General features: G+C 38.4%; 6 protein-coding genes across 7 annotated transcripts; 2 read left to right on the plus strand and 4 right to left on the minus strand.

Moving 5' to 3' along the window:
* Window positions 1-1,200: 1,200 nt before the first annotated feature.
* RB195_000068 (uncharacterized protein) lies at window positions 1,201-2,088 on the plus strand (the record flags this gene model as incomplete). Its single annotated transcript, XM_064196205.1, has 1 exon — window positions 1,201-2,088. The coding sequence occupies one exon, from the start codon at window positions 1,201-1,203 to the stop codon at window positions 2,086-2,088; it is 888 nt and encodes a 295-aa protein (XP_064052086.1).
* A 6,196-nt stretch (window positions 2,089-8,284) lies between these two features.
* On the minus strand, window positions 8,285-10,769 carry RB195_000069 (uncharacterized protein; the record flags this gene model as incomplete). Its single annotated transcript, XM_064196206.1, has 3 exons — window positions 8,285-8,565; window positions 9,891-10,025; window positions 10,625-10,769. The coding sequence occupies 3 exons, from the start codon at window positions 10,767-10,769 to the stop codon at window positions 8,285-8,287; spliced, it is 561 nt and encodes a 186-aa protein (XP_064052087.1).
* Window positions 10,770-12,997: 2,228 nt separating this feature from the next.
* RB195_000070 (uncharacterized protein) lies at window positions 12,998-15,567 on the minus strand (the record flags this gene model as incomplete). The annotated part of the gene is made up of 3 exons (XM_064196207.1): window positions 12,998-13,096; window positions 14,125-14,197; window positions 15,515-15,567. 3 exons carry the CDS (start codon window positions 15,565-15,567, stop codon window positions 12,998-13,000), a joined length of 225 nt encoding a protein of 74 aa, XP_064052088.1.
* Window positions 15,568-27,102: 11,535 nt separating this feature from the next.
* Window positions 27,103-28,551, minus strand: RB195_000071 (uncharacterized protein; the record flags this gene model as incomplete). The annotated part of the gene is made up of 3 exons (XM_064196208.1): window positions 27,103-27,219; window positions 27,787-27,898; window positions 28,478-28,551. The coding sequence occupies 3 exons, from the start codon at window positions 28,549-28,551 to the stop codon at window positions 27,103-27,105; spliced, it is 303 nt and encodes a 100-aa protein (XP_064052089.1).
* A 370-nt stretch (window positions 28,552-28,921) lies between these two features.
* On the plus strand, window positions 28,922-37,851 carry RB195_000072 (uncharacterized protein; the record flags this gene model as incomplete). The annotated part of the gene is made up of 19 exons (XM_013443731.2): window positions 28,922-29,126; window positions 30,461-30,595; window positions 30,696-30,856; window positions 31,525-31,640; window positions 31,737-31,804; window positions 31,871-32,021; window positions 32,077-32,198; window positions 34,222-34,295; window positions 34,359-34,447; window positions 35,257-35,348; window positions 35,414-35,532; window positions 36,077-36,154; window positions 36,248-36,304; window positions 36,392-36,495; window positions 36,595-36,688; window positions 36,787-36,923; window positions 36,999-37,155; window positions 37,438-37,604; window positions 37,698-37,851. The coding sequence occupies 19 exons, from the start codon at window positions 28,922-28,924 to the stop codon at window positions 37,849-37,851; spliced, it is 2,280 nt and encodes a 759-aa protein (XP_013299185.2).
* A 618-nt stretch (window positions 37,852-38,469) lies between these two features.
* Window positions 38,470-59,981, minus strand: RB195_000073 (uncharacterized protein; the record flags this gene model as incomplete). 2 transcript variants are annotated; one of them, XM_064196210.1, is made up of 38 exons in its annotated part: window positions 38,470-38,499; window positions 38,688-38,823; window positions 39,287-39,410; window positions 39,970-40,083; window positions 40,142-40,222; window positions 40,293-40,425; window positions 40,537-40,623; window positions 41,020-41,156; window positions 41,306-41,435; window positions 41,496-41,684; window positions 41,751-41,855; window positions 41,953-42,032; window positions 42,099-42,231; window positions 42,824-42,978; window positions 43,068-43,200; window positions 43,567-43,745; window positions 43,802-43,970; window positions 44,783-44,953; window positions 45,050-45,162; window positions 45,945-46,055; window positions 46,226-46,318; window positions 48,237-48,414; window positions 48,675-48,829; window positions 48,905-49,079; window positions 49,635-49,756; window positions 50,654-50,825; window positions 52,607-52,711; window positions 53,026-53,073; window positions 53,126-53,246; window positions 53,314-53,485; window positions 54,127-54,199; window positions 54,266-54,395; window positions 54,463-54,601; window positions 55,494-55,685; window positions 58,664-58,781; window positions 58,918-58,964; window positions 59,032-59,077; window positions 59,979-59,981. In XM_064196210.1, 38 exons carry the CDS (start codon window positions 59,979-59,981, stop codon window positions 38,470-38,472), a joined length of 4,599 nt encoding a protein of 1,532 aa, XP_064052090.1. The 2 variants fall into 2 exon arrangements, with proteins under 2 accessions (XP_064052090.1, XP_064052091.1); XM_064196209.1 differs by lacking the exons at window positions 38,470-38,499; window positions 38,688-38,823; window positions 59,979-59,981 and having other exon boundaries at window positions 39,262-39,410; window positions 58,918-59,070.
* Window positions 59,982-60,948: the final 967 nt, after the last annotated feature.

Here is a 60,948-nt window from a genome sequence, read left to right on the forward strand (position 1 = left end):
TTTCTTTCGGAGACTAACAGAAAACTGCGAAGGAACGCGTGTAATAAAAAAAACCAACGGTGCGTATAAAAACTCCTCGAGTTCGAAAGAGTTGGTTCATTCATTTCCCTGTTCATGCGCTTTTCTGTAATCTGTGTTTCAACTCTGTAATAATTATAATTGGCATCTATAACTGGGTCAAAAGCACATGAAGCACAGACTGCTGCGTAAACGGCAGCGCTCGAAGCGGCGCGGTGAAGCGTAGCGGATGGGATCGTGTGAGGACCGCCACCTATCTCTGCAGTTCGCCATGGTCTCACCTCGATTCTAACTGCTCTCTTTGAATATGAACAATTTCTTGCTCTTTTATTTACATTGCTTTGTTGTTTAATTATACTATCTTATGATAAAAAATATGCGTCGATTCTGAACAAGAAAAAGAAAAAGAAAGAAAAAAAGGAATTTATTTTAGTTCCTGCCAGTTTCCAATGTTTATGCTGTTCATAACTGCGTGCTACTTTGCGGATGCCTTCCAACTATGGAGAAATTGATAGACTCGAAAGTTTCGAGGGTGGAGGAAGTCTGATAATCGAACTGATAAAACCCTCAAAATTTCGGGAATCGTGATTTTATAATGTTAGTGATTGAAAACCAAATAATACTTAACTCCTGCGACTTCCGAAAAGGAAAAAAAAACAGAACTTTGTGTATGACGCCGTAGAAAAGTTCGAGGGTCCCATTAGGCCACGATTTGTTAGTTTTGCCTTCGGCGACGCGACATTTGTTGTCAGGAATACATAAATATTCCTGACCAGCCGTTAATGAAGCTGCTTTCTTTTGCGCTAATTATCATTAATTATTATTAATTATATCATAGAATAACTGTTCAAATTGTATGCAGATCCATGATTGTGAAACCATTAGGATGGGCTAACAATAGGGGTTTCGAAACTCATCGAGGCATCACGAGAGTACAAGATTCCGCTCTGTCTCACCTTCATCGACTTAAAGAAGGCCTTCGACTCGGTTGAGACGGAAGCGGTCGCGGAAGCCTTGGACAACCAAGCCGTCCCTACTTAGTATATAAAGGTACTTCGAGAGTTGTACAGTAACTTCACGACCGGAATTTCGCCATTCTACAAGAACATCAAGAGTGAAGAGGGGGTCCGACAGGATGATACAATTTCACCCAAAATATTCACAGCCACCCTCGAGAACGCAATGCGAAAGTTGGAATGGGACTACATGGGAGTGAAGGTTGATGGTCGGCAGCTACACCATTTGCGCTTTGCTGATGACATCGTACTGGTAACACCTAGCATCAGCCAAGCGGAACGAATGCTGACCGAATTCGACGAAACATGTGGATGCATCGGTCTTCAGCTGAATCTACAAAAGACGATGTTCATACGGAACGAATGGGTCTCGGATGCCTCATTCACGCTCAACGGAACGAACATATCCGAATGCACCAGCTACGTTTATCTGGGTCGGGAACTGAACATGATGAACGACCTGACCCCCGAGCTGGGCAGGAGGAGACGAGCGGCTTGGGGAGCGTACAAGAGCATCGAGGATGTAGTGAAGAAGACCAGGAACACCCGGCTCCGTGCTCACCTCTTCAACACCACCGCACTTCCTGGTTTGACCTGTGCTTCGGAAACCTGGGCATTTCGCAAGCAGGAAGAAAACGCGGTGAGCGTTATTGAACGCGCAGTTGAGAGAGTGATGCTAGGAGTATCCCGTTCCACGCAAGTGAGGGACGGGATTCGAAGTTCTCCCCTACGTCAACGATCGAAGATTAGAGACGCCGCCGCGTTTGCCAAGGAAAGTAAAATAAGGTGGGCCGGACACGTGATGCGCTTTAATGACAACCGTTGGACCAGAGCCGTGAGCGACTGGGTTCCCCACGATATTAAGCGCACTACAGGAAGACGGCCGACCCGATGGTCAGATTTCTTCACGAAATCTTTCAAAGAAAAATATGATGCTCTTCGTGTCCCACGCGAAAGGAGGAACCACTGGGCTACTCTGGCACGCGATCGGGACAAATGGAAGAATTACTGGTGCCCGCTCGACCAGTTCGAAGATCAACGGGAGTCAAGGTGATCAAGATGAACAATAGGGGTTAAGAGTTTGACATTTTCATTAACTGTACAAGCAATGCATAAGCACTATCGTTTATAGCCTATTTTCCAAGAAATAGGCTAAGCAACCAAACCCTATACCGTACCGAACCGGTACAGACGAATACTATTATCTCTAATTGAATTTCATAGAAAATTCAAGTTGAATTTATGATCAAAGGTTCATTAAAATAGAATTGGACGTACAGTTTTGACAAATCCTTTGATGTAAAACTAAAGCCCCAAGAAAAACGCTGCCAAACAGGACATAATTTGTGTCCCTTAAAATAACACAGTAAATTGAATATAGCCAGAACAACACAAATATTGGGAACGAGCTCCTCGAGCAGAACGTTTACGCTTTTTACAATTTCCAGATGTTCCTATACGAAAATCATGCCGCAGCCAAGGCACCGTCGGACTAACTAACAACACTTCCTAGAGATGAGTGACAAATAATAACGAAGGTATCTGCGGAAAAAGCAGAATAATCAAGGTGGGACCCTCTTAGAAGTATAGTGGTGCCCTCGTAAAACTTACTGATCAGGACAAAATTCAGCAGAGCACTAAATCGTATTCTAATTTCATCAACCATTCAAAATCATCGGAGCATTGATGTGTGGAAGAAAAAGCAACCTATGAAACGTAATCTTTAGTGCCTAAGCTTAATTAAGTCGCTAAAAATGTGCAACAATGTTTCCAGCTCTACAGTATCAATTTAGTTATCTTTAGCTTTGAATGCGGCATATACAACATAAAATTCTGGAACATTCCACGTATTTTTGCAGAAGTTCGAGATCACGATCTTGACAGAGTATCGATGTCATTTATGAGGGTCCCATAAGCCACGATTCGTTAGTTTTGCACCTTTTCTCTCACTGTATTTGTTGTATGTCTCGGCTAATTTCAAAAACAGAACGATTTAGCGATTTTGCAAGAAATAATCATTAGTACCTACTCTTGCCAGAGTAATTTTCAGAGTTTGGTATACGGCGGCAGCTTTTGGATCGTCACTTTTTCGATTTATCGGAATCGAAATGATGACGTCATTCCGGGAAGAGTAAAGTTGGAGAAAAAAACGATTTCATCAATCGGTCTTCTTGGTTCTTTATTTTCGGAGCATTTATTTTTCCAGAAATAGTTCAGTTTCATCCTCGTTTTCTATCCCTGCCTTCGGTGTTAGAGGCTCATAATACAATATTGTTGTGAAATTTAAAAGCAATATTAATCCAAGCAAATGAAATGAATGCTCCACTTCTTCGCAGCAAAAAACACTTTTTCCGAAGTTTATGAAGTGTCTGCTCGAGGATGTGAAGAACAAATTATGAGATTCTAAAAAATTAGAGGAGAAATCAGGACACACAACAACATTGTTCGCAACTATGAAGACCCATTTCCCATAGAGTCATTAGAAGTTGTTCTACATAGTTATCTAGAGGAAAAGAAATCGAGGATTCATTGAGAAAACGCGAAGCAGGAAATGTTTTCTTTCCAGAGAAATTTCGATGCTAATTATTCTCTAGAGGGTACTTTGGAAACTAAGAGATGAGGAGGTCTTTGCATCTCATAATGATGCATGTCCTTCTCTGAAAAACCCGAAATTTTCCAGAAAAGATAGACGTTTGTCTCCTATAGATATCAAAATAACGCCACAGTTTGGTGCAAGGCTAATTTCTATAGTTTTCTCCCTGAAAAGTGTCTGGTAACAAATAAACTTTGTTCCTGAAATGTCATCTAATCCCAATTAAAATGGGGATTAAGATCCAATTACTTCCAATCGAGACGATTCTCCCTTCACAGTTTGTAGAACGCCTCAAATTAGAATAGAATAGAAAAAATAGGAAATAAATGAAAGTAGTAGAGGCACAAGGTCAAGATCTCTAGTAAAAAAAGTATTTGGATCATTAAGATGCTTGTGAAATGGATAACCGTCAGATACTAAAATGTCTCCGATTTCTGTTAAATCTGTCTTCCTATTCCAAAATATGGCGATATTTTCTTTGATATTCGTAATTTGGGAACCGTTTAAAGTGTTTTTCGAAACTTTCGCATTGAAATTGTTCTTACTTTGCGATTAAGACGAGGTTAATAAGAGAAATTCGCCCTACGAAAACAACCATGACATGGTTTGAAAATGTTAGACTTTTTCATGGAGATGTTCATATTTATGAAAGTAATCAAGTCACAACTGATTTTATTGAGCTGATTTTATTGAGTTCGGTGAAATATATTAAAAAAATAGTTAAGGTATCATTTCTGCAGTACAAAATTAACTAAAAAACTCCATTACCCATTCATCTGCAATTCCACAAATAAAAATAAAGGGTAGAATTGCCTTTCAATGACCCACGTACTACATGTTTGTTATCTCTTTCTTTCCTTCTTTCATTCATACCTTCCTTATTCGTCTCTTTCCTCAATTCTGCCTCAATAACATCTGATTACTTGTGGAATTGCAGATGAATGGGTAATAGAACGAATGGATGGATAATAAGACATTCTGATGGAATCATATCCCGTCATGTGATTAAAAATATTGGGTGTCCTGAACGTTTCTGTATGGTACTTTTTGTCACTTTCACTAAGCTAAGCTCATTTTCACTTTCGAAAAAAACTTGTGCAATTGGCAATGGATTTATTAGAGTTATTTCACAGACTGATCTTACCTCTCTGATATTCGACAAAAGTTCATTGCCGGGGTTTCAGCCGTTCAAAAGAGATTTGAAGAAACAACGGAGAACATAGTGGATTTAATAACCATAGGCATTTATTATATAGATGGCTATACGTTTTCAGCAGAAAAAAAGAAGACAAATCAGATGTAAACATTTTAATTCTCATATTTCTAGTGGACAAAGGAAATAAAGCACTTAGAAACGATTGAGGGCATTGAAGTGAGGAGGTTCAAATAGTGCATGGCCGTAAATCGTAAGGAAATAATATGCAGAGGAGTTCGGTTTTATTTTTTAGTGTCAACTCCTCACAGTGCTTAGATGATTTCAAAAAAAGTGTTCTTCAAAAGTTTAAGCTGCCTAACCTACGCAAGACGTAGTGCTTGCAAAATATTCTTGTAGATATCTTTGAATTCGCAGGTAAGTAGCACAAAATACGAATCCTAAGCGAAATTTTTAGGTTGGCTGCGATTTCTGGAACTTTTCGATTGTTCACGGCTCGTTATGAAATCGCCAGACGAACACACGGTTTCCTGGAAACCTACGAGAGCAAAGAAGCGGAAAATTCCAATTATGCTCATAAATTTTGCCAAAAATTACAGAAAAGGGATCTTTTTAATTTTAGTAGTGAAATATTGAAGATAGTCCATAAAATATTTATCAAACTTGAAGTATTGAAATAATGATAATATACGAAAAATTAAAATATAATAATAGCAAGTGATTTAAACAATATTTTTAACGGGTATATTTTGTTGGAAAAGAAACGTCTTCTTTCCTGTTCGAAAAAAAGGTCAGACACATTTTCTATGCATGCATCTCTAGCATTAATAGATCATGAGAGCCGTGCTGTGCTATTTGGAAGCTTTAAATTCGGAACGAACTCTTTTATCCATTAAAATTGAACACAGAAGCAGTTGGGAATCAATGTTTCCAGGGAAGAAGCTTAGCTCCGTCAGCGAATTCGAAAAATTTCGAACGCATCACTCATTCTTTCAATAAAAGCGAACCTCTAATTCAGAATTTCGTGGGTTTGTTCTCGTTCCTGGAGTAACACATTTTTTTACGGCATTATCATGTACCTGAAAGAATTTAGGCGCGATTTTTTGTAGAAGAGGAGGGATGTTGAGATATTTTCGCCTGCTATCCCGTATGTTATTATTCTGTGCAGAAATATACGTCTGATTTTTTCGAGATTTAGGGTTTTTTCTCGTTTAAAAAAAATTCCCGAAGGTACAAGCAGGAGCAAAAAAAAGAAAATTGGCTTTGCAAAGGGAGCATTTCAAACATTTAACATAATGATTTACGAGCAAGAATCATTCATCTTATCAGACTGGACCACGATTAACCAAACGAAGCCGAATCAGGGAACTCAATGGTAACTAGTCGCAAGAGACCGTTAGTTCTGATGAAGTAGTGCTCCTAAATTTATTGCTTCCCAATGAACTCCTTTGAAAGAAAAGAAAAATACTGACGTTACGTAAATTCTTCATTTACGTAACGGCGAAAAATCCAAGCGAACAACATGACGTCGGAAGAAAATAATGTCCAAATATTCGGCAGTATTCAATGCAAAAGTACATCTGGACCGGGGCAGATGGAAACGAGCTCATGTACATGCAAAGTACATACGAAAGCAATCAGGAGGGGAGCATGTTCAGGATTGGAGGTGCGAACAGACATAGTGAGCTTAAAGCCATTATTGGAAATGCCGAAGGGACTTCCGATTAGTTTGGCAGGTGATATGATTCTGGGTCATTATATCAGTAATAAGGTTCTTGAATAACTAATGCAGAGGTGAGATTTTATACTTTCGAGTAACTAACAAAACCACTAACAGATTTTTGTTAGGTTAATTTAAAAAAAGATAACTTTTTTTACCTACAAAAGTGAGTTAATACAATTCGAGTAAAATAAAACTTTACTAAGCTGGAAAATCGAAATCATAAGTGATCCTCCGGTGACATCCATTTTTCTTTCCTTCCTTCTTTTTTTCCTTCTTACTTTCTTTCTTTCCGTTTTCTTTCCTTCTTCCTCTCTCCTTTTCTTTCCTTCTCTCTCTTTCTCTCTCTCTCTCTCTCTCTCTCTCTGAAATCTTCCAGAAAACATTCAAACGGGCTTCGTACTGTAAGAGCAACATGTCGCCTACTGCTGGCATTTTTTGTTGCGACTGTTGATAAAATGATAATCTTGAAATAAATGTCTGGATCACGATGGTTTTCTTTGCATCCAAAGGCTAAATCTCAATTTCTGGTTTTTCCATCCCCATCCCTTTTCCCAGAACGTTATACTCTTGTCCTCAAGAAAAAATATTATTGACAACGATGTAAAAGGCACAGCTGCCATTGCGGTGATGGTAAGAGGTAAAAACATCAATGAATCAGCTACTCAACGACAGCTACGTAACTTCTGGTTAGAAACGAAAAAAACTAGGGCAGAAAATTCGGTGGACATACGAAGATTTGCGTTGCTAGCTCGTCTTCAATCCTAGGTTTCTTCCTTAGCCTCAGGAAGCTCCACTGCGCTTCACCCGCCCTGCAAACGCTATCTTTTCCGACGTTTATTACAATCGAAATCAATAACTAATTGAGAATTGAGATAAATAATCGATAAATTGCTGCCAGAATCGATAAATTGCTGTCTGGAAGAAGGAAAGCCCTGACCTCGTACATCGGCTTGGCCTTCGCAAGTGATTGTAAGGGTGTCTATAAACTTGAAACGGCTCTGAATTAATGTTGAACGCATCCCTTTAGGCACATCCCAATTAGGAATTAATGTCCGCGGTGTGGTTTATCCACTTCTGTCAATTTATTATTTTGAAAAAACAGTTCTAATACAAGGGCTATTATCACAAAAACTTAACAAACAACTTCACAAAGTCCGAAATAAGAAAAATCACTTTTATGAGATCAATTTTTGGTTCAAATGTGCAGATCCAGAAAAAGTCTGTGAGAGTATATACTAGATAAAAATGAACTGATGACTGTCTGATCACCGCAGTTTGGGATTTATCTCCCTTATCTTGAGGGCTAGAGAGGAGAGAAAATGGACTGTAAATAGTTTCAAAGACCAAACTATTGTTTTTTGTTTGTTTGTGGAATAAAGACATTCGGGAAAGAATCATTTCTAAGACTTTGTCTTTGTCGAACGGAATCTAGCTCCGTAAAGTCGTTTTATAAAACGAGAAAGGGTCGCCTCACCTCAGGGTTGTACTTTTTCTCTTAAATGTACGTTGTGAGGATTTTTCTAAGTAAATCTTGTGTCTTATGTAAAAACACGGAACTATATTCCAAACATTAATAAATAATATATTTTACGACACATTTAGTGCAACAGTATTCACGCATAACAGTGAATATTTGAGTATTGTGAATTCCTTATTGTGAAAGAAAAATGAAAGCTGCGTTGAGGATTTCATTTCATTTCTCTATAGTAGGAATATTCAGTACAGCCTAACAAGAATGTATTTATGATATATAATATGACATACTCAAAAAAAAAAGAAATTTAAACAAAACAGACAATATTTTTGATGGGAAGAAGTTCTGACATTATTTGCGCATGCCAGACTCCGTCTCGACACCGTGCAATTCCAATCTCGCTCACATCGTACTCCTTCAATTCGCCAGCTACATCTTCAAAGCCAAAAAATTGAGTGTCATCCGGACAATTCAACTCTTCCACTGAGCACTCGTCCACAATCCTTCGCACAGCTCCAACCGGAACACATTTCTTCTGCTTGCACAGACTCACGTCGGAACGTGGAGGATTTGCACATTGTTGACATTCTGAAGAACATCAAAACATAGACACATCGCATTCCTGGGATCAACCCATAAGACTGACCAGGCTCAATAAATACAAGAGAACTGATCTAATATTATCTGAATTTATAGATTTATAGGAGAACTGATCTAATATTATCTGAATTTATAGATTTATTGGGACATATCGCATTCCTGAGATCAACCCATAAGATTACCACGTCTCACCCAAAAAAAAGAACTGATCTAGTATTATCCGAATTTATAGATTTATAGATTTATACAAAAATCCCATTACACTTTAGCTTACAGTTTATATTTCAAACCAAAATACTCTTGACTTTTATCACATTTTCCAAAAATTCGTTACTGGATTCACTTCTCAAGAGCTTATCTGAGAAAGGATCATTTTCAGGGAAAAACCACAATGGAACAGCATCAGATCAAGCTTTGAGTATCGGATCAAACTTCGAATCAACCCTCAAAGGTTCCTGAATTCCTGATTTTTTTTATTAGGGAAGCACCCGCATCAATAACCTAAACAGGCGGTATCCACAAGTTCCTGACATGACGGGAATACAATCATGATCGCTCATCTTTTCTCCAACATATTCGAAAGTCACACTACGGGAAAAAAGGACAGAAAAAAAAATTAAAATTTTGAAATTAAGAAAATTCAACTTGTTTTAACTTTAGCGTAGCGAGCACTGGTCGATTTTAATGTTTTCCAGGAAGCTAGGATTGTCAATTATGTTTTATTAGGGTTTTTTCTGTTCTATTTCCCTTATTTATTTCTTTATTTCTTCAAAACCAGGAAATCCTCAAAAGCAAGACCTTGACACAGGATATTTTCCTATTTAATAAGAAAGAAAACTTGTAGACTGAAAGGAGGAATCAATCACCGTTAATGTTAGCTCTTTAGTCTCCAGACCGTAAAGCTAGCAGGTCAAAATCGAGACATCATGGACAAATGGTGCCATAAATTTGTTAGCTTCAAAACTCAAAATCTTTTAAGTTTTCTTTCTTGTTGAACGTGTGACTTGTTTTATGATGAGATTTATGGGAAAACAGATAGAAGACGACGACATCCTAGCATTAAATGAAAAAAAACCCTAATAAAACATAGTTGACAATCCTAACTTCCTGGAAAACATTTAAATCGAACAGTACTTTCTACGCTAAAGTTAAAACACGTAATGAATCACAATTAACAATTCTAATTACTTAAAAGTCACCCTAAGAAGTTTTCTGATTTGAATTAACTCTATCAAGCCTTCTTTGCACCATTTACCCAGCATTCATAGCTGTTTCATCCCTACATCTTCAACCCAATAATAAATGGAACTCACTAGGTGGTGCAGGTGAAGTTTCCGTGGTCGTCCCTTCGATCTTTGGAATTGTTGCTGTTGTGGTTTTCTGTTTCTTACTGAAAAGTTTTTCCGATGCCGATATGGATGCGATTTCAAAGTCTTTCGAGTGCTGTTCTGCAAATACAGCATTACTTCAATAATTACGATCAACTTTGGTGAAATCTTTTTTTTTCAACACTGTATAAAGACAGGATGTCTTAAAATTGACGATGTTGGGACTTTTCCATGAATGAATAAGGATAGGAATGTAGTTCACGACTATGCACCTGATCACGCTCAATCCTGCCTACTAATCTAAAGAAAAGAGGCGTGAGAAACGCCCTAGGTTGTCAGTTCTCCCTACAATGCAACTTATTACGAGAAAAAAATGCAAGCAATTGCATTGTCCGTCAAACTTTCGCAATTCAGCTATTATAACTTCGCCGAAGCATGCGGAATTCCCATTGTTCCACTACCCGTACTGAGTCGCATCGTAGGATACACCGGTGAAACCAGAACTGTTTTACACACCTTTTTCTAGATTAAGAGTGCCGATGTAGCGTGAACACGTAAATACTTGCGTCACTCCTAACTCATCACTCGTACCTATTTAAAGTGAAGATGCAACATCGTCAATTTTGTAGTTCGCTGACTTTAAACCACCATAATTATTTTTTTTGTTGGTAACAAAATGCGTAATATTCCTTGATATCTGTATATAAATAAATCGTTACCTTTTTCTCTTGGTGAAAAACTATCAGAATGACGAACACCGTGGACTCTTGCTCTTCTACTTGAATTCGAATGTGAAGACGGGCTTGGATGGCAAGCCATGGAGATTAGAGCCAGCTTGAGAAGAAATGTCGCAAAAATTAACATTATTGGAATGACCACGTATTCTTTCCCTTTTATTGCGCCTTAGGCTGAGTGCAAAATCGCTGGACTAATTGACTCGGCCGGATTTCTTCGATGAAATATCACAGATTCGGCGCACCTTAGCTGATTGGGTGCTAGAATTTCGACCTTGCTGCAAAAAATCAAAGACTAGAAGTCGAAGATAATATCACAAATCTGGAATGTTTCATACTTTACTCTATTTTTCGCGGTTATTTTTTAAAGTTTAAATGGGGACCAAAAATTAACCTAATGGTTTTTAAAGCTTCCTTTAGATAGGATTTTTGACACTTATTATTCCGCTGCTTTGACGTGATAAAAATTATCGGAAATAGTTTGCAGCAAGCGCACACTAAAGAGAGAACTAAAAATAAGGATTTCTTTTCATTAGTGCAATTGAGAAAATTAGGGAAAAAAGACATACATTTATATTTATTACATCATATGTTATTATATTTATATTTTATATTATTAATATCATATTTATTTATATTCATTACATTAGGCATATATTTATATCTATTACATTATTATATTTACAGAGCATGCAAGTGATAATACAAATGTTCGCTGAATTCTACATAGCAGACGATTTCTAGCAGTGCAAAAAAATCCTAAATGTTTTTTTCCCTGATGAGGAAATAACTATCTTGTTTTTTTTTTGTCTAAAAATACCATATTCACTTGTAGAAAAACGTTAATTTGTGCTGCCACAGTAGAGAATCACAGAAATTAGGCGGAGTACTGGAAGTTGATTAGCGCTGCCAGGAGATGTCATCTTTCTTCCCATCGCCGTCATCACCGTATACGACGTCTGCGTTCATCGTTCCTTTTTCTTTCGATCTTTGAGTTGGTGTCCTGCTGTGAGAAGCCTTTTATCCCATTCATACCATAATATTAGCTGTTGATGCGTTGTCAAGCCCTATTCACCACACACGTTTCTCCACAAAGAATTTTTCGAAAAAAATGATTTCAGAGGGATAAGATAAACAATCCATTACAGTTCAGATGGTTTTTTTTTGCGTAGTCAGTCCACATCTTAACAGTGATATCCATAAATATATCATTATTAACGTCTTGAAGAGATATAAATACTATTTATTTGAAGTAATGTCTAACATAACTATAAATAATAATTATTCGAATCGTGTATTCCTTGTAAACCAATGCTCTTTCAGGTGATGTTTAAGAAATCGTACTAAACCGACAAGAAGATGTTCGTAACGAAAAAAATACAGTTAGAACATTCCGCTTCGTATTTGTAGGAGATGTTTCGATTTCATGTTAATATACTCAACATAAACCGCCTGAAATCCACCTGAAATCTCAGATCCGTGGAGTGATGCCTTTAGGAAGGCTGGTAAAGTGTTTTGTCGGTTGATTTTTTCAACGATTCACCAAACAACGCTCATTTTTGCGAGGATAGACATAATCGCAGCGTCTACCAGCGTCGAAAAAACAAAGTCAAAAGCCTACTGGTTGTCCGTTGTCAAATAAGAAATAAGGGCAAATGAGGGTGCCCATTTTCGCTCAGACTTTTGATACACCTATATATTCTCGGAAAGATTCAAACATCGTCAATTTCTTAGTACATATATCGCTTTTAACCCTCTAAGTGGCACACGCCTGTACGAAAAGTGCACTCCTTTACGTATACGCATGTCATGAACGCTAAAGAGGTTAAAAATAAAATCAGTGTTATTTATATTTCTTTCCTCTTTTTCCTCGTCAATGTGCGTTGACGATTACAAAATAAATCACTCAACTCCACTAAAAATTAGGGATTACATAGCTTCCAGAAGGTTTAAAAACAGGAAAATTCTCATAGAACCTCTCTTCTTTTCGCTCTCCAGTCAAAAATACTCGTCGTCCGAGTCTTTTCTCAACTCAAAATCAGTAGGATTTCATTAAATTTGTCACATTTTCTGCGATTATCGTTCTCAGTAAATACGCATGTTACTCTCGTGACGTTTCCGAGTGGGAATTTGATCTGCACAACAGGGTCGGATAGGTTCGAAAACAGCAAATCTTCTCCGAAAACAACTGATGAACTCGTTGAGCTGTTACATGTTTACTTGTGCGAAAATTGCATTTATTCACTTTATTTACAATCATCATTTGTAGCAATTCCTCGATAAAGAAAAATTCCGAGAACAAAATATAAATCCCTCTCTAACAACTCTAACAATAACAGGATTGACGCTTCGAAGGAGTTAGCAAATGCTTCCAAATTCTGTGTGCTTCGAATCTTCTTTTTTCAGAATACATTCCTCAGATGAATACTCAGAAGCAGAGTTACAGCACCACAGATCCTGAAAAGATAATGTATCCATATTATATCGTTCATCAAATCAAATTTTTTTAGCAATTTTTTTTTAGCAAAACATGATCCTGGCACTCAATTAAAGACAGATTTGGCTCACTTATCAAAAGAAAATGTTAGAACATGTAATACATAAAAAATAAAAAAAACATTATGTAAAACATTAAAACATATAACATAAGAACCAGTCAACGTTTCTCTGAATGAGTTATTAAAGTATTAATAATTGGGTTCAGGAAAAGGAATGGTTTCAATTGATCAGAATCACACAATTTTTTACTCATTCCGTGAAAGCAGGTATGTAGCAGTTGTTCCTTCTGCTATAAAATTAGTAAATTATAAGGATTTAATAAATTTTTCACTTATTGCACGAATTTGAACATAATTACTTCCACAATTCATGCGATAAATGCAATAATAAAATAGTGGTCCCGATCTGGACGATTCGATGTTTTGCAGTAGGTTATGAGCTACGGAAATGTGGGCGACATTCCCGTTAACTATTCAGAAGAAGTCACTGGTGATAGACAAACGGAATCTAGCCCAGTTTGAAGTTTTGCTAATTATGAACGCTATAGATTGATCCAGAAAATGTGAATAAAACTATCGCACATTCCAGGTTCAGGAAGTTTCAGAAATCGTCAAGTATCCCCGAGCATTAACGAAAGAATCGGAAAATTTCTTCTCTAAAATTCCAATACATAAATACCTCAGACTTTCCTGATTAATCTAAATGTGTACAGTGTACTTCATCGCATTATGCGCATCTACCTTCGACGTTTACAACTACCAACTAAACCCGAGTCGTTTCTTGAAAATTTTCCCCTCTTTCTAATTTCTTCTTTATATTCCCATAGTTACGTGATAACATTTTCGTGATCCATGAAAATACCCTCAATTTTGATCAGACAATAAAAGAAGAGGTCCGTGAAGAGATGCGAAGTGAACGAGAGAACGGTTAAAATAGAAAAGAAAAGAAATAGCAAATTTTAAATCACGGACAGATCTGGACATTACCTTCGTCATCCACATAATCGTAACTAACCAGAGGAATAGGAGCAACCAACCAAGTCGACAAATTTGTTGATCCCTGAAACGCGGGTAGTATCATCACAACTGCTTGTTGGCAATTACTACGGAGGGAATTTTTGGAGAAATAGTTTGGACATGCTAAAAATCGTATAAATATTATTTAAAATAAGAAATCAGAATTGAAATCGCGGAAAAATGGTGACCTTTTCAAACATTCTGCCATACAGGCACACCAGATTCGATGCTAGCAGGCAAACGGGTAAATAACTGTAAGCAAATAGTCACCGCCGACTGTTCTCAGGCAGGTAAATCTGACACATTTGCAAGTGATCGTTTCCTGAGCGACTCATGTACGCCTTTCTTCTCCTCATCCTGTCCTCGATGTAGCCCTATCCTCATGAGGTTAAATACTCATGGGCATCACAATGATATTTCAATAAATACAGGCATATTGTTTTCAAAGCGATCAGATATCACTAACACTCGGTTATCAGCCACCGTTCTTTTTGTAGTCTCATTGCTCCTCTCATAATCCCACAGTGTTCTATTAGAAGCCGCCCTGTTCGGAAAAACTCTTTGGCCTTTTCCCATTTTTTATAATATTTAATATATTTACAATAATGTTACTGTTATTGTTATGCTGTTTAATATATTTACAATGATGTTATGTTATTATGTTTTAAGTTTACAATAATAATTTTTAATATATTTACAATGAAAACAAATAATTCTTCGCTTCGTCTTTAACTCAAGAGAATAAGCTTAGTAGGGAGGCAAAATATGGCTATGCCCTCTCATATTTAATACAAATATTTAGGGGTTGTTGGGTAGAAATTTTCCTTTGCTTGGATGCTTGTCAAATCGGCGGTTGCGCCTTTTTTAAATGTCTGAAGGTGCTATTCTATTTCCAATTTCGAGTTCTAAATGTCCCATCCTCTTCCGGCCAACCTATTGATGTAGTCTGGGCGCAACATAGGACTTAAACTGAGTAATCTGTGAGGAATAATGTATTTCAGTTGCATGCAAGGAACGTCCATCCATGAAGGCTCCATTCCACGAATCTGAGGTGGTGCGGGTTCCAGATGGGTTATGCTTATGCGGGGTCGTAGATTATGAGGAGTACGGGGGATTCCGTCCATCTTTTTTCTAATTGCCGTGAAAAAACGGCCCGGAAGTTGCAGCTTCGAGCGTTCCGGGGCGCTATTTTCTACAACGAGTTCGATAGGAGCGCGCCAGCCTTGTTCACGCGCTGCATTTTCCGAGCCTTTTCTTTCGGGAATTGGGAAGAAATGGACGGAATCACCCTCCTCCCCTTAATCTACGACTTCGTATATAACCCACCTAAAGAGATGCAACCTAAAGAGATGCAACTAACCTGGTGAGGTTACAGAAGAATTGATGGGAAGTGCAGTTGATGAAGGTAGACATGAAGTCACATCATTCAATGTGCTCTTGTTTCTGGAAGAATTTTCCATATGGGAATGTCAGTAACAGGAGCAACATTGTTTAGCGAGAATTTAAAACAACTTCGTATGAAAATGCATGAAAATACAGCTTGGATGAGATAAAGAAGAAGAAAAGCGGGTAACGCTACGGATTTCTGTAGGAATAGCTAATATTTCTGAATTGTTTTCCATTCTTTCAACAAATCTTCTAAATATAACGAAGTTAATGTACGGGAGTACATAGGAGATTGAGAAAAAGACGAGAAATGTTAAAATGAGAATTGTTAAGTTCTAAGCGGAATGTGTACAGATGGCAACAGCTACATTTTCGTGACTTATTCGGACCAGAGGAGTCTGAATATAAATTACTCATGCACGTTACCCTCGATAATCATAAATTAAAACTGGCATCAGCGAAAAATTTCTCCGAATGATATGTCATTGCATGTACCGAAGGTAAATGATCCAATCGTTCAGAAAAATTACACACAAGAAACAAAAATGAATTTTCTCAACTCGAATAAACATTGCTTTAGGATACCCTTCCTGGTTTAGATTCTTGAACAAAAAGACATTAATAACACTTTAATAAATCACAGTTTTTATATTAAAAAATGTACCTCACATAAATAAATGAACTAAAAAATAACCAACTAGAAAAAATTAGAAATAAATAACTTTGCATAAATAAACATACTTTTGTAATTTATCATATTCCATCATGCCTTGATTCTAACTTAAAGGCATCACTCCATGAATCTGAGGTGGTGCGGATTTCAGGTGGAGAGTTCCTATACGGGGTCGTAGATTATGGAGAGGAGGGTGATTTCGTCCATACTTCCTAATTGTCGTAAAAAAGGGCGCGGAAGATGCCGCGAGTGCACAAGGCTGGTGCGCTCCAATCCAACTCGTTGTAGAAAATAGCGAGCCGGAACGCTCGAAGTCGTATCTTCCGGGCCGTTTTTTACGACAATTAGGAAAAAATGAACGGAATCACCCCCCGCCCCACCTCCCCCCTCCCCCATCTCCTTACTCTACGATCCTCTATAGGAAGACTCCACCTGAAATCCGTACCATCTCATATTCGTGAGGTGAAGCCTTTAACAACTCTCATTTTAACATTTCTCGTCTTTTTCCAAACTTTCTATGTACTTCCGTCCTTCAACTTCCAGAGCAGAAGAGAGATGCTTTTCAGGAACGTACATCTTCTTGAAATACAATTTTAACGATGCAGCATCTCAAAGAAAAACGGTGAAATCTTTCTAATGATCCTAACTATGCTTATAATACCTTTTGCTTTCCAGGAAGGAATTCTCCGTGCTGCGAATGTTTTTAGTGCTGTTGTTCTTCACCAACTCTACTAATAGCACTATACAAATTTTCTTCCTGAAACCTCTGCGCAAAAGAACAGCCAAAATAAGTTCTTTATCATTAATTTGCAAGGTTCTGCTGAATTCATTAGTTTCTGAATCCATCTGAAAACTTCAACATCCAAAAGAGATTGTCTCGACGGACCAATTGAGTGAATTGCACAAAATTGACCTCTTCTGCACCAAAAACCTCCTTCTTGTGCTGTTTTCTGAGATCCTACAACAGAATTAGCTGAACTCACAGTCTACAAAAGAGACTGTTTAAGTCTGTTCACCATCACAGTAAAAAATCTCTCCTAGAATGTGAATCACCTAGAATTCTAGAAAATGCCAACTTTTTTTTTCGCAAAAATTAAAGGAAACGTCAAGGAAAACTTTGATTAAGGTTGGAAAAAATTAAAAATTGTTAATAAAATTTTCTACTGGATAAGCTTAATTTAATAAAACAAGCAAAGAGGAGTAGCACTTAGAGAATCCAGCTAACATTACTAGGAAAAGTTCAAGATAATTGCGAGAGATGCTTACGATGTCAATGCAAATGGTGGCTAATATATACGTCATGCGTGATGCGCTTTGCAAGAAATCCAGCGAAACGAGCCCAACTGGTTACCATGATGTGCTACTAACAGAAAACCAAAGAATAAAGTAATACGGGTCAAATTCCACCGTTGAGGGATGAGGGAGCCCGCTACAGGAGGCAAAAATACAGGAAAACGTGAAGATACGGATAAAACGGCACCAGATTGGTGCACATGCACCATGGAGCTGTGAGAATGATCCGATGATGTATGTTAGCAGTGAGACAAGCATCAGGACTCAAAATAGTACGATTGATAGGAACGGAGAGTATGAGATTTGAAAAAAATACTACAAAATCAAGTCAAATGAGTTCAATAAGAAACTACCATAAATAACTACCATAAATATTTCAATTACCTCGCGCCCGGCTCAAATTAAGAACACATAGTGAAAAAAATATTAAAATTGTTGAGGAGAAAGTTGGAAAGTTTTCTTTTAATATGGAATTTGCACACAAAAATGAAGAATCTTTTCGAGAGTTCGTAATTACTCGATATAAACTTTTTCACTTTACATTGTTATATTGTAGTCCTCTGACTCTATTATATTATTATTACTTGACTTTATTATTTATTTCTGATTTTTTCAGATCATTAAGGTAGAGTGTCGAGCTACGGAGCCTTCCGGAGCTTTTTGCTTACTTTTCTCCAAACATAAGTAGGATGATTCAGTATTTGTCTTCCTAAGGTGAGCCGTATAAGAGGTTGTTGAAAAATTTTATTCTTAACTGACGTTTTGGCGAGTTCAGCGCTTCTTCAGACCATAGGAGAAATGAGATCGTTCGTAGCTTATCCGATCGAACGACCTATCTCCTGAACAAAAAAAAAATCCCAAGCCCACTTAGGATTTTATAATTACAGGGGGAGTGTAGATCGTAGCTTAGGTTTGGAGGACTTCCTTGTCGCTGCTGCCAGAATTCCCGAAGTGAGGTAACTAGCGCAATCAAATAACAGCCTTAAAGGCATCCCCCACGAATCTGGGATGGTGCCGGTTTCATGTCGGTTATGCCTATACGAGGTCGTAGATTATGAGGGGAAGCAGCAGCCGGAAACAGCGGCTTCGAGCGTTCCGGGGCGCTATTTTCTACAACGAGTTCGATTGGAGCGCACCAACCTTCTGCAAGCACCGCATTTTTTGCGCCGTTTTTTACGGCGACTAGGAAGAAATTGACGGAATCACTCCCCTCTCCATAATCTACGACCCCGTATAGGCATAACCCACCTGAAACCCGCATTACCCCAGATTCATGCCTTCCCTGATGCCTTTAAATAGTGAGCGAATTTCTAATATACAGACACTTCTCCTTAAGTTTCATCTTTGGACTCTAGGAGTGGATTCAAAACGCTTCCAGAACCATGTTCACAGGCATACGAGTAAATGCGAAACTTCAAAAATACACATGAATTCCACTTTGTGCTGATTTCCATTTATTTGAGAGGGATTTAAGCTCTTGACACAGAATAGCCTCACGGGATATCATTCACCACAATACAGGCAGCAACGAGAAACAAATTATTGCTTTCCGAAGAAACCGGAAGAGATACCGCGAAGTTCTAAATTGGCGAAAATTTACCACGTGGAGAGATAAAACAAGAACATATGAGAGATGAGGGTAGCAGAGAAATTGTATTGTAGGATTACCAGGATGCGGTTTCGGAATTGAGCTCTGCAAAAACGGCGTGGAAAAGGCCTCTGTCCTTTCTATTGTTTATGTACCTCAATCAGTGAAACGAGTGTATAAAGCAGTGAATGTAAGCCGAGGTTGTAGAGAGATACGTTCGGCACCTTAGGAAACAATTATGTTGCGTGCAACAATAACGAAAGAGGTCCGAATCCTAGATCCTTGGTTTACTTTTTCTGAAGTGCATAGAAATGCTGTTTTTCTTCATATTCCGTGCTGAAATATCCAAGTAAATCTTAGGAAGAAGCAGTTCCTCCATTTCTTGTGGGAACAAAACGAATGCTTGAACTTATGTAAGGGCAGTTTCGGTGGTTTAATTTTCAATACACCATTTAATGGATTCTCCATGAAAATCCAAACCTCATTTGAAGAGCTTGCGAGAAAATGAGATGTGAAGATGAATGAGGAATACTTCACTTCAATCTTAAACAGATTTTAGCACCCACACTACGAAAGAAAGCAATTACATCTTGAAATATTTTTCAGCCGGTAGGTTTTTTTTATTTTATGTAAAAAAAAGACTAAAAAAGAAATGAAATAAAGGAATCAGTTCGGATGTCTTTCTTATCGTCCCAACAAATCCAAACTTGCTCTTAGGAAAGAGACAGACTGCCGTAAACACGTACTCTGTCTGTAGAATCTCAGTTTACATAATCTTTCCACACAAATTTGCCTGAAGGAGTAATATTGGAGATTTTCGAGCGTACCTAACTGTTCATCAATTTCCAAAAATAATTTTCTGGAAAATGTCTAGAAACGGATATTCTTATCCTATCCAAAGTTTTTGAAACGCAAATGGCCTCTGTTATGGATGAATCTAGAGCATAGTCTAGACATCTAGACATATTCCTCTACTATATTTTCGGCTCTCATTTTCCCTCCTGCACGTTTTGCAGAAATGAAGTAATGTAAAGATAAACACATAAGGATAAGTGATCAATTTTCATTATTCAGTGCAAAATTTTCTTCGGTTTTTCTAAAAACTACCCCATAACTCCCAAAATAGGAGCGTCTATCTCATAATTGCCAAAACAGGAATGTTTACATTTTGGCTGAAGTGACAAAAAAATTCACTATGATCGAAAATTACATATGCTTATCCGGTTGCAATCCCTTACTAGTTGTGTTGAAATTGCAACGATAGACTAAAATGAGATACAGAAAAAAAGATAATGAAATCGAGTTATTCCAAAAGTTATAGATAGGTGAAGTCAAAACTAAAAATAATAATTTATTTACTCTCTGTTCTTTTTCGATTTTTGAGTGCTTTTTCACGGCACATAAACCTTATCACGAATCTTTTTTTTTTGAGAAATTTATTTTCCTGAAATCTTCCATTTTTTTTAGATTGGTGTAGCACACTACACTCGTTGAAATGCCGAAAATTGCAGATCAACCAAAACGAAAAAAAAACAGTTAAAGAGTAAAAGGTAGGAAAAACAGACCATCATTTTGTAAAAACGTATTTTTCACTACAAATATTATATTTCAGTAGTATTCGTTAATCTGCAAATTTGTCGTAAATCACTTAGATTTACTGTCGTTCATCAAAGGATCACACATTTTTAGCTTATTGAAGAAAATAGTTAGGATATAATAGTTAGAAAAATAGTTAAAAATAGTTAAGTAGTTAAGCGTACTGGTAGTTATTTAGGTTAATATAATTCACCCTTTTTTTTAAAAAAAAAGAAATGCTTTTCTTCTGGAGTTTCTGTTTATGATTTGCTATAGGTAATGAAATCGGCTCAAATAATATTATAAAGTGCAGAAATGTAGAAAAGTTTAAAATGGAATACAGTAATTGTATTTGAATCTATGAAATTTCTTTGAATTTTTTTCTTAATTAATTAAATATAATTCATTCGAATTTATTTTTTTAACCTATTGATGAAGAAATGTATGTACATATATTTTCTTGTTTTAATTCTTTCGATTTTTGTGGCATAAATCATACAATAAACGTTGCGTTTATCTTCCATAAATATTTATATTCCAGTTAACTAAACAGGAATCCTAAATTCTCCAAAAAAGGCACCCGATAGGATTTAGGCTTCACGAGGAGCCACCTTAATAAAGCACAAAGTACATCGATATCATAGATCTAAAGTGTGCAGCTCTTAAAAGTGTTGGTGTGAACTGAAGCAGGACAAACAGCTTCAGAGAGCGGAGAGAAATTGAATGCTCAGACCAGCCGTCAAGACTTCCGCCCCCCTTCAGGTCGCCGCCCGTGTCGCTTGCATGACGAAAACCAACCCAACATAACAACTTCGGTGCTAAGCGCTACTATTATTAGTCTTCAAATAACTGTTTAAAAAAAAGAATAGAAGCTGGAATTTTAGTTTTCTAAGAAAAAATATCATTAAAATACAAATGAAAATGTCCCCGCCTCCGCTTCATTCATCATCTGTTTCATTATTGACGTCAGAAATTAAAGTCCTAGCTGACATTTTTGTAAAAAAAAACCCTATCCAGAAAACCCAAAACCTTTCTCGTTAGGCCCCCACGTATTTGCTAAGACACTCTGTCATGATATCTTAACCACACGTAAAAAAGTTATAAAGGGTAAGTTATAAAAGTTTATGTGCTTTTTGAAACTACTAAATTGTCCCTTGCTTTACTGTTCGCGTGACTTATCCCTGCTTGTTCTCATTCTACTCTTTTCTCGTTGCTGGATTTTCTATTGTTTATTTGTATTCATTCCTTGCCTCTTACTTTGGGCACGCCTTTGAGCGTTATAAATAAATAAACAAATAAATACGTCAATTCCAGTTCTGTTTTCTTACCTTCTCATTCTCCATTAGAAAAAAACTAAACGGGAATGATCCCTTAAAACTCACAAAGGTTTAAAATTATTAATTAGAACAAACAACAAAGAGACACCGAGCAGTGCAGTGTTTAGAAGTTCAAGGACAACGTCTGCCCATCCGTCGGTTCGATTATTTCCAGAAAACAGACGAAAAGGTTTTCCTGAAACAATACCTCGAGTTAACCACGGCCTGATACGCATATCTGAATTGTAGATTTAGCGCGTAGTCAGCTCAACCAGGATGTATTTTCAGGAAACGAGGAATGAACGATGGACGAAGAAACAACTATGTGGCTAATTTAAAATTATTGAAATTAAGTGACACTGTTCAAGCATGTTGTTCAGTGATAGCTCGTGTTCGTAGTGTTGATAAGGACGGTAAATGGGTCCACAATTACTTCCGGATACTATTTTTTTTTCTCCTATAGCCATAATACTAACATAGCGCAAAAATATGTGACATAATGCTAATCAAACGAAACAAAAATGAAGATGTCTCGGTTGATTAGATGCGCATTCCTGGGAAATTCCTACCGCAATTTTTTTTTCTTACATATTGTCATGAATTGCCTTACAAGTTACCACTTCAAGATCTCAATCGCAAAGTTTTTCTTCCTTCTGAAAAGCCTGCGTTTGACAGCAATATCAATCAAGCTATTAGCAGCCGAAAAGCGATCGTTTGATGAGATCCGTGAAGCTCATTTTTTCTCAAAATTCCTTCGAATTTTAACTTGTTCACTCACTTCGCAAAATATCGTTAGCGGAAAATTTGACATTAACTTTTAAAAATACATTGGAGGGCATGCGTCTAGAAGAATCCAGAGAAACGAATAGATAGATTCAAATAGAGCGGGGTTCGATATTCGTTGGGTTCCAACACAACATATTCGTAGATCAGAGCAATTTTAACTAATATTGCTTGGGAAATTGCAATTTGCCTTTTAGAATTGTGAAATACGAAATTATCTGCTCATAACAAAACCTAAGAATCAGTTGCTGTTCATGTCTCTTGGATTCGACGAGCTATTTATTTGATGAGTATCTCCAATGCATAATTCTTTATTCGGGACCTCTTTCGGTATTGTTGGAGGGACCTTTTTTCACCAATTTGGAGGAATTTTTGTAGATCTGTAGGGTCCATCCATACTGTTTCTCGCTTGAGAACGGCGCTGTACGACAATTTATGGACAATGTAAATCGGAAACCTTAGGAAGTGTACTGAATCCTCAGATTGTGCTCTTCATTTTTAAAACGATAGTAAAATTCAAGTGTCCAAGCAAACATTTCACTTTTAAGACCACAATACCGTGCTCTAATCCTCGGCACTAATCAATATGTATTTTTAATGAGGACTCAAACCAACCCTTAAACGATAGCGCTCATTGGTTAAAGTGGGTAGCGTTTACTGATACAAATACTCCGGATTTCCATTCTCCATAAATAACCAGAGAGGTTATGGAGAAGGAAAAGGTGAAACGTTGTTTCAGAACCAAAACATCGACGTTTTCCAACCCAGTTCAAAATAAACTCAATCAGGGCAGGTCACTGATTTTTAATTTTTATTTTTTTAATTTTTAATTTTTTAGTCAGTGAATACGCAATAGCAAAAGAAGGCACTGCTCTGCACAGGACAAGTAATTCGCCTCAAAAACGAGTGCCAATGATCATTTAAGTGCCGAAAAACGTGCAGCTGCAAATCTGTCACTTAACCATTTGATCAATGCTTTGCCAACCGACAATTTTTTATTTTTCTTCTAAAAAATTGAGAGAAAGTGTCCTTGGTAGCATATGACACCATAAAATTCTAAAAGCTCTTAAGTAAGTGAGAATAAATTGAAGGTTCTGAGAAAATTCGGTGATTATGCAAGGTTTGTTGACTATAAAACACTGCTGCTAAACAACTGGCTATTAAACACTGCAAACAAAAAGTGGCTTGCGCTTGAAATCCTGAATCGAACTTCTGAAGGGAATTTCGAAAAATAGAGTGCCACCTAAAAACGTAGTTGGAAAAGGGGCACGAAATCCGAAGTGAACGTAACTGGTCAAAAATAGCAACATAGGATGAAAAATACCCTAGAAATGGAAAGTTCATCATAAATATTTGCTGATATTCAGGTGATATTAAAGAATTTTCATGAATTATTTAAAATTATTCATAACTATTTCATGAAACGTCCGAAACGTCAAACGCAGTAAATCGTGAGCGTTTTTTTTTTTAACTGAAAAATTCACATGGAAATAAGAGGTAATTCCAAACTCTTACAGACCATTCGACAGAGAATTTCTCACTTTCACTGTGAAAAACTTTCTACTTGGATTTTTTTTCGATTTCATTGATTTTTCTTTCTCGGATCTTCAAAATAGGGCGTCAAGTTTACACACTGAGCTCTATCAACACCTTCAGAAGAAAATGAAAAAAGTTTTCCCTTAACCCGCACAATTGGGTCGACCGATGCATAATCCGTTTTCGAAGTAATAAATTCCGAATTTGGAAGCGCGAAGACGAACGGCTGGCACTTTTTTCCACCAATGCTTCTTCTCTCCACGCATGATCAATCTCATCTTCAAGAACTCTACCATATGGATTGAATACAGGAAACAAATAGGTCAAAATGCTCTATTTATTTTTATTTTATTTTTTATGTTTAATAGTTCGAAAAGAAAAACAAGAGTTAGCTGAATTAAAAGTCAGAACGAAAACCCTAGAAATTTTCTTTCGTGTGATCATCGAATGTGGGTCACTTTAAGAAAACACTTTTTGTTTTTTTTTTATTTTTTTAGTTTGAAGAAGAAGTCTACCAATTCTTTTCTCGACATTCCCTTCTAGTAGTTCAAAATGCAGGGAGTTAACATGTGGATGTGATCAAAAAAATTCTCTGGGAAGAATGTACACGAGTTTTCTACACATCCCTGACTATTTTTCTTCAACATATCCTGGTCTTCTTATTCGTCTTTTTCTTCGCTACCATCTCTTTCTTTTGCCCACAAGGTCAATACGGAGGATGCGAAAGTAAAAACGTGTCGCTATACATAGATCTCCTTAAACGCTCATCTCCCCCTCGTCCTCAATAGCCGCTTTAAAGAAGAAGGATCAAATTTTTAAACTTTTTTTTGAACAAAACAAAAATCCGAGAAAAAAAATGGAGAGGATCAAAAAACAGACAAAAAAACAACTACGGACTGAAAGGTTCCGGCCTCTCACACAAATAAAAGCCTATTTTTTTAATGTGAGGCCAGGAAGGAAACGTAATTTTCGTGCGTGTTTTTGAAGCAATCCTTTCAAATCTTTGGATTCGCATGCCTTTCGCGGTTTACGACCGCTGTTTGATCCTCTAACTTAGCAGTGCAATGCTAGATTTAACAACAGATAATGTTCCTCTTGCAAGAATTGTTTTCTAAATTCCAGAAAAATCTTCATTTAAAGTGCCAGCTAAACCTTACATCATTCCGGAATCGACAAATTGGAACAGTCTTGCCTGAGAGGACAGAAACACTGACCTGATGCAGCGGCTAGCCCCCACAAGCCATTGTATAGGTTAAAATATAGATAGGATAAAACCTCAAACGATTCCGATTCGATGTGAACGCGTTGGTGCATCCTGAGCGGATTAATTAACGCCAGACACCTTATCCTTTGATTTAGAACTGCTCTCTTTCGTAGAGCTCCAATCACTGTTCGCTGGATTCAAGAAGAAATGATTACGGCTTTTTTCTTTTCCCCTTTCTTTTTTGTTTTCAAAGATTTTTTTAAGCTTTTAAATGCTACTCATAATTTCTAGCGTAGTGGGACAGTCCGTGATTCGGAAGCGCTCCTAGGCCGACTGAGCACTTTGTCACCGTGAAGTCGATAAATTGCGCTTCTCATTACTCTTGCATTTAACTAATTCTACTTGATTTCCCCAGGAGAATAAAAACACTTAATGTGATGGATTGGTTCTTTAAAATGCTATATAGGCCCCATACGCATTAATAAGCACCAAGCTGATCTGATTTTCTGGCAAAATCCTTTCTTAGATCCGAGAAAGCGGTCTAATCTAAAATGACACACGATGGTAAAGCATTTGATTGTGGAAAAGAAAATTCTAGTTAATAAGTTTCAAACTTGAATCAAACAAAAAACTATGTCTTAAAGTTTTACCACATTTAATTCAATTAGTAAAACTTTAACACAATCACTTTTCTTTTCGCTAGAGATTTTCTGAAAAATATGAGGCAATGCAGCTTCAGGAATGGAGTCCGAATTAAAGTTTTCTGATAATAGTGAGAGAGTTTAGACAGATTTCTGAGATTTGTAAGCCAGTCATAACATTTAAAATTAATCATAAATTACAAATAATATAGGTGATGTCGGGATGCGCTTTCGTAAATGTATACGGGAAGCAGATAAAGTGTTGCTTCCTGCCAACAAATCCACTTTTAGCTTGTCTGTGACGTACTTACGCTAACCTCTGATGACCAACGAAGGGGAAAATGTTCAATTTTTTTTGATAATTTTGTTTTACCGTTTGCATTCGCATAATTCGTATAAGGGTTTTGTTAACTCCTTCTTGACCACTTTGTCGGATGACAATAAACGATGTGGTTTGTGAGAGGTAGCTGATGTTTCAAGTCAGTATTTCCATCTTCTCTGGCAAGTCTGGCACGAATTTGTCGACCCCGGAAGGGAGTAATGTTTAACTGACAGTACGGCGGTCCCGAAAAAATGATCGAGCGTGTGGTCACAGCGGAACCTCCTGCCGACTGTGCTATGTACACTCTTTCATTTTCTCCAAGGGATAAATCAGGAGTACCTAGAGAAATACGGTCCCCTACAGTTTCTCGTTGACGTATTGTGCCGAAATTCATGGGAACAATTTAAGAAACTTTCATTGGTTTTGACAACGCTGTTTGAAGTCATCTTTACAAAAATTCGGGTTCAGTTTTTCGAATTTTTGGAAGGTTGTTGTCCCCATAGGGTCCATTTTCGGTTGTCCTTGATTACTGCTGTGATCCTTATTTTTTCAACGCTATTGGTTCCAACTGACTACAAGGCGAGAGCAAGCATGATTTCCGCAACACTTTATCTGATCAACGCGCCACCGTTTATCTGTTAAGATAAGAGAAGGACTCGAGGACGAGGACTTCAACCACATCAATACCGTTCTTAATCTCCCCCTCATCCGTTGATTGTTTCAACTTATCCAGAACAGAATCCAAAACCTAAAACTGTAGTTTACTTCTCGGATAATGACGTCAACAAAAAGGGAACTGCACGGATTTCTACAAGTTCTCGTTTCTAAATAGAGAAAACCGGTCAAGAAGGCCACAAGTGTGCTTTCGCCTCCGCCGTTTCCCTCCTTGAGCGCACGCGCTCCTCATCATTCGTATCAGGATTCGCCCGGTAACGGCGTTGTTGGCCCAGTTACGCGCACTTTGCTCTAATAATTCTTTTGACAAGTCGGTTGAAGATATACGGGAGAGTGTGCGGCGCAATGAGAACGTAGAACATGGTATGCGGTCAAGCAGTTCGTCATCGGTTCTGATTTCAGCTGCGTACGGAACATCCGTTGCACTAGAGGAGCCTGGCGACAGAAAAAGCTGCCGCATGAATGGAGTGACTGCTCGCCGGTGGAATCCAGTTGATCTCTCCACAATGTTTCCGACCCGTAACGCAAGGGGGTTAAGATCCCTAAAAACTGAAACACATGATGACTACAGGATCGGAATCTATGGGAAGAGATTCGAGCTGCTTAGTCATCTCCGTCTTTTCTTGATTATCCCACTCACGTCCTTTCTTTTCTTCTCCTTCGACGATGGTGGACGTGTCCTTATATCCTTATTCACTACGATTATCTTATGGGTTTTCGTTGGCAAATTGCGATGAATCTGACTGTCGTTACTGTAAATTTCTAGGATGTTAACAGATCAGGAACACACGAAACTCTCAGTCTCTTACAGAAACGAAAACGTAGAGGGAACTGTTGGAATACTGAGCTTTCAAATCCACATTCATTTTTGCTACGAATGTAAAAAGCTGCTTTCTTGCCTATTTTCATCATTAATCCAGCGTGCAAAGCTCTATTTCTTCAATTCTTTGGGCGTAAAGGGGTGCGTTGTCGGATAAACTGAGATCTCTACCTTCTCTCCTTCCGTTGGTTGTTCCTCTTACGTCCTCAGCCTACGTTCTTCCTTACTGTCCTGTGTGCAATGTTAGCGTATAATTCCAGATTTATCAAGACTTCTAACGCTTCTTAACATTAAAATGTTATTCTTAGTTTGTTGTTTTTTAACTTACAGTTCAGCATCACAACCGGAGTGTGTGGACGTTCGTTGTGGCTTGAGCTAGAGTTCTAGAGTCGCTCGGAGAATCCGTAAGAGCCTCCGAGCGAAAGGTACCCAACTCATCCTACGCCGTTATGCCACTTCAAATCCAACTATCACAGATCAGTGACTTCGCTCCGAATCACTCTGCATTTACCGTGATAATCGCAATGGATCAGGCCAACATCTTGGACGTTGAAGGGGACGATCGTCTGTGAGGGGGGCTTGCATTTCGAGGTAACGGGGTCAAGGTTCTTTCGAAGGCGCTCAAGGAAAAAACGCGTCGGTCCGCCCGTCTTGCTACGCGCGGCCTCCAGCGATATCTACGACGGGGTCTTATTTACCGTACTATTCCGGTGGCTGGTAGTGATTTGCCTCATCGTTAGTAGAATGACCTCCAAATTGTTAATGTTGTTTACAGTCACTCGAACGGTTTTCTACATCTTTGAAACACTCCACTTAACGTTTTTTTTTTTCAAATCGAATAGTTATTTTTGCTTGGTGCAGTTTTTGTGTCGTTTTGAATGCTTTATGAAAGAAGGTCAAGCGCCTCGATGACTCTGCCTCACTCCACAGTTCAAAGACATTCTCCGTTCGGCCAATGACATTCGAAAGTCTCCGATTCCGTCACTATCCCATGGGAGGACAGTTGTTCATTCCAGAGATGCTGCGAGCGGCAGCGCTAGTCCTGGCGCTTAGCTCTACGGCTCACGCTGTCTTCGAATGCTCCAGCCAAGAGACGACAGCGTTTGTGCGGATAGCTAGAGCTAGACTCGATGGAACTCCAGTGGTTGTTTCAACTGCCGGTATGTTTTTTGATTCCCACTTCATCATATGCCATTCCTATCGATAATGTTTTCCCTAGATTTTATTAAATGCTTAAGTGCTTCGTAAGACTGCAAATGAATTCTATAAAGAGAACGATGTATATCTTTAAAAAAACATCTTCTGTTTATTTTTTCACCTAAAGATATCTCAATGCAGTCCCTATCATATATCATAGTATCTCATGAGCAAGAAAAATATGTTAGTGAATACAATTAACTAATCCGAAAAAAAGAATAGGTCACATCAAATATGTTTAAATAACATTTGAAAAAACGTCTGCTTAAGGGTCAATGCAAATCTTGGGTATAGCTCAAAAAAATCAATTTAAAAAAAAAATTCGTTCTTTACTTTTTCGGATATTTTGCGATTTTTGTTCCCGTCATTAGCCGATTCCCGACAGATTCATCCGTAAAACTGAATATAGTGAAATGGCCGTAAATAATACGCCAACTGGACTACATCTTCACTTTTGCTGTTGAAGACTTAACCGAATATTACATCATCATTCATATATTTGTTTATTTGCTTATTTGTTTATTTGATCGCCTAATTCTCTAGTGCATTTAAGCTGCAACTAAAATAATGATTATTGTCCTTAGGCAGCTACGTTACAATTCGTCCTGTTACCATACTACTTCTGTTTATAATTATTTATTTATTTACATATATATATATATATATATATATATATATATATATATAAAGTTTCTGTTTGCACCCACATGGCAGCTGATTCATAATGTGGCATTGAATAGTTTTTATGTGCTGAGAAAATTGCTGATTTATTACAAAAAAAATGAAAAAATGACAGAGACATTGAGAAACTTGAAAAAAAATCTAATTTACATCTGAGGAGTAATACGCATAAACTGCTTTCACCATCTCCTGAAACCGTCTACGAATTAAATTAACCGTCATTAAATCCCAAAATTGGGTTGGTGAGTGGTATCATGTGCAATCCATTTTCTCCATGGTATTTACTGAATTTTATGCAGTTTTCATTCCATATACCGACCCTACGATAAAGTGATATGCTCCAGTCCTATAAATATACTGTATCAAATATTTCGAACAAATTAACGTGTTCGGCCACCGTTAATCTCAATGGGCTCAAAAAACACAGGAAGAAGATTAGTTGACAACAATTTAAAAACTAAATGATGTGAACTGAAGCATAATTTAACTTTCTCACATTCAAAAATCATTTACGATATATAATAAATTAAGTTGCTAATTTAATCGAAATCTCAATACTTTGCCCCTATTTTTTTGATGTAATGGTGGTAGATTCATCTAAGAAAGTATTATTCAGGTCACGACCTCACCTGTGCACAGTACTGTCGTAATAATATTGAACCTACAACCGGAGCCCAACGAGTATGCGCTTCGTTTAACTTCGATGGACGAGAAACCTGCTACTTTTTCGACGATGCCGCCTCACCGGCCGGTATCGTTTCGATTTCTACGGCACCAGTTCTTAATCAAATCACGCATGTAACAAAGAAAAAAAGTTTTCCAGACGTGATCATAACTGGTTTGTTTTTAAGGTACCAGTCAGCTGACCGCAAATCCCTCGGCAAACAATTTCTACTACGAGAAAACATGCCTGCCCGGTGTTTCTGCGCACGAAGCATGCACGTATCGTTCGTTCTCATTCGAGCGCATGCGCAAAACTGTTCTGGAAGGATTTGTCAGAAAGAGCGTACAGGTGAAGAGAAATATTGTGGTTTCTGGATATGAGATTCCGATTTCGAGGTGTTTTTCCCTCAAAACTTTCCCGTAATCCTTCGAACAATCACATTCTAATCCATTTCGACTTCTTCCACAGCTTTTAAACGACTTTTTATGAAAAATTATGGCCGTTGGTGACTCTCCGCTTTAGGTTTAGATTGAGTTCAAAGACATTATGAGATAGGAAGTTGTATCAACACAAAATGGAATTTTCTAGCCTTCAAAGAAGAATTCTCCCAAAATGTTTCTCTTATGACTTTTCAGTTTGAGGTAGTAAATTCCAACTTCGAATGAGATCGACAATTCCCTTAACTTTTACACCTTTACTCCGTATCATTTCCGGAGTAGATTTCGTTAAAAATTCTAATGACGTCCGAAAACGAGACCTATAGAAATTGGGGTTAATGTGTCGTGCGATTTCGCCACTTTTCAAATCTTTCAAATTCTTTTAAATAGAATCGGAATTATGTTTGACTTCAAGAATAGTGAGGAAATATCAGCAAAGACTCAGACTTGTGAGAACATTTGAGTTCACATAACAGAACTTTGCTCTAAAGGAGGCTACAAGGTGTCCTTCTACTAATTAAAAACTAAGAATTAGCCGTCATGAGAAATATTTTATTCGGGATCATTTTCTACTTCCAGGTGGCAAACAGGGAGCAGTGCTTGTCCGCTTGTCTCAAGGAGAAGGAGTTCGTGTGCAGATCTGTCAACTACAACTATGATTCCTATCTTTGTGAGCTAAGCACTGAGGACAGGAGGTAGTTCATTCCGTTGCTAAAAAAATATTTTTTGTTCCCTCACGCAAATGAGGAGCGGTCAGTAGAACCCAGTAGTGCTAACAATGTTCTTTACAGATCCAAACCCACACATCTTCGCATGGCTGATGGAGCCGTTGACTACTATGATAACAACTGTCTTTCTCGTAAGTTTGTTAGATTTCTACTTAATTAACCATTACTGATTTTAATAAAAAGCGGCTCATTTCTAGGACAAAACCGTTGCGGACCATCAGGAGGAAACCTTGTCTTTGTGAAAACCACTAACTTCGAGATTAAGTTCTACGATCACACTCAATCGGTTGAAGCTCAGGAGTCCTACTGCCTTCAGAAGTGCCTCGATTCCCTCAATACTTTCTGCAGGTGGGAGAGATTTCATTTTGAATTGAACTGATCAAATCATATGATTCTTTTGAAGATCTGTCGAATTCAATCCAACAGAGAAGAATTGTATTGTTTCCGATGAGGATACTTTCTCAAGGGCTGACCAGCAAGGCCAGGTCGTTGGCAAGGACTATTATGAGCCGATCTGCGTTGCAGGTAAACGGTTTAACGCTGGACACATTCTTTGCTCCACAATGAAATCATCATGTAGAAAACGATCGTTTCACTCTAAACGGAAATTTGGGTCAAGTGTCAACTTGCTGCGCAGCGAAATCGTGACCTAAAAGTATCACTGTCACCGTAACGAACGATAAAACATGCGCAACTCTGCGGTAAGATGAAAAAAATTCTTGTGGAGGGGAAAAATTTGGCATTTTTCTACAATCGGAACTTTCCATACATCTACTCTTTAATATCCTTTTACACGACACTAAAAGGCCAAAATAAATGCAAATTCATTTTTTGTGTCAATATAACCTGCACAATGAATATGCAAAAAAAATAATATAGTGGCGCCCGCTCTCTAATGAGTTGCACATCAGAAAAGAAGCCAAGGAGCACAATCGTTTGTCCCTGTCCCTGGTTTTCCGGGTTACTGACCAATTGATAAAATTCCAAGCAAGGTTTTTTTCCCATTGGATTTTTTTCGTTCTAATTTTCAATTTTTTTTCCCGCTCTGAGAACCACTGTTTTCTAAACATGAAATAGAACGCTAAAGAGATGTTTTTAATTAGAGCCTTGACCGAAACCTCAGTCTACTGCCACTGAGGTCTAAGGTTGCACTGAATTAACTTAGATTTCCATTTTCCATCGCAAAAGATTTTCTTCTCTCAAAATAGTAATAGATTTGAGATTAGTTATGCGATCTCCGAACACTTTACTGTGAAGCAATCAAGTAGTCTTTTCTTCAGAAGACGAAAAACTGAAGAATCTTTTAGTTTTAATCCATATTCTATAATATAGCGCCGTTGATTCTCCTAGAATTTCAAGAACCCTAGAGGAACGTGTCGTGAAGAGATAAGTCCTTGACGAGAATATCTCAAAAACGTAATTTTTTCGGACATTCCTTTCCATAAAGAAGCGTGAACGAGCAATTGAGTTTTCGCACAATCCCTTCGCATTCCTAAAGTCCTCTTCACGGTGGTTACGGTTAAGAGACGATGATTCAGTGACCGGTTTATTCATACACGATGAACTTAAATGGCAGTTTCGAAAAGGAACGTTCATACTTTCACCTGTGAATTTCAACATTGCTAAAATACGCGGACATTCCATTCCAGGTAAACAGTAGATGTCGTATCACTTCGTAATGTATGGTGCGAAGATGTACGATGTTGCAAAGTAGGGCAGTGGCGATGTGATCGAGAGATAGAGCGCTTTGACGTCCTTCACCCTCATCCGCTGGATCATGACCCAATACAACCACGACGCTCCTTTTTAAAAGGGAATCTTTGTGGAGACGAAAATTTTTAACAAAAAAAGTGGACAGAATCCTAAGAATTCATCAATACTTTTGGGACACTCCAATGTGTGGGGCTTCCAGATTCAGAATCGGAGAGATTTCTGAACGCGGCCTAAACAGTGACTTATGGGGGCCGACCGGTGCATCATATCAGTGTCCTTAGTCCTTGCGAACAGTCAGATCCGGAACCATCTTAGATCTTCATCGATCCTTGAAGGTGAAAGTTATTGATAGGTTTGATGGAATTCGAACCATCAAACTTTCAAGCACTGCGGCAATCACTTGGCACTGAGCTACACCTGTTTGAGACTAACAATTTCACCAGATTTCTGGTACATCTTCTGGATTTTCTCAAGTTTAATTTCTGAGAACTATTCTGCAACAAAACCACCTCCAACTACATCATGAAGTCATAACCTCACTTAGAAAGTCATAACCTCACTCAAAAACGAGAACTAAACCGAACAGCCCGATCTTAACAGTGCGCAACGTTATACCTTAATATCAGAAATTTCAAATTAAGAATAAGTTAAGAAATTAAGAAATAATTTTTAAGGCAAGAAACCAGGTAAAAATTTGACTCAAACCAAAAGAAGAAATCAGTTAAAATTAAAAACTAAAAATAATAAAAATCAAATCAATTGAATCAAAAGATCAGAAGATATGCATCATATTAGTAGCTTCGGGTGAAAATTCCTAATTCGAACATTTTTTCAGCTGATCTCTCTTCATCAACGTGCCGCCAACAAGCCGCTTTCGAACGGTTCATCGGCTCTTCAATTGAGGGAGAAGTAAGTGTTGAATCAGCCCTTTTGAAGATAAACAAATTCAAAGTAATAAAGAATTTATTTTAGATAGTAGCATCGGCTCAAGGTGTTACAATCGCGGATTGCATCTCGTTGTGCTTTCAGAATCTTAACTGTAAGAGTATCAACTATGACAGGTTTGTCCCGTTGCTTTATTCGAAGATTTACAGTTCAGTGGTAAATCAACTTATTCAATCAGAAAAATGTAAGGGAAAATGAAAATTATGATAATTGCGAGTGAAAAGTGGGCATACTGGATCGAGCGCAGTGGGTTGCGAAGTACTGTCGCAGATAAGATTTTAAACTCGAAGATTTTAATCCTATGAAATATGACAGAAAATTTGGTCAATTCTAAATTAATTTTTACCCCAGTAGCTTAGCAGATGCCTATGGAAATATGAAATTATAAAATTCACAGTTTTTTTTTTCTAATAAAAATTTATTTTAACCGTAGAAACCACATGACATTTCAAATCGCACACTCAATCAATCATTACGCAACAATTTTGGAATATACATGATCTATTAAGTGCTTTTATTATTCTCCTTTATTTTTTATTAAAACTTCCTGAAAATTCCTTTCCGATACAAAAGATCCCGTTTTGGATTGATAGACCTAAGAGTTTTTCTGTAATCATACTCTGCTTACCGTAGTTAACGGTGCGAATGCCAAATGTCGCACCACTGCAGATTAGCAGAACCTGAGAACCTGATGATCGCTTGATTTTCAAAACTTGTAATTTCGTGGATGGCAGTAGCCCTCGGTTGCACTCATAAACCGATACTGTCGAGCTTTTATACAGCACAAAATTTCCCAAGGCAATCCTCTTCAGCTAAGGGCTGTGGTCAGTTTACAGTGCGATGTTTCTGAAAACAATTTGGAAAAACAGATAGACGTGAATTCCATGAGTTCCATGAGAAGTCTTCCATGAATATCTCTATTCAGAACAGCATCTACTTGCTTCATCTACGCTGTTGGTCGTGCTGACGCTAACGTGAAGGCTAATCCAGCCATGGATTATTACGAATTCAATTGTGGTATGTGGCTAATTTTCTCTCATTCAAAAGCACTTTTCTTATCACTTCAATCTCGATTATTCCAGAATCACAGTTTGGAGGTATGGCTCTTTGTACTAATGAGGGAATTCGATTCATTGTCAACACAAAAGAACCATACACTGGCGCTATTTATGCCGCTGAAAGATTCTCTACATGTTCACAAGTAAGAATTAATAGTAATCAGTAGTTAATAAAACTGAATTAATTAATCAAGCAATTTCAACTTGATGGTCAGAACTATGTGGCGAGTAGTAAATAATCCTCTTTTTCTCACATCGTCCAAAGCCTGGTACTTACGGGATCCGATCCGAGTCCAAAAATAGTGGTTTTGGGACGAAGAGAAGAGAAGCGAGAAGATTGACCGCATTCCCTAATATCAGAAATCCTTGAAAATTTATTCCATAAGTTTTTTTGTAATTTCTTAGAAACTGACAAGAAGTTCTGACTATTTCAACAGTCAGTTTCGGATAACAATGCAATTATTTATGATCACATCTCCTATTGTTTATTTATTTTTTGTAATTTTAAATGTACAGGTTTTAGAGGTCTTACTTTTTTGATTCTATCTCATTTTTTTGAAAAAGCCACCCAAGGCAGATCTCTAAAACTTCTTCAGTACAAGAAAACACTACCATAGATTTCGATTTTTTTCCCTTTCTTTTGCCTCTTCCGAATGATTATTTTCCACAGGACGGATATTTTTTTAGGTCGTAGAAAATGCGAAGCAAATCAGCATAACATTTCCTCCACCTACTGTATCATCTGACTGTGGAACAGTTATCAGAGTGAGTTCATAACTCTTTTAGAACTCTAAGGAAAGAAAAGAGATGTTCTCGTTGAAAAATTCCTATCTGGTACTTCATCGAGTTAATTTTTAGGATGGAAAAATGGAAGCCCTTGTTGTCGTTTCTCTCGACGGTGTCCTCCCTCATCAGGTATGAAGAAACTGTCAAAATATACGGAATATGGACAGATATGGACAGATATCACCAAGATATTCCATAAATAAATTGAATTTCTAGGTAACTACTGAGTGGGACCGTTTCTATCGAGTATCTTGTGATGTATCCATGGATAAGATGACCAAGGAAGGTTCCGTCGTGGTCACGACTATCTACGAAGCCAGGTACATATTAGTCTAATCACTGGATCACCTTCATTGTTAAATTATCGTCACTTATCCAAGGAAGCATGATTTTAAAAAAATTGAGGATTTTCATTATAGCTCACAAAATACAACTGTTCTCGAAGTAGCTACTCCTCCTCCGGTCACGGCCGAACTCACCATTCTCAACCAACTTGAAGAACCGCTCCATAAGGTAGAAACACCGATAGTCAAGAAAAAACTGCGAGATGTTCACTACAACATTTGTCAACAACTCATTAGTTAGACTTTTCTACTCCACTTTTTTTACAGGCTTCCATTGGGGACCCTCTTATGTTAGTAATCACCTCAGAACAAGCTGGACCACACAATATGATGATCACAGAATGTACTGCTACCAGAGTCGGAGGCTTCGGAGACAGCGTACCATTTACATTGATTGAGAACGGGTATTTATTTAAATAATATGCCAGTAAATAAAAACACTTCTGCTGGAACATTACGGAAATCGTTTTTCTCCACAGCTGCCCGCGATATCCTGCTTTGGTTGGACCAGTGGAGCAGGACTTCGATAAGAATCGTCTGAAGAGTGATCTGCGAGCATTCCGTCTCGATGGCTCATATGATGTTCAAATCATCTGTTCTGTTATGTTCTGCGCGGGACCTAACGGATGTCCAGTGGTTAGTGTACCTCCATTTTCGTCAAACTGCGAGTTTTTAAGCGCAACTTTATGATTCTTTGGCATCCTCTGGCCCTAATTGCGTTTTCTACTATGACTTTAGTAATTGCATAGCTCAGTGTAGACTAATATTCAGTACATCGATATCTTTCCTTGATTTTCAAATCCTTTAGAGCTTTCTTGTACCTGTTTCTTTTTCCATTCCACTTCAGCTGCTGATCCAAAAACTGCGCAATATTCTTGCCTTCTTTTTAGATGTTTTACTCGTTCCGCTTCGTTTCAGTCGAACTGCCTCGATTCCGGAACTAACGAACTATTCATGTCACATGGACGAAAGAAGCGTTCCACACCCACCACTGAAGGTCAAACCGAAGAAACGCTCTCAGCTATCATTCGAGTTCTTGCAAAAGGAGAAGAGGAAGAACTCCTCTCAAACAATCAAACCACCAGGTAAAATTTAACATCACGAATGTTCTATGTCTCTCAGCTTGTGATTTGATGCGATCTATATGTAAAATATAAACTAAACCCAATCATTTTCAGCCTACACAACGTCGGCGACTTAGTCTGCATGTCAGAAACGTGGTTTGTATCTTCAGTCGTCTCCGTATCCGTGCTATGCTTGATCTTCTCTGCTCTAATTGTCGTCTGGGGATGTCACTCTCTAAACTCTGCAAAATCGAAACTACCTATGTAAAAAAACGAATATTCTTCGAACTTTGACGCTAGTATGGTGCCAATGTAGTGCAATTTTTGCACAAACTCAGCTGTCTTTCGTTGCGTTCATTCGTTTCGACCTTCCAAATGTTATGAATGCGAATTTCGCAACTTTTCTTCTTTTTACTGTGTTATTGGATCACCAGAATGGTGCTTCATCCGTCGTTATTTTCATTCAGTGCATTCGAACTTTATCACTCACAATGCGTGTTGCTGATTTCTCAACATTCCTTCTTTTTTTATATTTCAGTTATTGTTGTCCATGCTTTTATATGTAGATTTATGAATATGAAATATGTTTTACTCAGAAGTTACCTGATAGGGTACAAGGTACAAAAAACTTACCAATTTATCTGCCCGGAGAGATGAAGGATTTGGTTGGGACTAAGACGGTTTCGAACCAGTTGTCGATCGTGCAGTTGCAGCGGAACCTGCGCTACACCCTTCCGGGTTCAAGCTCAAGCTAACGCCATGGGCGGAGGTACTGGTTCCCTGCCTTTGTGAATTTTCTAGCGAATGTAATTTCGGTACGCTGACAGGCAGAGTGGCTTACAGCCCGGCTGAACGCTTTCGGCGTGAGTCTCGAAATACGGACGTCTTATGTTGAGCTAAGTGAGGTCCATGTCATCTAAATACCAAATACGTAGTGTGATATAATAGTTTGGACCATTTTTCATAAAAGAAATTCCTCCATTAGTTTTTCACGATTTTCCGATCAGTGTTAACTGATGGGTCATGAGCACGCAATTAGCAACAGTATCGCTATCATGAAAAGATTACCAGAGGATAATAATGCGTAGGTAATAATGTACCAACCATCAGCTCCTTCATTTTTGTACGGTACTGGAAGCTATTTTTTCCTTGAAAATTTCCTGAAGTTAGGATTAGCTGAAGATTGTAATAGTGCACTGGCACTAAACCCTGACTACTGTTCTTGCTCATATTCGAACAACTAGAACATGATGAATGTTCGTAAATATTTCATGAGATCAAAAAGAACTACAATTAGAAATATTGGAAAATTCATTATTGGTGTACAACGTACATTTCGAACACACTCACAAGAAAACCCGTCGTGCTACCATCGTCGTCAAGCAACTAACAAGAAAATCAACGGACTAAATATATAATGGTCGACACTCGAACGTATAAAAATACAAGTTATTGAGCTTGCAATGAATAAAATATAGAACATCCATGTGGTTCAAAAACAATACGTCAATGGAACTCTCGGATGTGAACCATTTACCTCGTGAGTGAAATACAGCAGAGAGAATGTCACTCACACATGAGACGCATTATCCTACTCTGCAGTATAACTACTGTGAAGGAGAATCAGAGGTCTTGATTGAAGTGAACATACGGTTGTCTATGCAAAGAGCGAAATCATTCATGCGGACTCAAGTTTTGCGTACCGCATTCCGTTACGGTACTCTTCTGGTGCGGTGGAGGCCTGCAGGTCTTGACTTTGCCAGTCCGTGTCGCCGTTAGCGGTTCCACCTCCGCCAAGCCCTCGTATCTCCACTTCATGACCGGACACTGAATGTGGTTGCTCAAAGTAGCGATATTCAGAACAATTCCTTGGATTTTTTTCTTGAAATGAATCTTGAGAAGCCAATCTCACAGCACAAATTTAAACTTTGGCAAAACTGCTTCAATATCAACAAATATCAAAGAAACCAAAGCTATTTTGAGAATTACAAATTAAGTGGCTCCTCCAAGTTAATTTCACAGTGCGTCTTCCCCTTCACAAAATCATCATTACAGTTGACCTGCGAGAAACCTCTGTAGTTAAAGAACATATGGTGAAAGAAAACAACTGTTACTCTATCCTAAAATATGTGAAAAAGTACCAGTTCCTTCCCAACTAACTACTCCGACTGATTGCAATCTTGCACTACCACAAGTTCAATAAAAAATCATAGCGGATGAGTAGTTCGAATAAGCAATGATGGATCCATATTTTTCGTTTTTAATTTTGGGAACACACATATTAGCACTTCGAAGCTCTCTTACTCAAATTTTTAAGTTACGTTACTTGGAAGTTGGTCTTCTTACGTGTTTCCTACATTCATTTTCTATTTCCACGGAAACATACCATAAGCCGGGTTCTCGAAAGCAACTGAGGGATGTCCTCGGGCTGGTTGTTGACGTCGTACGAGTTTACCGAAAGGAGCCGGAAGATCACGCCGACGTCCCAGGTAAATTATACCTGTAAAGAAATTCTCTTAGCATTATTTGCACTGAGGACTTTCGTCAAGACCGCTTACCGATAATAACTAAACCGCAACAGATCAGAAGTAAGAAAATGAAGAACGCTGACGAACCACCGCTAGAAGAGTGTGACTTGCCTGAAAAAAAGTGACAGGGCAGTACCGATCGTTGGGTAATCAAGTAAAAGTGTGAAGATGATACACCTACCGACACTTGTCGATGAAACATCCAGAAAAACAAGTGGGCTGTGGCCAAATGCGTTTGCTGAGATAATGCCGACGTCATAAGCAGTATCTGGTTCGACGTCAAGTTCAATATAGCGCGCAACCACCTTCTCCATCTGCGCAATTACATTACGTTACTATTATTATGTTATTATTACTACATTAAACTAACGTCGTAGACTTTAACTAGACATCAAAAAACTGCGATAGTAGGACTCTGAGCCTACCTTGTACTCTCCCTCTTCATCCTTCTTTTTGTAATAAACTGCATAGTATCGATAAGCTTCGGATGGATCTGTATCGTCCCAAGTAACCTTAATAAAACGGGTTAGAATCGTGGGAGGGTTTTTTCATCTAAGAGTTGAACAAATTCGTTTGGTTTGCAATTAAAGTTTTAAGACAGAAAAGATATGGCAACAATACGTTTTGTATGGCCGTAAATTAACCCAAGATCATATCAAGCTAAAATTGGAAGTTAGAGCAAACAGAGATTGTTTTTTTTTATATAAATGGTAGTATTCGTTTTGGGAGTTTACCAATTCAATGACCGCACGAATTTGATTTTGCTCTAAAACTTTACAAACCCAAAATTCCACGCGTTCCTGCGAAAATAGATGAATTTGAGTGCAGTAAAAAGCCATCTCTTACGAATATGCCAGAAAGACACATTTGTCAATAAATAAATGGAAATAATTGCAGCTCTTTCATACCTTAAGCTTCCCTTTCTCGGGGACTTCATACTCGACATTCCTGACTGCCTGAGGGCTTCCTTCGTGCCCTTGTACAAAGCATTCCATGATCTTTACAGCGTAAGGAGTACAGTCCACGTCGGTAGAGAACGAATCTCCTGAGGAGAAAAGAACAAATCGATTAGCGCTCATATAGCCATTTTTTCAAGAAATTGATTCGGAAGTTTTGATATGGCACAGGTGGGTTCGGATGAAGAAGGTGTACTTCAAGCAACGTCCGGACAAGCAGAAGAGAACGTTTAATCACCTGAGCATAGTGGAAGACATTTGCTGGATACTCCCTGAACAGCGCAACAATCACTGTGATCGACAAAATCGGATGCACATTTCAGTAAGCTAGCAGCATACTGGGAGCAGTTACCAACAGAAGGTGGAGCCTTAAACAAATGTTTCAAGTTAAGACTCCACAAATCAAGGAAATCATACCAGATATCTACCTTTCCTATTGTACATGCTTGTAGACAGTCGCCTTCAATATGTTCATCCTCACAACATGATAAAATTAGTCGAGGATTGACCGGAAGCAGTTCACGAGAAATCACAAGCTCTGCCGTGTCCACTGAATGACTTCCATCTTTCTCCGCTATACAAGAGTAGACACCCGCATTGCCGGTAGCGTTTCTAATCTAAAATCACTACTGATTCTTTTTTGCTATCTGCAGAGAATAACCCATTAATATCAAAAATCTTACATGAAGGGTGGCTTTGTAGGTGTTCATAGCGACAACCTTCACTCGTGTTTCTCCTTTCACAGCTTTATTGTCCATTTCGAATCGAATTGCTGGTGTTGGGAATCCCTGAAACATTAAAAATGAAGGCAAAATATAAAATGATATAAATAATACCATTTCTTTATATAAAATGGAAAGAAGCTATAAAAATGTTAATGGTTACCTTGACCGTACAAGTGAGAATAGCTGACTGATCGTCAAATGCACGGACTTTTTCTCTATCCATTTTAGCAACAGGACCAACTAGAATTAAGACAATTTCAGCCAGTATAGAAAACACGAGTACAGCTTTCCGGATGATGTACTCACATCTGACCAGCAAATGTCTCATAGCAACATTCTGTCGACCGTCGGTGTCAGTGACGGCACAAGTCACTGTATCAATTGATGAGTCCGCCTCTACTTCTTCAGCCACCCAAGAAACTCCATGATCGTTACTAGCCTTAAAAAATCTTTTTTTTTTTAACTTCAGTGGAGTTGAACCTTTGTCCTCTTTTGGGAGATGTACAACCAGTATCAGTCTCTAAAGGCACAGTTAGGACAATCACAGTTTTGAAAATGTTGAAGTCAACGGAAACCAATACAACTTTTTTAAGTTCCCAAGTTCGACCTTCCTTGAATCTTGGCATCGTAGAGTTTATGGGTGTACTACTTTTTTATTTCAATGGAATGAAACGAGCGGAGTACACTCAAAAAAGATGTACTGGAACCACTCATGGGATTTTTTTTAGTGGAAGTTTTCTTTCCAAGTCATGGGACTAGTTACTGATCTAGAACGACCATGAGAAATTTCCTTCTTGTCCAGCTCTATCTTCTTCCTCTAATCAAAAGTTACCTAGTTTTTTTTGGGAAGTACTTAGGAAATTTGGAAACACTCAACATTCAAAGGCGAACAAAGAGGAATGTGCTTCCAATGAGTCATTCTTTCACATTTTACATGTCTCAATATTTGTTTTATTTAAGTTTTTTTTTTCAAGTTTTGGCCCCGGTATACTTTTAAAAAAATAGTCAACTACTTTATGTAACATACGAACCGAATGACTTCCAGCCGTAAGGTCAATGTTGAGATGACCCTTGGACACATCCACAGGTACGGAGCAGTTGATCGTAATTTTATCATTTTGCAAATAAACACCGTCAAGATGGTCCGGAGTGATCTTCACAACAGGTTCCGGGAGACCTAGCGAGTCTGGAAAAAGGAAAGGCTGACACATTGTTAGGCTGATGACACTTCACCTAGTACAACATTTATAGAAGAAATTGGAATTCAAGTCTTACCCGGTTGCGCAAGCACCGTGGCGACAGAAGAGCTTCGACTGGTCTTGCCGTTTTCGGTGGCGATTACGTACAACGAGTAAAGAGCGTCTCTTTTGAGATCGTTCATTACTACCCATGTATTGTTCGTTTGTAGCTGAAATTTTCGTCCTTTTTTTTTCTCAACAGCTACATTTAGAATACTCCAAAAAAAAATTTCTTCGCAATTCCTTATGTTTTCTTTCTGATACTATTCATAATTCAGTCGTATCAGTCATTCTTTCCAGAGCCTTGGAAACATGTGCGATCAAAGCAGCGAGGAAAGTCATGTCTCAGGCAGTCTCCTAATAGTCTAAGACCACTAACTTGAACTTAATCTAACCGCGACAAAAAAAGATCCCACATACAGTCTTGTACGACCTAGCTGTCGTTTCCCAATCACACATTGTTCACCATCATAATCATCATCATCATTGTTCAAATATTTTGTTCACTTTTGTTCCGAAAAAGTCATAATCCTCACTGTAGTCCACTGTCCAGTTTTCTCCGCTTCTACGTAATACAATGTGTATTGAACGACACCGCGTATAGCGCTCTCATCCATTCTTGCAATCACTGGATTCCAAGAGACGTTCACCCGATTGCCGTAATTCCACACGACCCTAAGTCCATCTGGCGATTTGGGACGGTCGGCGTCAGTGACTGAAATGAGAACTTAGAGAGTAGGGCTTTAGGTGGAAGTATAACAAGTATAGTACTTTTAGCAGGAAGAGTCGTGAATGTGACGTTGAACGAAGGAGGACTGCTCCCTCGGCCGTTCACTGCAGTCACTCGAGCACGGTATTCACTGCCCGGAATTAGGTTTTCCATACGATGATTCTCTGTCGTGATATCAGCCGAATTTACTAAAGCATCGTTGGAGAACACCTGAAAAAATATATTTTACTGTGATAACATAGGAAAGTAGGTGTAGAAATTCAGTTGCGAATAACGATTGATTTGAAGCACCTTCACCAAGGTACCCCTTTGTATTTCTATCTTCAAACGGCTCATGCAAATTAAATGTCGGATTAAGGTCAATTTCCTAGTTTCTCCTGAATGACAGGGGATAAGGACGACGAAGTGTGCCTTTAGCAGAGAAATATGTCCGTCGCCCCTCTCCCTGCTGAACAATAATAACTGATGGAAAAAATTCTAATTGACTCAATGTTCACTACATTCAGCTAAAATCACTTTGGGCCTGAGTCAGTACCTTTTCATTAATTTCTCTAGTGGGTAATAAAAGTGTAGTGATTAATTAAAGGCATCACCCCACGAATCTGAGGTGGTGTAGATTTCAGGTGGAGTATTCCTATACGGGATGGGAGACTACGGAGAGGAGGATGATTCCGTTTATTTCTTCCTAATTGCCGTAATAAATGGCTCGGAAGAAGCGGCGCCGCACAAGGCTGGCGCGCTCCAGTCGAACTCCCTGTAGAAAATAGTGCGCCAAAACGCCTGAAGCCGTATCTTCCGGGCCGTTTTTTACGGCAATTAGGAAGAAATGGACAGAATCACCCCCCTCTCCGTAGTCTCCCATCCCGTATACGAATATTCCACCTGAAATCTGCACCAACTGAGATTCTTGGGGTGATGCCTTTAATGTCTAACTGGAAAGACCGAGACAAGATCAAAGTATTTGAAAACAAAAACTTTTCAAAATGACCGAACGATACGATAGGACCACTGTTTCAACTCACTTCAACTTTGTATCCGACAACTCCGTAGTCAATGTCTTCCCATGTAAGCAGTGCTGAATTCGACGTGATCTCTGTAACTTTCAATCGTTCCACAGCCTTTGGAAGCCCAATATGTGGAGCCGAAAAGCACATCGACAGCTTATCCAATGAATTGAAGCATGAATCGGCCACCTTAATACATTTAACATAAAATTTGGATAAAAGAATAATTTCGTGACAAGGATTCCGAACTGAAGGAAAGGAAAACGACTTCAAGAGAAAAACTACCTGGAATGGATGACGACATCCAGTGAGACATTCCTTAGGAATTTGCTCCTTCTCGCAACAGCGAGAGTGATCGCGGCCTTCGGATGCACATTGCACCCATTTGTTAAGGTCTTCTGAAAAAAGAAAACTATGGTGTAGCCTCAGAGAAATGAAGTGTTTTTTTTTCTAAAAGAGCGTATCACGAAATTAACTATATCGGAATCCCTTTATTAATAGATAGGAGTAATGGGGTAGTCCACTAACCTGAGCTTGATCACCTCCAGTCATCACCCTCAGTATTAATCAATAAATTGTTATTCCAGAAAAAGAAGTGCGAAACGGACTTGTGTGCCTTTGCGTTAAATGGACTTCCCAACAATGCAAAGTATAATGCGATAGAACGCGGGGAATTTCGCCACCGTCCAAAATCCGCAACATCAGCTAATATAAGCAGCAGAAAATAAAACCCGCACCGTCGCAGGCGCATTGCGGATTTCCTTCGTATTAGTACCCGTAGTAAGTTGCATCGTTGGGTAGATAGGAGCATATAGAGCTATTTCATGCATCTTCTCCTGAATTGCTAGAGGGGGTTGGTCAAAAGGGGGGGGGGGGGGGTTGAATCTGCCTGCAGAGGTAACAGCCGCCCGCAATCGCGTGCTCAATAACCACCAAACAGCCGGCTGAGCGGCGCCACCCGTGCGCCTAATACTCCTGGACGACACCTCTACCCCTATCTATTTGTGAAGAGATCCAATATCGTCAATTTCGTTGTTTTTACACGTAGCGCTGGAGTAACGAAAGCAAAGTGTATGTAATGAAAAAACCTATAAGCAGCGAGAGAAAAAGGAGTTTTTGGAGTCAAGAGAAGGCTCGAGTAGTTTCCTATTTACTTCATCATTTGCTGAAATGCACTTACGTTGACATTCTACCGGAAGGGTAGCGTTGAAGTAGCAGTACGACTGGCAGTCTGGAGACACATTTTGATGCTTGCAGCATTCTTGGAAATCGTCGTTAGAATTTCCAAATTCTAAAAAAATCACGTCTGAATGAACAAGAGCTTCTCCAATTCTACACTGACGACTAAAAGACAAATTTCACATTATATATCTTACCATCCACTTGAAAACATTCATTTGAAGCCTTATTCGTCTTGAAAATAAGTCATTCTGATAGACTAATTCAAAGATTGCGCCTTACCTCTCTGGCAACAATAGGACTCATCTTCCACGTTTGTGCATTGGAATCCAAGTGGACAAGGATGGCTTGCGCTGCAGATGAACGGACGACCCTCTGATTAGATACAGATACATTAGATATTAGATATAGGAACGCCGGTATATATGCCATCACATAGGGCTGCGCACGCGGGCGAGCCGCGCCGCACATGGTTCGGGCGGGCAACGGTGTTGCTACAGCGCGCCAAGTTTAGCTTGGGCGGTCAACCTAAAACACTCCCCAAATGCGTGCTTCAACGCTTTTGGGTCGTACCTCGTTATATTGTAATGTCCAGTTTTAAGCTTTTATCCCAGTTTTGCTATATTTGTGAGTATAATGTTAACGGCGCTCTGTTTACTGAAGTGCGAAAGTTCGACTTTCCTTGAATCTTGGCATAGATTTTGCAAGTTGTCGATAGTCCAATTTAAACCACAGCCAAGATTGTTATAAAACTTTATTACAGCTCACGTTTCGGCGTCGTCGCCTTCGTCAGAGCCTGGAAAGTCAGATCGTTTGTGATCTATCCTCTCAAATGTCTCATTCAGAACAAGTCATCATTCCCTAAGATGCTACATCCAAAGTCGAAACCAAAAGTGTGCAAATCGTTGTGCTCACCTAGGTAGCCGCGTTGTCGTGTTATTAGCGGACCTCCGCGTGATAAAATCGCTCCGCTTAGCGGTTGGGGACTTGTTCTGGATGAGGCATTTGAGAGGATATATCACAAATGATCTGACATTCTAGGCTCTCACGAAGGCGACGACGCCGAAACAGTAGCCGTAATAAAGTTTGTTAACAATCTTGGCTGTTGCTTAAACTGGGCTATCGACAAGTTGCAAGCTCTGTTTCTTGTCAAAGACGAGCATATTGTTGAGATGCTTGATATACTTCTTTTCTTACATATTGTTTCCAATGCTATCGACGTTTGGTATTGGCTCGATATTTCACCTCTGTGAAACGTTCTCTGCAAATACCTGGTTTGAAGCTCCTTTGATCTGACACCTCGTTTTATTGCTATATCCAGTTGGGACTTTTGTTAGCTTTGTGGATGTAACGTTATAGACGTACCTTTCTACTGTCATCTACCTTATATCTTTTCCTTTGCTCAGGTGTTTCCTGTAAAGCTCGAATTTTCAATTGTCTGATGTTGTCATCCTCTTTCACCCCTTCTCTCCCACCTCATTCATTCACCATATGACATTTTTTTTCGACTTCGTAGGAATGCAAGCTATGTTCCAGGTCATTAGAACATTCTCTGATTCACGAACTTAAACTACATAATTCCTTGTACTTTTAGAATGTTCACGAATTCTGGTGATGTTAGTAATAATTTTAATAAGTATATACTGCACATCGTTTGTGAAGAGTTATTCGATAGTTATGATAACAGTAATGATAAAGTTTGGTAAATGTTTACGTATGTAAACGTAATAAGAATATACTGTACATCATTTGTAAGGAGCTAATAAACAGTAGTGTTAATTGCAATTGTGTACATTCTTATTATCGTTGTGCTAATGCTATTTGAAGAGCCGAAGTGGAACCCTCATCCGTATGTGTGAGAATCTCATCCACGCTCTAGCAACACCATTGCCCGCCCGAACCAGGACCGGCGCGGCTCGCACGCGTGCGGTAACCCCATATATACCGGTGTATAGTTCGGTCAATACGACATGAAACACGGACATTTGCGCAAGCGGCTGCGCTCGAAGTAGAGCGTAGCGGTTGGGATCGCGAAAGGACCCTCACTGCCACCACTCACCTCTGCAGTTCGCCATGGTCCCACCTCGATTCCAACCGCTGTCTCGACCGCACCGCTTCCGAGCGCGGTCACTTACGTAGCGGTCCGTGCTTCATGTCGTTTTGACCCAACTATATATGTGGGCATTCAAGATACAGTCCTACATCAATTAGAGAAATCTCCAGATATTGTCAATTTTAGGGGAACAATTCGAAGGAAACATAACTACAAATGTTTTATGTATAAGGAACTCACCAGATATCAACAGTGGTTCCCCTATAGCACAAACACCTCTGCTGTCCGATTTCGTGTAGAAAAGTATAGCGGTAGAAGGTAGTGATTGCCCTTTCCGCGAATTTGACCTCACCGATACCGAGTATTCGCTGTCGGGATCCAAACCGATTTCAGTATGAGGAGAAACGGCATTGTGTACCTGATAGAAGAAACGTAATGTGTTTACTTACTTGCTATTTACTTGTTTTATTAATTGAAAACGTTTCACTTTCTTCAGACACCTAAACAACTTATTGTGTGAAAGCTAAGCCACATACGATTATCTACACACATTTTCTCCGCATCCGATATGGGATGCTTTCTTTATTAAAAAGATATGATAAGATATTAAGTTCTTCAAATGAAAAAAAGAGAGAAAAAGGAAAGAACCGGCGAGCAAAAAGACATCAAACGACTAACCTCTCTGATTCTTGCTCCATGTTCGGCTTTCCTGATCATCAGGGTAAAGGTTTCGACAAGATCAGGGTTTGAGTCCGGTTCTTCCCATGTAATTACCACAGTTGATTCTGTGACTGAGGTTACGGTAACATTGACAGGCGGTGACGGGTGTGACTCTTCAAAAACGTGCATCATTCAGCAAGCAAGCAAATTTACAGAACTTCAGGGAAAATAATCTTATGGATTCTCACCGTATCCCTCCCTAAGGCATTGGTAGATTGCTTGTAAGTCGAGATTCAGGCACAGTACTGAGTGGACGCCCAAGGATTCTGTGGATCCAGCACAGATTGGAAGACAATCATTCTGAACACCTTTTCGGCGACAACATTCTGTATGATTACGACCGTCTGCCAAGCAGGGTGAGACCTGAATGTGTATGGATTACTGACTCAGGAAAATGATTTATAAAATGCTTTATCGCTGTAATTCTATGCCATAGGAACTCCCAAAGCAGTTTTTTGGACACAAGGGCACATAATTCCCGTATAAGGACTATTCTTAGCTTTCTACTGCTTTGCTTTGCTGGTAGTATCCAAGCCGTTATAAACGTTGGAGTTGAAATCTCTCTCAACTCACATTTATATAACTACAAATTTACGTGTTTTACATAGGTTTGTTTCCAAAAAAGGCCCTAAAAAAATTTATGCGCAATTTTTCGTAGTAGAAAACCAATCGGAGTCATGAAACGAACGCTTTTTTCACAACCAACACCCTTAAAAGCTCATGAGGCAACGTTTGAGCAAAAATTTTCGGAATTAAAGGCACTTGAAGCGATATTTATAGGGTCTTTATGAGAAAAAGAATTAGGAGAATGAGTGGAATCATGCTAATCTCATTGTTCTCCAGAAATTAGTTAATACTAAGATAAGATTAATACTAGGATTTCACTTTGTCTTGACCAAGTCCCAAGCAAACCCTCACTTTTGGCCATTCGACACGACACGTTGTTGCGATGGAAACAGTGGCGAACGAGTTCGGTGAGGTTTCCACAGCACACATCTTTGAACTGCAGAAGTCGGACACTCGGTTTGCTTTGCAGCATTCTGTAAAGAAAAAACTGTAACACTGGTCCATTAGTCATCAAAACAAGCATTTTATGCAATTCCAAGACTTGCTATGATGTTTATTTTTTATTGTCCATTTTAAGTTTAACTTCGCTCGTCCTCTCTCTATCCGATTTTGAAGAAGATGATCAAATAATAAGTGTATAAGTAAATATCAAATACAAATGAGCAAAGCAGCGCCCAGAAAGCTTAAAAAAGAGGTTTCCGAACACTTTCTCTGAATAATAAAAAGAGTTCTCAAAAACTCACAGCCATACCGAATAAACGAAACGAAGCAATTAAGGAAAATTCCTCAGAACTAAAAAAAAAACACTAAGATGAGATCCCAATGGAAACCGTTCTCTGGCCTTTTTCACTTCCATGAATTTTCCCTTTTTTTTCTCTCGCTTAGTTTGGTTGCAAGATGAGGTTAAGGGGTGGAACAAAAGGACAGCAGTTCCACGAATACCATCTGCAAACAAAGTTTTTTTCCGTATAGATGAAAAAAACTCATCCTTATTCATAGACCTTTATTAATATGTAGAATGGTAGGAAAGAAATCACAAGTAACACGGATGTCCAACGTTTTTTTAGGGATTGAATGAATTTCTGAAAAGAGCTATGTATCTACACTTGTTTTTTTTTGCTTTTTATGTTTGCAGTTTAATGGTTTTGTTTCAGACGGTTTTTTGGTGTCCATTCGTTCTCGGATCTGTTCAGAGGGTCTCCCTCAAACAATTTTCACTGGTCTATTAGTGTATTGCAGCGCTTTTCGCGATCAGGACGAAAATCTCGTTACTCGCTAGCTAGAGCGATACGGATGTGCTCTACTCTTCACTCCCATCTTGGGACCTTGAAAATCAAAGAAGCAACATTTTTAGTAAAAAAAAAACTCACTCATAACATCTGGAATACTTTCGTTGTTCTTCACGGTGTGAATATTTGTGCTAGCAATGGACCGTACACTAGGCACACTAGTACCGTATTCATTTCTGGAGGTTACATAGACAATGTACCGAGTCGAAGATCGTAGATCCGTGATAGTCTGACAAGTCCCAGTAGTGTTGATCTAGAAAAATACTTTTTTTTCCATGAATGGTAATCGACATCTAATTTTTGACATAATATTTGGGGTTTTTTTGAAAGATTACATATATTTTGAAAAAAAATAACTTCACATTCGTTGATAATGAGTTAGTGAAATATGACAGAAAACGTGAATTTTTCGTCTATTATCATTGGTAGACAATATAGACAATATTTTACCCTATACTATATTCTCTTCGATTTTAGTGAAAAATGGCCAACTCAATATCGTATAGTTCAAAGCAATTTATATCTAAATTCACATTCATATTTTTTAACTGAAAATGATCAGTTTGCGAGAATATGCTCGCCTTTAAAATTTACTTGATAATTCCTTAATAATAAGAGCACATAGAGAATTTTTTGAATGTATTTCATAGAAGAAGAATCGTTTTACGAAAAAAATTAAACTACCATCCTTTGGAACCTTCCTACTTTTTCTGTATTTAGCTTAAATTACATTTGCACATATGAAAAAATTAACATTTTTCCAATCTATTTTTCATCTAATCACTGAAAAAGGTCTGGAAAGACAATCAGGAGTTTGATAGAGAAAATCCTTCCTTATCATCTGCTTAGAACCGAACCTCTTTACGTCAAATATGACTCGAGTTTTAGACATAATTCAAGATCCCAAAGATTCCGGTTCAACGGGGGATCGAACCTTTGAGGTCATTTTCATCGAACATTATTCCATCCCAATTTTTCACACTACGAACGTATGTACCTCCGTTTTCTACATCGTCCTCCTTGCCTTCGTTTTCTCTGTTTTCTTCTTCCTCTTTTCCCTCCCCTCTTTCCCCCTTCTCTCTATCCCTCTTCTACTCGTTTCCCTCTCCTAATCCTCTGCGACCTCCTAACTCCTCCACCATTCCCTCTCTACTTCTCTTTTTTCAAAAATCTCAATGCACGCTTGATTCTGACTACAGTGCGCCTGAGAGTTGACGTATACCAGCCTTTTGTTTCTTCAGATTGTAGGGAAATTAACTTAATACATCGGATAGCTGCTCACCCATCCCAGATTGACCAACACCAGCCTGGGATGAGTGAGATACACAAACTACTTCGTCTCCGTCTTTTAAGACTGTACGCAGAGTTCCTGCAGGGGTAAAAACATTGTTTTCCTTAGCATAGAGAGTCTAATTTTGCCTCTAGATCCTTATCGCAGTAGAAGAACTTCCACTGTGATAAGGAGCAGAATTCTGAATGTTCGTAAACGCTAGCTTGGGATCTGCTATATGAGCATCACACAGGTGTTACAGAGCGAAAACGCCCTTGCTGATGTATAGCACTTTTTTCCTAGAAAAAAAGCTTTCTGGATAGATTTAACCCTGCTCAAAATTAGCTACTTTAAGCAACCAGGAGTGTATTACGATGTTCCCTAGAAAGTAAGTTACAATACATTTTCAATGGCTTTTCACAGTTTATTCAGTATCCTAAAGATATGAAGCAGCGAAATAGTGACGCATTAAAGAGTGACTATAAACGGGAGTCCCTGGCACCTACTACACTAAGAAAAACAACAACTAACGCCAATTATAACTTCTAAATCGGGACCGATCTGTACCGTACCCAATCAATCAATGAACTTGTAGGAAGCAGTTTCGTCTTTCACCGTTCGCCTCAACCACAACAATGATGGGTCTCACCTTGATCAATCGTGGATGACCGACCAAGTTTACGTTGATATGTGTGATTAGCGCAAGAGCGGACAAGGTCGTCCCAAGCGCGTAGATAAGACAAGAAAATTCGAAAAACAATTACTTGTTGGAAGTTGAATTCGCGGATAGTTGTTGAGTTTGTGGCCTCGTCCCGTGTCATCACAACCACCGTATCACGTTTCTTCCGAATACTGATGCTGACGGAGCCCTATAATTGCTAGGACATATTTCCAGAAAACGAAAAAGCGAGAGCGAGATGCACTTTTCTAGATCCTAACCTTCCTTAGATTCCTCTCTTAAATTAGACAAGGCCATTTCTAGCTATCAATAATATTTTATTGGGTCTTTTACTGCATTTTTATATAGGAACGGAGCGTTCCCGAACTTTACACTGCTTCTATAACCGGCAATTGCATGAGCTATCGTAGTTATTAGTTTAAATTTTCTCCTTTCTCATCATTTCAAGGAATGCTAGCGTCGCCGCGGACTCCTGCCCTGTGAACAATTCTATAAGAGTCTCACCAAAGAGTCCGAATTCTGTTCTGGAGGTGGTTGGAGATTCAAAACACTCTGAAAAAGTCGAAATTCAGCGATATTTGAAAAAGTATCGTCAGTTAATCACCTTCTCTTCCCTTCTTGTACGTTCTGTAGGTTTCTCAGTGGTCACCTCAGGATCCACATAGTCAGTGTCATCGTCCAGATCACCAAATTCCGAGTAGTCACCATTTAGAAGAGGGATTCCGCTGAAATATCCTCCGGAATGTAAACATGAACCCGTAGAGTCTACGGATACTTAGTGGTACGACTTACATATCACCTCCCATTAAGGGGAAATTTGGTATTTCTTTATAATAAACGGTGTAGTCTATGACTGGAAAGTTCTTGTTGGAGTCGTGGACCGGTGGTGGTCGCCAGCAAACGCTCAGCTTATCGTGCTCTACTGCGTTCACCATGACTTGTTCGGGCGGATCCGGGTATGGTACTGGAAAATTGTAGGATTTTTTTTTTTCGGAGTGAATGTTGGGGTTTTCATGTTGAAAGGCAGGGCTCTGTTGAATTGGAAATTCGAAGATATGTTGAGAAAATCACAACAGGGATTTTCTTGACATATTTTAGATATAAAGTCGAAATGGACCAGTCTTAACGACATTTCTTCCTTCTCAATCTTTTTTTTTCAGCACTAAGTAGTCCCGAATATGATTCAAAGCAACAAAATCAACCGAGAAGAAATCAGAGTGAAGGCTTTATTAACTAAAATAACTTAGCACACACACACACATCAACCCGAAAAAAAAACCAAGGAAACTCGTCTCCGCAAATGGCAGAAACGATAAAATAACCGCAAAACCTATGAAAAAAAGCCCCGAGAAGCGATTATTTAAGTCCCTAAACAATATGGCAGCATTAAAATTGTCTAATGCGTCTAATTCTAAGGTGACCGGCAACTAAACCGAACATATCACACCACACACATGCAACATGCACAGCAATATCCAGGAAATCCAACACTAGATGGATTCATGGCCGGCTACAGTGGTTTAGGACTCACGTTCCATGAAAATTTGTGCACAGGTACGCTATCACGAGTTCGATAATTCTCTAAAGGAGGATTGATCAACATACGATAAGCTCGATTGTAGCATTCGAAGATCTCGGGAAGATAGTACAAGCAGAGGCGATGTGATCGACGAAGCATCTTAAATAAGAGATCTTGGTTTCATTTTTCAAAAACACTACTGAAAATACGAAAAAAAAACTGTACCTTGAAGTCACCAGAGCAGAAATCATAACAGAACGAGGGCACTAATTGGGTTTTGCAACAATGTATATGGCTTCTGGTTCCGTTTTCCGTAGCACAAAATAGGAAATTTTTGTAATCATCGGTTTTGCAGCTGAAGGAGAAAAAAAAACAATTTATAGGGAGGAAGAATGTTTGCTTATACGAAATTTCAGCCGAACCTAGTAGGATCGAAGTGATGTTCGGCCATTTCGCTTGGTTTGCACATCGCACGGCACAGCGGTGAGATCCCCTTCTCCTGGCAACATTCCGAATGATCGTAGGAAATATTCTCGTGGAAGCCGCCTTTCAGTCCCGATTCTGAAATATTGCGTGTTTTGCGAGAACAGTGGAAAATTGGCAATCAAACAAGGGGAAATTTGCAGCCTAGCCGACGTACGCAATTTAAAACGCCAGATGGAACACATGTTCAGTTTCCTCTTACTTCTTAAGTGTTTATAGTTTGCTATCCAGGACGTAGTATGTAGGAATCACAACTAAGAGTAAACACCACTTAAAATTATAGGAATTGAAGGGAGGGGAAATCAGAAGCACCACAGCATCAGTTTAGCCAACAATGCAACTCTTTACATCTATAGAAACAACGAAATGAAGCTGTATAGAGTAGATTTTATTGGAGATTTCAGTGAAGAGAGTTGCTCTGTTGAATAACTTCACCAATATTCCAATTTTCGATCCCATTTCATCTGTGGATGACTCATTGGTGCTTCTGAAGAGGTCTCTGATTCGTGGATTTCGAAAAGATGATCCCCAAATTCACAACCATTCTCGAAACTACGTCTCGGATCTTATCTGCCGGGAACAAAAAAATCTCGGCGGTCGTTACCTTCAAATACTGGGATTGAAAATAGTGGTAGCGCTTAAGTTAAATAGATTTTGTTAGTTAAAGTATCGCTACATTTGAAATTCTGGGAATTTTATGATTATTCATCAGGCGATCAACCGAGGGAACATGGAATGTACAGGGAAGGTCGTTCATCCAGGATGAATCTGAGGAAGTACTTCTTTTTAAGGATAAAATATGAAAATTAGAGACTAGACAAATGTACGAAGAGTTAGATCTGCAGAAAAACAGGAGAACAGCGGTCATACAAAAAGAACCTGAATTCCCAATTCATTTCTCACGCGAAAATTCCAGAGAACCAACACATTCTAAACATTCCTGCTTGTTAACAAAAAAAAAGCTACCCACCAAGAACTTCCACTTGAAACTCTAACTGTTCGGACTGGTTGGCAATTTGACATTTGTAACGTCCTGAATCCTCGAATGTAAGATTTTTCAGGACCAATGTAAACTCTTCTTTGGAGCATGTGCAGCACTGATTGTCAACACAGGAACTACCGACCGGACAAGGCGTAGTGTCGTCGCATTGACTCGAACAGCCTAAAAAACGCAGGAATGAAAAGCCGTTTTAACGTCAAATTAAAATAAAATAACTCTTCAACATATTTTAATTAATCGTCAGTGAATATTTTCTTATATTTCCTTATTTTCAATGAACCACTGCCACCCGCGGGAGGAATTTTCAATTTCAAATTTGTAGAATAAAGATGATTTTTGACAGAAAAAAAAATTAAATTGACAGCGAGAAACACCTTGTTCTGTTTTCTTTTAAATCTCTAATAATTATTTGAAGTGAAAGTGAGCATAGACAAAACTTTTTTTTCAACGAAAAATGAACACAAAACTATTCATTTGAACTTGTTTACACCTCGCTAATTCATTTCGGCCACTCTATTCCAAGAAATGTCTGCAGTCCTTCAACTACTGGCTAAGTGTTCGTCGCTAAATGTGATTGATAGATTCATGTAATTTCGTTCACCGCCCAATGAACAATGGTTCTAGTAGGTTAGCGTCGCGTAGCTGCGACGTTTGACGGAGAACATTTCGAATAACTGGGATTCCTAAGAAATGTGTCTGCCGCCGCAGAAGACTGGCATTCGGAAAAAAAAACTGGAGCTCATTATTGAGTTTAGTCATCTTCATTTCACTTAACTACTTTTACTTATACATCTTCCTGAAAAGGTACTAGGGAAAAATTCCCCTGATATCCCTCTGAAAAAAAGCAACTAGAAAGCTAAAAATTTAATTTAACAGCAATGATATTTCAAGAAATTTTTTTTAAATACCATCCTAAAAACTTAGTAGGCGCAACCTCACTTTTTCCCAATAGTTCGGACTAAGAAAACTCCATTCTTGAAATTCTTAAGTTCTTATGGTGGTACGGATGATGCTCATTTTCTTGGAATTTATTCATTCAGTTTGTACGAAATCGTGTTTGCTGGAAAGTGCAAGCTCCAGCATTTAATTTCTCGCACGCCATTAAGGGATAATTTAAGCATGAATTTCCTGATTAGCTGCTGCTGCTGGATCTTTTTATTCATATATAAAAACGTACTAATGAGCAAATTTTGACACGTACCGCAAAAATGGAATGTATTAGAGAGGTTTATGGTCATCTGAGTTTCTGTTACCATAATAATGTGTAAAGTTTTATTAGCATAATTTTTTCCCCCTTGGAAATTTCGATAGCAATAGAATAGCGCAGGATGGTTCACTAAGATTTTCTCGAGTTGTCGGAAATTTTCAATTTTTATCCCTCCAAAGGCATCGATCCTCGTCGCATCAAAGCAGACGTCCCTAGGAAGGAATTAAATTCGAACAGTGATGTGTTGTGGTGAAAAAATCTAGAGATCCAGAGATATTAGGCGAGTTTCCCTCCAATGAATTTAGAAAAAAAGACATGCGAAGTTAATATGTTCGAAGATGAAATATTTTTGGTCTTTTCAGAAAAATTCAGAAGAAAAACGCAAAGGAGACCACGTTGTCTTCAATGTGGCACAGATCTGGATTTTCAGAGGGAAAATTAAACAATGAAAAACTTGTTTCTAAGATAAACATCGATCATTTCAAAGATTTTCAAAATAAGGGATTATATTTTCTTCGTGATGGGTCCTATGGATGAATTGAACAGTGAGCTATCTGGAACGATTCATTTTTCATAGTGTTTTTGTATAATTTGAGAGATCTGTACCGGAATTTTTCGATTAATTTGTGAGTAATTTTTATATAAACAATTGTGACGCAAGAATTTTTATAATATAATTTTTATGGAAGTGATTTTATTTCCTGTACTCATAAGTTCTCTTTGAAATTTTCTTTTCGTGAATCGGGTAGCGCCCAATGACGCTAAAATGCTCATAATCCTTCGGAAAAAGCATGTTCTTGATGTACCACTAAGGTCTGGATTCCCTAACGAAATCCTCTCAAATGTCGAGTAATGACTTTTTTATTTAAGGTTACTGTGGATAACGTGCTTTTGCCACCGGGCGATCAGAGAGTATAATGTAGAGATCGAATTTTCGAGAATATTAATTTTCTTTTGATGTACTATTGTAGTCCTATAAGTGTGATATTATAATATTTTAATGTACAGTTTCTTTTTTCGCCGGCAGTCGAATCCTTTTCTCTTAACAGAGACGCTCCTAAAGATGTAAGAAAAAAACCATAGCAATCGAAAAAGTATCATTTCAAGGAAAAAACCTCAAATGACTCAAACAACCGGCTTTATCAACTCGCTAGTGCTGCACAATTAAAACTAGCTGAGCTACCGGCATCAGCTAAAAATGAATTTAAAAGAAAAGTCTTTGCGTCATGCAATTATGGAAATACTGAGGAGAACTCTTTTTTTCGACGTACAAAAAACCTTTTAAACAATGGATAGCGAGTTTCAGACAAAGCCGCAGAAAAAAGTTACTACTATTGAGGGTGTTTCTACTTGTTGTTAGTAATGGAAAAAAAAAAACAAAATGAAGAATCAGCAATGAATTAGAGCGAAACCTAACTTTTTCACTCTCTACTCGTAGAGAAGAAAAAAACTTAGCCTTTATCAGTCAAAACTGAAGTCTGGCACTTCCACAATTTATAATAAGATATCGTATACAAAAAGAAGCTCCAAGCACATCCATTTTAAATTATACGAAAAAAAACTGGTAATTACTGTTTAGTGGTGGTCTAAGCCTTAAAAAAATTAAAGTACATAAAACAACACATTCGGACATTACAACGTAAACCGAGAACAGGTTTCCTCTTTCCTTTAGGTTTCCCCTAAGCTAAAAGATACTGCAAAATTCGAATTTTTACTCCTCGAAAATTTTTGCCAAATGTGTAAACACTTGACTTCACAAAGTGTAAGCTAAGCCATCCAATTCCTGGATTAACAGTTCGAAAATTCCAAAACTGTTCAAGAAAAAGAAATACAATGGATGTTAAATCAAAAGGAAAATCCAGAGAGTTAAACAATTTCATTTTCACTTGAAGTACTCTCAGCTCTTAAAAATCCCAATATATTCCGAACCTACCTTTCTCGAAGTCCACCTCAACCTTGTGCTGCAACTTGAAAGACTTTTCGTCAATGGATGATGACTTTACGAAACTCGTCCCGTTAAAAATAGTCGTCTCATCCTTCGACCAGATCACCTAAACAGATTCCATCGTTTTCAGGAACTTACTAAAGAAGTGGCGCTCAAACAGCACTTTTTGACAACTACACCTAACCGGTGTAACTAGGGACGGACAAAAATACTCTCTGCCACTACGCGGAAAGAGGACTTACATTCGGAGAACAAGTATTCAGAACACAGTTTAGTTGAGTGGCAAATCCTTGAATTACGGTAAGATAACCCTCGTCATCTGTAGTTAAATGCAGTTCCTCAGCTGCAACGAGTACCACGAGGAAAAGGCATCGTATGCCAGCAAGCTGGCTCATCGCCCTCCTGAAATAATAGGATATAGAATATAACAGAATACAATACATAATAGGAGTGTAGGGAATAGACGCGAGGACTGAAACATATAATTCAGAGCGATTATGTAGGATAGTTTCAAATGGAATGGATTCACGAGGACGAGGATATATTGAATCAGCTCAAAGAACCAGCCCGAAAACCACGAATAGGGGAAATTGTAAGGGGCAGAGTTGAACTGTGTGCGATGCAGATGGTAACGGAATAACGTAGTGGACAAGGTCGTATGGCCTCCTCTCTACGACGGCGATCGATATTCCATCACCATCCGAAAACAAGTTCTCCACCCAATTCCGGTGAATAGACATAGGTATGTTGAAGTCACATATCATCGCCAACGTCAACAACAGACGTCGTCAGATGACTGACATCCGTAGCCGATTTGTTTTTTGGGGACTAATGATATATACAAAGCATGTTGTGAGGAAGCGAGCTCCGGATTGGGCCCATAATTTTCTTAAGAATTTATCTTCAGTGGAAAATCCCAATTATACCAGTTACTATTAACTCATTTATTATTATTATTGTTATTATTATTATTATTATTATTATTATTATTATTACTATTATTATTATTATTACTAATGCTTTTTACCGCAGTTACGTCTCTTTCAACTCTTTAACGAGCATCAGCAGCACTATTCCTGATTTACACAAGGAAATGGCGATATTTTTGGTTAAGTTTCTAAATTTTTCGGATAATTCAATCCACAACATTAAAGCTACTGAGTTATCTGGACGTACTTTGAACATTTAGAAAACTGCGACCTCCACCGTAATCCTTATCTGGCAATTTGAATAAATTCAACGTTTTGAAGAATTCATGAGGTTGTAATAATTCAACGTGAAAAAGCACTCATAGAATACCCACCATAAAAAGTTTGCAATCTTCGAGTGCAATTAAAGTGGTGCTAGAAGTGACGGCATCATTTCTTCCTAATAAAATGTTCTAATGTGAACCCGAATGACATCACAAAAAACAATTATGTATAGCCACAATGAGAAAATAAGAAAAAGGGTTTGACCTTGATGAGCTAACACATCTAAAGAAAAACGTAACGTTGCAAAGGAAAGAGGAAAAAAGGGAAAGAAGAATGTAGAAAAGAACCAATACAAGAGCAGCAGATCCTCAACATTTATGCAAGGCAGAAAGCAGGACTGAATGTGAATGGCTTGGGAAAATGTCCGACCAGCAACAACTGTTATTGCACCCAAAAAAAAACCGAAACCTTCAGTGTGTTTATCATTCGTTTAAAGCAGTCAAATGAGTAGCTGTTGAGGTCCTATGACGAGTGCAGACAAAAAGGGCGAGCACCCGACGAAAAGCAATCCATCAGGCCATTAGATAATTGGTGAAAGGTCATGGATGATAAGCCTATGGATTTCAGCCGCTAAGCTCTGAAGAGCAGAAAGAAGCGAAGGAGATCGGACAAAGTAACACGTGAGACCTGTGAGAACAAATTGGGCAAATGAAAAAATTCCCTTTGGAACTGCATAAATTGTCCGATAAAATCGAGAAGAAAATCTAATCCAACGCTCCGGATCCACCACTCACAGGAAAATCAATTTTTCTGTTTGAAAAAAGAGGCTATTTCACAATGGACAGTGAATGAATGCTGGAGCAGCTCGAAGAGCATACGGGAAAAAAAGAAGGAATTTCCTTGCTTATGCAGTTTTCATTCAAAATATGTTCTTTATGTTTTATAGCTCTTCTAAATTACGAAAACTGAGGAATAAACGGAAGCCCGGCCTGGGCAGAGAAAAATAAGAGCAAATCCGAATGAGGTGACTATCAGCAGAATTCGAAACGAATGTTTTCAACAGAAATAGTTGTTCGACAA

The sequence above is a fragment of the Necator americanus genome, chromosome IV, assembly GCF_031761385.1.
Source record: "Necator americanus strain Aroian chromosome IV, whole genome shotgun sequence".
NCBI classification, from domain to species: Eukaryota; Metazoa; Nematoda; class Chromadorea; order Rhabditida; family Ancylostomatidae; genus Necator; species Necator americanus.